At 38.3% G+C, this 72,089-nt stretch overlaps 2 protein-coding genes across 6 annotated transcripts in view; both read right to left on the bottom strand.

The window, feature by feature from the left end:
• The window catches only part of GBP5 (guanylate binding protein 5), a 16,972-nt gene extending 10,045 nt beyond the window's left edge, over positions 1-6,927 (bottom strand). For 3 of the 5 annotated variants that reach the window (XR_011463676.1, XM_005893675.3, XM_070367742.1), the window contains exons 1-2: positions 6,696-6,927; positions 236-439 (exon numbers count right to left, since the gene is read on the bottom strand). Coding sequence is in view for 3 of the 5 variants with exons in the window: in XM_005893675.3 (XP_005893737.1) it covers positions 236-431 (196 nt within the window). In the remaining 2 variants the exon portion in view is untranslated. Of the gene's footprint in view, positions 1-235; positions 440-6,301; positions 6,359-6,695 lie in introns of all 5 variants that reach the window. The other 2 variants (XM_070367741.1, XM_070367743.1) reach the window with 2 other exon arrangements.
• A 35,596-nt stretch (positions 6,928-42,523) lies between these two features.
• On the bottom strand, positions 42,524-61,243 carry LOC102279915 (guanylate-binding protein 6). The gene is made up of 10 exons (XM_005893676.2): positions 61,054-61,243; positions 59,106-59,233; positions 58,346-58,455; positions 57,969-58,165; positions 50,091-50,336; positions 49,098-49,378; positions 48,033-48,245; positions 44,273-44,375; positions 43,750-43,943; positions 42,524-42,745 (listed from the first exon to the last, which is right to left on the bottom strand). Exons 1-10 carry the CDS (start codon positions 61,241-61,243, stop codon positions 42,524-42,526), a joined length of 1,884 nt encoding a protein of 627 aa, XP_005893738.2.
• Positions 61,244-72,089: the final 10,846 nt, after the last annotated feature.

Raw genomic sequence — 72,089 nt, 5'->3', positions numbered from 1 at the left:
ATTGGAAAGTACTGTAATTTTTTTAAGTAGATACTGAGGGAAAAAATGAGGTGATATGTCAGAAGCAGAACTCTACCTTTCATCTCCCAGAAGATCATTTGCTAAATTTGAGCCAAGCATTAGCTTTCAATATTCCTCCCAAGTCTCTAACTTCCTCTCCTCACATCACTGTGCTGCACGCAGGGAGTGTGGGTGGACAGAAGGGACTTGGCTGGGCTCTGCTGGTGTCACTCACCCTTGTTCTTCCCAGCCAGCTTGTTCATCAGGTAGGATTTGCCTGTGCGGTAGAGGCCCGTGATAGCCACCACCGCAACAGGCTGCCTGATGGCAGACAGGATCTTCAGAGCTTCTGGATTAACCAGCAGTGGCCCATTAGTGTTCTCAATGAGGCACAAGGGTTCTGGCATGTGAATCAATGGGGCTATGTCCATGGTGTCACCTGATGTTCAAGGAAAGACATGGGATAGACTGAAGTTTCTATTCTTAAAGCAGAGAAAAGTCATTTTACTTCCTCAACCTGTAGACATACTTCTCCCCAGATGGTCTAAGTTTCTGAATAAGTGAATAATAATAAATAAAAAGATAGATAAAAGGGTCATAATAAATAAGTCCAAGCCCTTCAAATAAGAGAAGTCCTAGACCCAATAACACAAGAGAAGACTCTACACATGGACATCACCAGATGGTCAATACTGAAATCAGATTCATTATATTCTTTGAAGCCAAAGATGGAGAAACTCTATACAGTCAGAAAAAAAAAAAAAGAAGAAGACTAGGAGCTGACTGTGGCTCAGATCATGAATTCCTTACTGCAAAATTCAGACTTAAATTGAAGAAAGTTGGGAAACCACTAGACAATTCAGGTATGACCTAAATCAAATCCCTTCCGATTATAGGGTGGAAGTGACAAATAGATTCAAGGGATTAGATCTGATAGAGTGCTGGAAGAACTATGGATGGAGTTTCATGACATTGTACAGGAGGCAGTGATCAAGACCATCCCCAAGAAAAAGAAATACAAAAGGGCAAAATGGTTGTCTGAGGAGAGCTTACAGATAGCTGAAAAAAGAAGAGAAGTGAAAGGCAAAGGAGAAAAGGAAAGGTATACCCATTTGAATGCAGAGTTCCAAAGAATAGCACAGAGAGATAAGAAAGCCTTCCTCAGTGATCAGTGCAAAGAAATAGAGGAAAACAATAGAATGGGAAAGACTAGAGATTTCTTCAAGAAAATTAGAGATACCAAGGGAAAGTTTCATGCAAAGATGGGCACAATAAAGGACCGAAATGATATGGACCTAACAGAAGCAGAAGATATTAAGAAGAGATGGCAAGAATACACAGAAGAACAATACAAAAAAGATCTTCATGACCCAAATAATCACGATGGTGTGATCACTCACCTAGAGACAGACATCCTGGAATACGAAGTTAAGTGGGCCTCAGGAAGCATCAACATGAACAAAGCTAGTGGAGGTGATGGAATTCTAGCTGAGCTATTTCAAATCCTAAAAGATGATGCTGTTAAGGTGCTGCACTTAATATGCCAGTAAATTTGGAAAACTCAGCAGTGGCCACAGAACTGGAAAAGGGCAGTTTTCATTCCAATCCCAAAAAAGGCAATGCCAAAGAACGTCAAACTACCACACATTTGCACTCATCTCACATGCTAGCAAAATAATGCTCAAAATTCTCCAAGCCAGGCTTCAACAGTACGTAAGCCATGAACTCCTAGAGGTTCAAGCTCTTTTTAGAAAAGAAAGAGGAACCAGAGATCAAATGGCCAACATCCTCTGGATCATCGAAAAAGAAAGAGGTCCAGAAAAACATCTCAGTTCAGTTCAGTTCAGTCGCTCAGTCATGTCCGACTCTTTGTGACCCCATGAATCGCAGCACGCCAGGCCTCCCTTGTCCATCACCAACTCCCGGAGTTCACTCAGACTCACGTCCATCAAGTCAGTGATGTCATCCAGCCATCTCATCCTCTGTCATCCCCTTCTCCTCCTGCCCCCAATCCCTCCCAGCATCAGAGTCTTTTCCAATGAGTCAGCTCTTCGCATGAGGTGGCCAAAGTATTGGAGTTTCAGCTTCAGCATCATTGCCTTCAAAGAAATCCCAGGGCTGATGTCCTTCAGAATGGACTGGTTGGATCTCCTTGCAGTCCAAGGGACTCTCAAGAGTCTTCTCCAACACCACAGTTCAAAAGCATCAATTCTTCAGGACTCAGCCTTCTTCTACTTCTGCTTTATTGACTATGCCAAATCCTTTGACTGCGTGGATCACAACAAACTGTGGAAAATTCTTAAAGAGATGGGAATACCAGACCACCTGACTTGCCTCCTGAGAAATCGGTATGCAGGTCAAGAAGCAGCAGTTAAAACTGGACATGGAATAACAGACTAGTTTCAAATGGGGAAAGGAGTATGTCAAGGTTATATATTGTTACCCTGCTTATTTAACATCTATGCAGAGTACATCATGTGAAATGCCTGGCTGGCTGAAGCACAAGCTGGAATCAAGATTGCTGGAAGACATATCAATAACCCCAGATATGCAGATGACACCACCCTTATGGCAGAAAACAAAGAACTAAAGAGCTTCTTGATGGAAGTGAAAGAGGACAGTGAAAAAGTTGGCTTACAACTCAACATACAGAAAACTAAGATCATGGCATCTGGTCCCATCACTTTCTGGCAAATAGATGGGGAAACAATGAGAGGCTTTATTTTGGGGGCTTCAAAATCACTGCAGATGGTGACTGCAGCTATGAAATTAAAAGATGCTTGCTCCTGGAAGAAAGAAAAGCTATGACAAACCTAGACAGCATATTAAAAAGCAGAGACATTATTTTGCTGAAAAATATTTGTCTAGTCAAAGCTATGGTTTTTCCAGTAGTTATGTATGGATGTGAGAATTGAACTATGAAGAAAGCTGAGCACTGAAAAATTAATGCTTTTGAACTGGGGTGTTGGAGAAGACTCTTGAGAGTCCCTTGGACTGCAAGGAGATCAAACCAGTCAATGCTAAAGGAAATGAGTCCTGAATATTCATTGGAAGGACTGATGCTAAAGCTGTAACTCCAATACTTTGGACACCTGATGAGAAGACTGACTCACTGGAAAAGACCCTGATGCTGGGAATGATTGAAGGCAGGATGTGAAGGGGATGACAGAGGATGAGATGGTTGGACATCATCACCAACTTAATGGGTGTGAGTTTGAGCAAGCTCCTGGAGTTGGTAATGGACAGGGAAGCCTGCTGTTTTGTAGTCCATGGGGTTGCAAAGAGTTGTACGTGATTGAGCTACTGAACTGAAATGAGGCCCTTCAGAGTTCTACTAGATGCTGCCCCACTGGTTCTTAAGTATTTGGTGAATGTATAGAAAAGCATTTTCTGAGTCTAAACTACTGCTAGTTTGAGTCTCATTTTTCTCCATTGGCTTTTGTCTTGCTTATGTTTCTTAGTTTGTATCTCCCTGGGTCCCCAGATTGAATCTTTATGACCACTATTTGTTCTATTACACTTTTTTCCTTGACCCAATATTAACCTGCTTTTCTCTAATTTAGGACTATGTCCAGCCAAAGTGCATTAAAGTAAATCCTGCCAGGTCCTTAAGTACCATTGTCTAGCAAATAGTAATTGTTTACTTTTTAAAGCTTCACTTTTAAAGAATTTTTATATAACTATTAATATGTATTATTCAATCAAAACTTCAATGAGTGACCATTTTATGAATGAGAAAGTGAGGGAAAATATTTTAACACTTAATCATTATAAGATTCAGATTATGGAATAAAATGTATAAAAACCTAAATATGTGTGAGATTCCTTGAATTCTATTATTCATAATTTTGATGCTGCTTGCTAAAATAAAGCCTTTTTCCTATTCACTCAGGGCACTTTCTATAATTTGAAAAGTTATATTTGAATGTGTATATATATATATATATGATTCAATTTTAGCAATTGAGAACTCTTGTAGCAGTGTTTTCTTTTTTGTTTCGTATGTCTGGACTTAATAGCTCTGCAGAATGGCCCATTGAAAATCATCAATTGGTATCCCTGACACCCCAACTGGTTCCCCAAACTGCCTTCACTGTAACAACTACTTTCTAATTTCTTAATGTTAATTCTTGTAACCTAAAGAATCCCCAATAAAACAGTTTTAAAGCTATCTGAAATGTAAACAAATGCTTGCTTTTCTGCCTTGCCATATTATAAAGAATGATTATCTTCCATTTTAAAAGCGATTATTTACAACAGAAGCTAAAATCTCACCATCTGCTTGCCTTTTTTTAAAGGGATATCCTACAATAAAAAGGTCTGGATTCCCTTGTTAGCTAATGTAAAAATTCCTTTTTTTGAAAAGTGTGAAGAGAGATTATCCAGGTGACAAATAAATAGAAACTGCTTGGGAGCAGATAAGAGATCCATTGCAAATGACATAGCCCCAGGACACGGGAGCCAGAAATGCCCAGTCCAAGCCAGATCCAAAAAGAGAGGATTCCACACAATTTTACATTACCAAAGGCCAGATCTCTTTTTACTTTAACCCATTTCCAAAGCAATATTGGCATCTTATGTTTGTTGAGTCCTATTGTCTGATTTGTTTATAGCAGGAATCACAATCATTTTTAAATTAGAAAGATATGGAGACCTGACTTACAACAATTATCTAGAAAAACAGAAGATAAACAATCAAAATTTATTTGTAGATTTTGAGAGCTTATCAGATCTCTTGCTATGGGATAATGTCACTAATGAGAAAGGAAATGAGAAAGGAAATGAATTTGTCTGAATTTTCAGGCCACTTAATAAATAACATCAGGGCCGTGTATTTATACTAGTGGAAGTATTTTATATGTGAAAATGTTATCTGGGTAGCATCTTTAATGTTAATCGAATAACCCAGCCTCCAAAACATCTTTGCAGATTCATTGTGTTTGAGCCTCATGTGTAACTGTCGCTCTGCTATCATAACTCAGTTTATGATGTGTGCTTTTGTTATTGTTGTTTGCCTTTACTTTGCTCTGTGTTGTTTTTGGCTTGAATTTGTAGAGGAAAAGCTCTTATAAAGGAGAAAAATGGAAATCAAACAAGAAGGAGATGTGCAAAGTATGTGCCATGATAATGAAGGAGGAAACAGACAGAACAGGCTCTATCTTGAAAGCAAGACTCCATCTTGGGCCAGACTGTGGACTTTGAGCTATATGCCCAGTATCTATGGAAACAACAAACCAACTGGAAAACCTGGCCCCCAGAAGGAAGAGCCCCAGGGCTTGTACCTAGACTCTCCGCTGCCTTAAAGAATACCCTAATTATCTGTGTAACCTAATAGAATCATACATTCTATTATGCTTATTAGGGTCTGACCACAGGCCTATTGATAATTGTCCATTGTTAACTACCTAGGCTTAAGGCATGTGAATCATGGGTTAACTTTGATTGTATCTTTCTTTTTCCTTTGTTCAGACTAGTTTCAGGGAATTGGGGAGGCGGGTTTGTGCACTTAGGGTATGTAAGGTTTTCACAAAAAACTAGTCAGGGTCCTTGGCTAAGAGGAGACTCTGCCTTGGGCCTGCCGGTGTAATAAACTGCACTCCACTATCTGCATTGCCCTTCTGAGTGAGTTTGTTTTCCGGAATGCGTGGCTACAACAATAATACATTCAAAGGAGGAGAGAGTTCCAAGGAGTGAACAAAATTGCCAGACGGTTTTAAGTGCTCAAGGAGGGCTACTGTTATATTAAGTGATTCTTAATAGTAAAATCAATAGAGTAGCAGAAACAATACAAAGCACAAAAGGCCTTAAGGAATGAGAAGGTGTCAAGAAATCAAAGCTAATTAATTTAGGATTCTTTCTGAACAAAGAAATCCATCTTCAAACAAAGTAGAACACTAGGAATAAAATGTATAGCCATTTTCATGAAGCCTTGCTTCATTGTACATTCTGGGATTCAACATTTTTCCTTTTTTCTCTTTTGTTCTTAATGTAAGCAAGCCTTTACATTACATCTCATTCAATGTTGTTTCTCAAGAAAATAAATATAATAAAAATAAGAAATATACATAGTTCTTGAAAACTTCAGGCTGCAATTTGAAGGATCTTAATCAGGTTTTATCAAAGACAAAGATAATTTAAGTGGCAGTTACAATCCCCATGAGTCATAAGGTGGCAAAGAAAGAAAAACAGGATGAAGACATTTCACACTCTCTGTCCCCGAACATGCTCCTGTCTAATTCAACCATAAACAAAAGGAACTGACAATGAATTCTGCTGCCTGGCTGACATCACCACAATTTACCTTTAACGGGGCTCTGACAGTCCACATCGAGCTCAGCTGCATCGTACCATGAACAGACTATTATTAAATGGAGGAAAATTGCTTTACAATGTTGTGTTGGTTTCTGCTATACAATAATGCTAATCAGTCATAATTTTATATATATTTATATATAGCCCCTCCCAGTGGAGCCTCCCTCCCCTCCCTTCATCCCACTCCTCTAGGTTGTCACAGAGCACCAGGCCGGGCTCCCCGTGTTATACGGCAATTTCCCACTAGCTATCTATTTTACACATGATATTGTATATATGTTATGCTACTTTCTCAATTCGTCCCACCCTCTCTTTCTCCTACTGTTCCACAAAAAAGCATCCTGACCCTTGCAAACATTTTCCCACCCTTCCCCCGGTATTACCTTAACTGTAAATTCAGTAGCAGAAATCTTTTGGAGCTGTTAAGAAAGCTGCTTCATTGAAAACTTGAGTTCTTGCTCCTTCTCTTAGCTTATTTGTGTTGGTTTCTGGTATCTTTTTTCCTTACCAATCCTAGGGATTTCTTTTCTCTTCACCCCATTCTGCCAGAGGACAAAGGATTAGAATATGAAACGGAAACTCACCGTGAAAGGGGTTTTTGAAATGTCGCTGAAGGAAACTGAAACCAAAAGCCAAACTCAGTGACTAAATGACTCCAGACGTAGTTTCTTGGTTTGAATGTATTTGGACTGATTTCCCAGAAACTGCGTATTGTCCATGGAAGAGAACTTTGAAATCATTTGCATTTTTTCCTTCTCCAAACTGCCTTCAAGGCTGTGAGAAGCCACAGTAAGTCTACAATAACAGTGATTATAACCCCAAAGTAAGGAAGCAGCCATCCAAATGCAATTCAGGTCCTCTCTTGCTAAATATTTAGGAATTTTGATAGAATTTTTTTTCTGAGAAAACCTGAGTTTGACAGAATAAACTGCTATATAATTTCAGTGAAAAAAAAATCTTCCTAAATAGATAAACCCTGCTAAACAGTTTTAAAGAATTTTAAAAACAATCTGTCATTAAATGGTCAACAAATGGATTTTTGCAACTGCATCTTTCATCAGTCAGGCAAATATTCAAAGCAACCAGTTTGCTTCATGAATTTAAATGTCAAGTTCCTTGCTCAGGCTTAAGAAATTCTCAGCTATCATTTCTTTAAATAAATTGTTCCCTTCTTCTGCTCTTTTCCTTCTGGAAAACCCATTACCCTAATGCCTTTCCTAAAGGAGTCAGATACTTCTTACAGAATTTCCCCATTTTTTCATTCTCTTTCCACTTTTGCGTCTATTATTTCTAGATTTCTATCTTCAAACTGACTAATTCTCTCTGCCATGTGGTCTGCTCTATTTCTAATACTTTCTAATGCACTCTTTTTTCTGTTTGTTGAGTCCTTCAGCGGCAGAATTTCTATTTGACTCTTTTTTAGTGTTTCAGTCTCTTTGGCAAAGTATTCCTTCTGTTCATTTATTTTATTCCCGAGTTCATTGAACTGCCTTTCTGAATTCCTGGAGCACTGTCATTTTCTTTGTGTGATACAGTATTACTGTTCTTCATGTAGTGAAGAGTCATTGGTTCTGTGCTGATGCATTTGAAGTGGTGAACATCTTTCTTCTTTACGTAAAGCCCGTGTGTGTGTCTCTGGTTCCACTTTTTTTTTTTTAAAGAAAACTATTTATTTTCACAGATATTCATGCTTTTTCAGATTCTTTTCCCATGTAAGTTATTACAGAATATTGAGTAGAATTCCCTGTGCTATATATCCTTGTTGATTATCTATTGTATATATAGTAGGATGTATATGTTAATTGCAAACTCCTAATTTATCCCCCCTACTTGTCCCCTTTGGTAACCATAAATTTGTTTTTGAAGTCTGTGTGTCTGTTTTTGTTCTGTAAATAAGTTTATTTGTATCCTTTTTTTCAAATTCTACATATAAGTAATACCATAATATTTTTATTTGTGGGACTTACTTCACTTACTCTTGCCTGGAAAATCCCATGGACGGAGGAGCCTGGTAGGCTGCAGTCCATGGGGTCGTCGCTAAGTCGGACAAGACTGAGCGACTTCACTTTCACTTTTCACTTTCATGCACTGGAGAAGGAAATGGCAACCCACTCCAGTGTTCTTGCCTGGAGAATCCCAGGGACGGTGGAGCCTGATGGGTTGCCGTCTATGGGGTCACACAGAGTCAGACACGACTGAAGCGACTTGCTTGCTTACTTCACTTAGTGTGATAATCTCTAGGTTCATCATGTTGCTACAAATGGCATTATTTCATTCTTTCCTATGGCTGAGTAATATTCCATTTTATTTATGTACCACATCTCCTTTACCAGTTTCTCTGTCAGTGGACATTTAGATTCTTTAGAAATAGGAGCCCACCTTTTGTTTTCCCATAGGTTTTCCCATAGGCACTATGGAAAACAGCACTTACTAAAGTTTTATTTATCTGAGCTGCCTCTGGTTATACTTGAGGGTTAGCACTTTGCACCCTCCACTGCCTCTGGCAGAGTTGTCCCTCGGTGTCTACTTGTCCAGACTTGTGCCTCTGGGGTTGCTGGGGCCTTGCTGCTGGCTGGTATCCCTGATATCACCATCTGGGGCACCAAAGTGGCAGATCCTTCTCTAGAGACCCTAACATACATCCCTTAAAGGGAAAATCAACTAAGAGTGACTCTATTTTATTCCTACAATATCACATTTGGTTGGTTTTCCACGGCAAGCTGAGACCATACTGAGGTCATTGTCTGATCTCTTGTAGCATGAATTTTTAGTCACAGTGATGAACACTTTGAGGTGGAATTGGAAATATCAGCTCCTATAAACTCCACTCCCAAATGCAAGCTATATAAAAGTCATATGTGAGTATAGTAGATTCTATTAAAGATGTACTGTAGGAGGCACCTCTTTTCCCAAGACTTCTTTGCTCATCACAACTTTGATGGTTATACAAGCCTTACACTCCACCAAAACTCATCTCATTCTTGATGACTCCACACTCCGTTCTTACTCTGTCTGCTTTCCTCTACTCACTACTTTGAGTTTTAGAGCAAACATTTCTGCTAAGACTTACATCCTTCTATTTACCACCTCTGCTCTAACAGACGTGTGAATAGATTTTTATAAACATACACATTTCCCCTCCTATCAAGAATTTTGGGGTGAAGTGTTCAAATACAAAATGTGTGTTTCATCTTTTTTATCATATATTATCCCAGTAACATATGTTACACTGCTAGAAAGTAGAGGGCTGAATTTAAAATTTGAGGCATTATAAATTGTGCACAGACACCCTTGCTCTGAAAACCATGTGGAAAAATGTCTTACAGGAGTGTAGAGGCATGCAGCTTAAAATGAATTACATTTTGAGGGCTCCTGAGTCTTTGGTGATGTTTCCAGACAAGCAGCAGCTGCTTGTGAAATTTTTCTAGCCAGTGAAAAACCGGTGGGCACAGTGGAAGAAAGAGGTATTTAGAAACCATCTTCAAAGGCAACCTCAGGGACAGTGGCTTCATTGCCCTTTGAACAATTTTAATGCAATCTGGTATAAGTTAAAATATTTAAAAAATCACATTCTTGTTTTGCTAGAACAGAAAACCCACTGATTTCCTAGAATTGAGCCTTTTATACAAGTAGCTGCTTGTTAATTTCAGTTTCAATCTAAATTCTGTTCCAGCAAATGCTGTTTCATAGCCTTGAATTGATAGGGATTATTTTCCTGTCTGGAAAGCATTTACCCTAGGTAAATAAAAGCATAATATCTGGAAATGCCTATAATTTATGGTGATAAGAAGAGAGTTCCAGCACTTCCCTTTTTATTGTTGCTTCTCAGGACCAAGTGTGAGGCATTTAGATATTTTAATTCTCTCCAAAAACAGGCTGGTCAACATAGTGAGCTGCAGGTGGGACTATTGCCGGGACTGATGTCATGACTTATTACTTTTTATTGTTTTCAATTCATTCTCCACTCAGTAGGCAGTGAATTTAAAAAAAAAAATACACAACATCTCAAGGAATCATGTCATTTTTATGTCCAAAAGTTTTAAAAAGTTGAAAGCTTCCTGTTTCAGTGGGTGTAACATCCAGTCTCTTCTGTGGCCTGCAAGAATCTATAGAATATGGCTCCTGCCCGCCCATCTCTAAACCCAAACTATCTCTACCACATGGACCTGCATTCAGGACCAAACGTACCACACTGCTGCTCAATGAAGAGTTTTAAACAAAGTTTCCATATGCTTGGAAATCCATTCTTTCATTCCTTTCCTGACTCAATTTTGTCTTAGTAAAAATTCATCTTACATGGAAGCCATGTAAACAGCCATCCTTAGAGGAATGCATAAAGAAGTGGCATGTATATCTATGCCACATGTATATGAACTTCCCTGGTGGCTCAGTGGTAAAAAAAATCCATATGCCTATGCAGGAGATGCAGAAACGTGAGTCCTATCCCTGAATCAGGAAGATCCCTTGGTAAAGAAAATGACAAGCCACTCCAGTACAGCTGCCAGGAAAATCCCATGGACAGAGGAGCCTGGAGGGCTACAGTTCGTGAGAGTCAGACATGACTGAGCACACACACACACACATATACACACACAATGGAATATTACTCAGCTATAAAAAGAATGAAATAATGCCATTTGCAGCAACATGGATGGACCTAGAGATTATCATTCTAAGTGAAGTAAGTCAGAAAAAGGACAAATACGATGTGATATTACTTGTATGAGGAATCTAAAAAATGAAACAATTTATTTACAGAAAAGAAAGAGACTCATAGACATAGAAAGCAAACTATGGTTACTGAAGGGGAAAGGCAGAGGAGGAGAAATAAATTAGGAGTTTGGGATTAGCAGATGTAAACTAATGTATATGAAACAGATAAACAATAATATCCTACTGTATAACACAGAGTACTATATTCAATATTTTGTAATAAACTATAATGGAAAGGAACCTGAAAAAGATTATATGTATTCTAAATCTAAGTAAGAATATATATATATATATATAAACTGAATTTCTCAGGGAAACATTTCCGACCAACTCATGTACTTTGGGTTATCCCTTTACCCTCATGCATCCTAGTCCTTTTCAGTGCTTAATCAGAAATTGAAATATTATACTTGTTGGGATGCCAATTTGTTGATGTCTTACTTATGAACAAAAAAACTGTATGTACATGGGGACCATAGCTCTTTTACTGACCATAGTATTCCTGCTGCCTTCCCCAGTGCTTTCCACAATGTCCAGAACATGGTCAGCAGTCAAGACCTGTTTACTGAATAACTAAATGCAATCATGTTTAAAAGAACATGCACTTTATCAGTCAGGTCTACATTTGAGTTTGGTTTACAGCATTTGAGTGTTTGACCTGGTAGAACAAAATGTGGGAAATCCATCCCATTCTGTTCAAACACGATTTCATGAATGTGAGCCCTTCTACTACTGTATTTGTTACTGTCATTGTCTTCATCATCACCATTATCATCTCATGTTAGATTTAGCTTCATGGTTCTATGACCCAAAAGAAACACTTGTCTCTGTGAAATAAGTATATCGTACAAGAGGCAGTAACCTTAGAAGTTAGATTTGTCTTATCATCATTTTAATGATGATGTTGGATTTTATTCTGATACCAGGTTTTTTTTAATATTTACTTTCTTACATATTTATTTATAAGACTGTGCCAGGTCTTTATTGCAGCTCTTGGGATCTTTGATCTTCATTTTGGCATGGGGGATCTGTAGTTGAAGAGTTGCTACTTGCAAACTTTTTAGTTGTAGCATGTGGGATTATGTTCCATGATCAGAGATAGAACCTAGGCCCACCCCCTGCATTGGGAGTGTGGAATCTTAGCCACTGGGCCATCAGAGAAGTCCTGCAGTTCTTTATTTAATATTATTCTGAGTAGAAATAAAAAGAATTACAAGAGACTTTTGATACTGACAATATTTTCTTTTTAAAATTAATGTTTATTCTATATTGGGCTTCCCTGGTGGCTCAGACAGTAAAGAATCCACCTGCAATGTAGGAGACCTGGGTTCAATCCCTGGGTCAGGAAGATCCCCTGGGGAAGGGAATGGCAACCCAGTCCAGTATTCTTGCCTGAGAAATCCCATGGACAGAGAAGCCTGGCAAGCTACAGTCCATGGTGTTGCAAAGAGTCAGACATGACTGAGTGAATAACACTTTCTTTTTTCTTTATTTTGGAGTATAGTTGATTGAGAATATTGTATTAATTTCAGGTATACAGTAAAGAAATTCATTTATACATATATGCATATCTATTCTTCTTCAGATTCTTTTCCCAAATAGGTCACTACAAAATGTTGAGTAAAATCCCCTATATTATACAATAGGTCCTTGTTGATCATCTATTTTGTATGTAGTATTGTGTATATGTTAAGTCCCAAACTCCTAATTTGTCCCTCCTCCACCTTTCCCTTTGGTAACTATAAGTTTGTTTTCTAAAAGTATGTTGAATAAAAGTGGTGAGAATGGACATCCTTGTCTTGTTTCTGATCTTAGAGGAAATGCCTTCAGCTTTTCACCAGGAATATAATATTAGCTGTGAGTTTGTCATATATAGCCTTTATTATGATAAGGTATTTTCTCTCTATGCCCAATTTCTGGAGAGCTTTTATCATAAATGGATGTTGAATTCCATCAAAAGATTTTTTGCCTGTATTGAGATGATTGTATGATTTTTATTCTTCAATTTGTTAATGTGATGTATCACACACATTGATTTGTGGATATTAAAAAGCCTTGTATCCCTGGAATAAATCCCACTTGATCATGGTATATGATTCTTTCAATGTATTGTTGAATTTGTTTTGCTAGTATTTTCTTGAGGATTTTTGCATCTTTGTTCATCAGTGATATTGCTTATAATTTGTGTGTGTGTGTGTGGTATTTTTAATACCTCCTTTTTGAACTCAAAATCTAGTAGTCTGGAGAGGTCTGTTTCATTGGTTTTCTTTCAGGGGATTTCTCTTGCTCTTTTAACTGGGAATGGTCGCTCTCCTTCTTTATTTTACATATTTTTCTCTTACTTTGTGGATTTAGGAGTTATAGTTATCTAGTCTGGTTTTAAAGGGCTGTTTTTATGTGAGAGTGTTCCTGCGTAGCCTGCCTCAGTGTGTGTTTGCTGTTATCCCCTTGAGAGGAGGTGTGATTAGTGATGTGGTGTCCAGAGCCTGCACTGGATATTGAGTGGAAACTCCTCTTTGCTCTGTGGATGTCACAGCCCTGTAGGGGGCCAAGTCATTGGAGTTGTTGTTGAGTCCCTAAATTGTAACTGACTCTTTGTGACCTCATGGACTATAGCATGCCATAGGGGTTTTCAGGCAAAAGTACTGGAGTGGTTTGCCATTCCCTTCTCCAGTGGACCACATTTTGTTAGAACTCTAACAAATGACAAGCTGTTATTTGTTAGAACAGGCCATCATTATTCATCTGTCTTGAGTGGCCCTGCCTGGCATGGCTCATAGTTTCATTGAGTTACACAAGGCTTTAATCCATGGAAGATTAGAGGTCTCCAGGTCCATTTCTGGGCTGCAGTGTTAGGTAGGCCAGACTGGAGTGCTTCTGTTGGGAGAGGAGTGGCTGAGAATTACTCCGCAGGATCTGTCCACCAGGAATTGCACTCTGTGGTGTCTCTGTGGTGTGGTTACCCACTGCATGGGTAACAAATGGGTAACTGTTGCTGGCTCTGCCGTCGGTCCCACCTTAGCCATGGGGATACAGGCAGTCAGCCTGGATGTCCCTCAGATGCTTTCATAAAGCCACCAGCACAGATCCACTAAAGTCAGGCACCAGGATCCACCATGGGAACTATGGAATCAGCCCAGACCCTGGCCCCACCCTTGTGTGCCTACATTGCAAAGCCCATAGCAGCCAGACCAACCATGTACCAGTATTCTGCTTGGATGGCCCATGGGCACTGGCAATGTAAATCTGCGCATCCAAACCCAGTCCTCTCCCCAGGTCTGTCCTCTGAAACCTGAGTTTCAGCACCCAGCCACCGCCCCCACCCCGCCCCCTGACCCCTGCCCTCCACTCCCATACATTAGCAGACACATGTCTCAGGCTAAGCAATGCAGCCAGGTGACATGGACCCTCTGTGCTGGTCTCTCTCTATTTTGCCTGTTGCAATCTGGCTACTGCATTCTTCTTTTAGCCTGTGAAGCTGCCTGTCTGTCCCAGAGCTGATCTCCCGGCTGTTGAAGGGAGTTCCAGGGTCTAGGGTGAGGGACCTCTCCTCTTTCACAGCTCCCTCCCAGGAAAACAGGTCCTGTCCTGATTCTTTTTTATTTTGGCCTACCCAGTTACATGGTGATCTTTCTTGTAGTTCTGACTGTATGAGATCTTCTGAGTTCGGTAAGTGTTCCATGAGAATTGTCCCACCTGTGGATGTATTTTTGATGTATTTGTAGGAAATGTGCTCCACACCCTTCTATTCTCCCATCTTGATCTCTCTAAATAGACATTCCTATTGCTGCTAAGTCGCTTCAGTCATGTCCGACTCTGTGCGACCCCAGAGATTACAGCCCACCAGGCTCCCCTGTCCCTGGGATTCTCCAGGCAAGAACACTGGAGTGGGTTGCCATTTCCTTCTCCAATGCATGAAAGTGAAAAGTGAAAGTGAAGTCACTCAGTTGTGTCCGACCCTCAGCGACCCCATGGACTGCAGCCCACCAGGCTCCTCTGTCCATGGGATTTTCCAGGCAAGAGTACTGGAATGGGATGCCATTGCCTTCTCCAGACATTCCTATTAGTATTCTATAATTTTGCTCATTTATCCAAGTGTGAACTTACCATTTTTTTCTACTTAGATTCAGTATACTTCTTGCATTTACAAATAATTTCATCATTTCTAGAAAATCATATGACCTTTGCCCCATTTCCCTGTTTCCTCACTTACATCTACTGATTACATATAAATTGAACCTCTTGTTTTATCCTTTCTATCTTCTCCTTCACCCTGAAACCATTTCCCTTAATTTGTATTCCAGGTCATTACATCTCTTTTCAGTTAAGTCTAGTCTGCTTTGAATTGATCTTTTGACTTTTAAAATTCAACTATGCTAATGTTTGTTTTTAGTCTATAGTTTTACTTTATAATGCATTACATCATTTTTGTAGATTATTAATTCCTGCAGATATTTTAAAGCTTATTTTTTATTACCATAAGCATAGAAAATGCATAAAATTGCTACCTCTTCCACAGCATAGTTGTATAACGTCTTTGGCACTTGTGGTTTATAAAGCAGCATTCTCCAGAGCAAGATTGATAGATAGATCGATCTAAAAACTACCTTAACAGTGACATCTAGACTAGTATTTTAGCATGCAGCTGGGCACCATAGAGGGCCTTTGCCAGTGGTGCTAGTGGTAAAGAACCTGCCTGTCAGTGTAGGAGATGTAAGAGATCTTGGGTCAGGAAGATCCCCTGGAGGAGGGCATGGCAACCCACTCCAGTATTTTTGCCAGGAGAATCCCATGGACAGAGGGCCCTGGTAGGCTATGGTCCATAGGATTGCACAGAGTCAGACGTGATTGAAACGACTTAGCATGCATGGCACCATAGCCTAGTCAAGTTTTCACATAAAATTAATGTCAAGAAAGGACACTGTGCCACTTATTATCCCTTACACTGTTACCAGTGGGAGGAGTCCCACTGAGTAGAGGATAGCAAAAAGCCTAACCATGCCAACCACTGGAAGCAGCTCTTCCAGGATGTCAACCCAGGTGTTAGGGTCTTCATAAAAAGATAAAACTCAGAGAAGAGATTGAGCACAATCAACTACAATAGTATCAGTCTCCCTATGGCCAGCAGGTCCTGCTCTGCAGCTAATGCAGGAATGTGGTTTGCACACATCCCTCCTTCGCTGCAGGTGAAGGACCCCCTTCCCTTTTCTCCAGGAAAAGAGATGGCAGTGGGGATGGCCAGGTGACATATGACATCAACGCTTTCAGGAAAACAAAGATGCGCCTAGCAAGCCCCAAACAGAGAAGGATATTCCCACAAAGACAACAAGCAAGCACAGGCTTTCAACACCTTAAAACTTTAATTTGTGTTGGAAAGAAGATACACAAGCTGGTATTCCAGACACATAATACTTCATGCTTTATTTTCAGAGAATTTAAGGATGTATTAATAGAAGTCAACTACATTATACAAATAAGATTAGGATATAAATTTTATTTTATTTTTTTTCAGTATCTGGACCACTGTATTAGAACTCTTTTCAAGCTGGTTGATTGTTTCCTGGGAATACAAAATTCCATATAACCATCATCATCATCATTACCATTATCACCATCATCACCATTATCATCATCATCATCATCATTTATTTCTTCTCTTATACTTCTAAACAAATATTATGTAGTCACTAAAAAGTTCAAAAGATATAAAAGGATACGTGGAATTAAGTACATATTCCTCTCATTGTTGATCTCAGCAACCTAGTTTTCTCAGGAGGCAAGTTCTAGTTGCCCATGTATTATTCCAGAAAACATCTAAATGTATTCATACATGTATATGTGATTGCATGTTTTTGCAGAAATAGAACACTATTCCTACTGATTTTTACCCTCACTTTTCCCGTATTACAATGTACCTAGTAAATTATTCTGTATTATTACAAAAAGAACAATGTCTCTCAACTTTCTGGATAAACAGTATTCCATTATATGAGTGTGCTAAAATTTATATTACCAATCTCATATAGATAGGCATGGAAAAGCAGTTGTCCATCTTTAAAATTATTAATATAAATAATATAATTTCTATGTGTGTGTATGTCTTAAAACTGAATGTGTGGCCAAGTTAACATGTTAACATTTAAGAAGTATTTAGACATGATTTTCAATAGATACTATACAATTTGTACTCCAAAAATAATGTACATATTTTCAAACACATTGGGAACAAAGTTTGACAACATGTGAACTGAAACATTGCATCTCATTGTTTTCATCTCATTTCTCTTATTCTGAATGATTTGACTATCTTACTTGTTATAAGCTCTCTACCCAAAGTTAGCACATTTTCAGTGATTTTGGAGCCAAAAAAATAAAGTCTGTCACTGTTTCCATTGTTTCCCCATCTAATTGCCACGAAGTGATGGGACTGGATACCATGATCTTAGTTTTCTGAATGTTGAGTTTTAAGCCAACTCTTTTGCTCTCCTCTTTCACTTTCATTAAGAGGCTCTTTAGTTCTTCTCCACTTTCGGCCATAAGGGTGGTGTCATCTGTGTATCTGAGGTTGTTGATATTTCTCCCAGCAATCTTGATTCCAGCTTGTGGTTCATCCATCCTGGAATTTTGGATGATATAATCTGCCATCCAACCGTCCAACCATCTCATCCTCTGTTGTCCCCGTCTCTTCCTGCCTTCGATCTTTCCCAGCATCAGGGTCTTTTCCACTGAGTCAGTTCTTCGCATCAAGTGGCCAAAGTATTGGAGTTTCAGCTTCAGCATTAGTTCTTCTCCAAAATCACTTGCTCCTTGGAAGAAAAGTTATAACCAACCTGGACAACATATTAAAAAGCAGAGACATTACTTTGCCAACAAAGGTCCATCTAGTTAAGGCTATGGTTTTTCCAGTATTCATGTATGGATGTGAGAGTTGGACTATAAAGAAAGCTGAGTGCCAAAGAATTGATGCTTTTGAACTGTGGTGTTGGAGAAGACTCTTGAGAGTCCCTTGGACTGCAAAGAGATCCAACCAGTCCATCCTAAAGGAGATCACTCCTGGGTATTCATTGGAAGGACTGATGCTGAAGCTGAAACTCCAATACTTTGGCCACCTCATGTGAAGAACTGACTCATTGGAAAAGACCCTGATGATGGGAAAGTTGAAAGTGGGAGGAAAAGGGGATGACAGAGGATGAGATGACTGGATGGCATCACCAACTCAATGGACATGAGTTTGAGTAAACTCTGGGAGTTGGTGATGGACAGGGAGGCCTGGTGTGCTGCAGTCCATGGGGTCACAAAGAGTCAGACATGACTGAGTGACTGAATTGAACTGAACTCTGCATAAGCAGGGTAACAATATACAAACTTGACATACTCTTTCCCTATTTGCAAACAGTCTATTGTTCCATGTGCAGCCCTAACTATTGCTTCTTGACCTGCATACAGATTTCTCAAGATTCAGGTCAGGTGGTATGGTATTTCCATCTCTTTAAGAATTTCCCACAGTTTGTTGTGATCCACACAGTCAAAAGCTTTAGCGTAGTCAATGAAGCAGAAGTAGATGTTTTTCTGGAACTCTTTCTTTTTCGATGATTCAGTGGATGTTGGCAATTTGATCTCTGGTTCTTCTGCTTTTTCTAAATCCGTTTTGAACATCTGGAAGTTCTCAGTTCACTTACTGTTGAAGCCTGGCTTGGAGAATTTTGAGCGTTACTTTGCTAGCATGTAAGATGAGTGCAATTGTGAGGTAGTTTGAGCATTCTTTGGCATTGCCTTTCTTTGGGATCGGAATGAAAACTGACCTTTTCCAGTCCTGTGGCCACTGCTGAGTTTTCCAGATTTGCTGGCATATTGAGTGCAGCACTTTCACAGCATCATCTTTTAGGATTTGAAATCACTCACCTGGAATTCCATCACCTCCACTAGCTTTGTTCTTAGTGATGCTTCCTAAGGCCCACTTGACTTTGCATTCCAGAACGTCTGGCTGTAGGTGAGTGATCACACCATCATGATTATCTGGGTTGTGAAGATCTTTTTTGTATAGTTCTTCTGTGTATTTTTGCCACCTCTTCTTAATATCTTCTGCTTCTGTTAGGTCCATACCATTTCTGTCCTTTATTGTGCTCATCTTTGCATGAAATATTCCCTTGGTATCTCTAATTTTCTTGAAGAGGTCTCTAGTCTTTCCCATTTTATTATTTTCCTCTATTTGTTTGCATTGATCATTGAGGAAGGCTTTCTTATCTCTCCTTGCTATTCTTTGGAACTCTGCATTCAAATGGATATACCTTTCCTTTTCTCCTTTGTCTTTAGCTTTTCTTCTTTTCTCAGCTATTTTTAAGCCCTCCTCAGACAACCATTTTGCCTTTTGGCATTTCTTTTTCTTGGGGATAATCTTGATCACTGCCTCCTGTACAATGTCACGAGCCTCCATTCATAGTTCTTCAGGCACTCTGTCTATCATATCTAATCTCTTGAATCTATTTGTCACTTCCACTGTGTAATTGTAAAGGATTTGATTTAGTCATACCAGAATAGTCTAGTGGTTTTCCCTACTTTCTTCAATTTAAGTCTGAATTTTGCAGTAAGGAGTTCATGATCTGAGCCACAGTTAGCCTCAAGTTTTGCTTTTGTTGACTGTATAGAGCTTCTCCATCTTTGGCTGCAAAGAATATAATCAGTCTGATTTCAGTATTGACCATCTGGTGATGTCCATGTGTAGAGTTGTCTCTTGTGTTGTTTGAAGAGAGTGTTTGCCATGACCTGTGTGTTCTCTTGGCAAAACTCTGTTAGCCTTTGCCCTGCTTCATTCTATACTCCAAGGCCAAATTTGCCTGTTACTCCAGGTATCTCTTGACTTCCTACTTTTATATTCCAGTCTTATATAATGAAATGGAAATCTTTTTTTGGTGTTAGTTCTAGAAGGCCTTCTGCTGCTGCTCCTGCTAAGTCGCTTCAGTTGTGTCCAACTCTGTGCGACCCCGTAGATGGCAGCCCACCAGGCTCCTGCGTCCATGGGATTCTCCAGGCAAGAGTACTGGAGTGGGTTGCCATCGCCTTCTCCAATGCATTAAAGTGAAAAGTGAAAGTGAAGTCGCTCATTCGTGTCCAACTCTTAGCGACCCCACGGACTACACCCTAACAGGTTCCTGCGTCCATGGGATTCTCCAGGCAAGAGTACTGTAGTGGGTTGCCATTGCCTTCTCCAAGAAGGCCTTCTAGGTCTTCATAGAACCATTCAACTTCAGCCTCTTCGGCAATAGTGGTTGGGCTATAGACTTGGATTACTGTGCTATTGAATGGTTTGCCTTGGAAATGAACAGAGATCATTCTGTTTTTTTCGAGATTGCACCTAAGTACTGCATTTCAAACTCTTTGTTGACTATGAGGGCTACTCCATTTCTTCTAAGGGATTCTTGCTCACAGTAGTAGATATAATGGTCAATTGAATTAAATTCACCCATTTCAGTGCATTTTAGTTTACTGATTCCTAAAATGTCAGTGTTCACTCTTGCCATCTCCAGTTTGACCACTTCCAATTCACCTTATTCATGGACCTAACATTCCAGGTTCCTATGCAGTATTGTTCTTTAAAGCATTGGACTTTACTTCCATCACCAGTCACATCCACAACTGGGCATTGTTTTTGCTTTAGCTCCATCTCTTCATTCTTTCTGATGTTGTTTCTCCACTCTTGTCCAGTAGCATATTGGGCACCTACTGACCTGGGGAGTTCATCTTTCAGTGTCATATCTTTTTGCCTTTTTATACTATTCATGGGGTTCTCAAGGCACTAAAACTGAAGTGGTTTGACAGTCCCTCTCCAGTGGACCATATTTTGTCAGAACTCTCCACTATGACCCATCCATCTTGAGTGGCCCTACATGGTGTTGCTCATAATCTCATTGTCAGAACTCTCCACCATGACCCATCTGTGGCCCTACAATCCTTGTATCTCCTCATATATAGAAAGTTGCTAAATCCATTCATGATGACATCAGCTCCTCATGACTAGCAGAAAACCTTTTGTAAAGTAAGCACTTGATTGCATTGAACTCCCTCTTCACCAAAATCTTATATCTTGACCTTTTCCCGCTGCCTCTTTGGAGCAGTCTCTCAGAGCTAACTGAGGTACTATCCTCCCAGGCTGCAGTCCTCGTTTCCCCCCAATAAGACACATATACCTGCTGAAGTCTCTTCTATATCTCTTATCTCCTCTCTCATTTGTGCTATGTATTCCTTGAAGGCTCTTTCTTGTTCCTTCAACTTTTGCCACAGCTCTTTAACCTTTTGTTCAAGAAGCTTGTCTTCCCTCCCAGTGCCTCTTTTCTTGACTGTCTTCTGCTCCAGGCAGAATTGAGAAAGGAAAAAAAAGAGCTGTCAGCCCTGAAAGCTACAACTCCTCACTTCCAATCCTCCAGCATCTCAGTGATCAAACAAACTGTTTTGAAAAATCAGATGAACAGGTCTGAATTCACTAGTAATCACAGAAAAAAGATAGGTTTGAGAGTGTGTTAAGAAAGATCTTGACTGGCTGCCTGGACATACAACCACAGCTCTCCTTGCTATTTTCAGAGGTAGCAGAGTGTGTGCACAAGAGGAGAAGCCCCTTACTTCAGGAATTTCCTCCCTCATAGTTCTCAGAGGGTATTGCAGGAACCTACCCACTCCACTGTAAAACAAGTCCTCCCCTGCACATGCTGAGGTCTTTTCTGTGTCACAAAGGAGCTCATTTTTCCTGTAGGATTTCTGTGGCTCCTATTATGTTCAGTAAGTTCTAGAGACAAGAAAGGGCCAAAGACACGTCAGGTAGGATAATCCCGAATTTCCACTGAAACATTCTGAGAAAAGAACTGTTCTAAATAAGATTCCTTGATTTCTTCCAACAGCCTACAAGCGTTTTCCAAGATCCTGCCTTCCTTAGTATCCCTCCAACCTCCTCTGCCAAAGAAACCCTTCCCAGAAACATGATAGCTTCCACCTGTCGGAAGAACTTGCAGTTTTACAAATATGTATCTTGGGTGCTTCCACATTTTTCACAATCTGTTTTTCTGCTTGCAGCCCTTTTGGTAACATTTCACTCTTTATAATATGCACAAATTGTTTTCAAAATTTACATCACACATCTCCTCCAGGAAGATTTCCTAAACCACCTTAACCACCTTCTCCATGAGAAAACATTGTACATTTACACTAGTACATTTCTATCAATTTCACATTTTAAATGTATTAAATTTATGGTGATTGTTTTATATCTCAATAAAACTATTTAAAGAAATTTGAATTACTTCCATCTCAGGAAAACCCCAAATACTGTCTTTGAAACTACTGGTAATTTCCTTAACTCCCTGAGTCTTTGTTGTGAAATGTTTGGTTTGTGTTATATAATCCCTAAGATTCCTTGAAGCTGTGCAGCATGGTTTGATACTATCCACAAGGTGTGATTAACAGTAATCCAACTAAGAGCAAAACAAAGATAAAAAGATCTGGTAAGAGAATCTTCCCAGAGAAACTTAGGTTGCTTTGAATGGAGGAGCAAGGGCAGAAAAAGCAACAAGCTCAAAATAACTTGATTGTGTTCCAAGTACACAAGGAGACTTTACAAGTTTTCAGTCAAGGAGAACATCTTAGTGCCTGTATGGACTTGGTTTCAGAGTTCAGACAGGTTTCCAAAGAAAATGCCTGGCTTCTGAATAAAAATAATAAATTAGAGTAATATAATCTAACTCTCTTAGAAGAATCATGATCCTTTTATTATTAATGGTAGTTAATCTGGGGTCAGTAAACTGGCCTCTTTGTAGAATATGTAGTATGAAGAATCAATTATTAAGACAAATTATCATGTATCATGTACTGCTCCAGTAACTTTAATTTGTCATGCTTGATGGAGTTCTTCATTAAGTCTTATTTGTTTGACTGTTTGGGGATCATTTTTGTGTAAGTTTTAATCTGCTTAGCCTCTAAGTTGTCACAGTAGAAAGACAGAAGTTCTTCAAATACAGATCCACCCATAGTTGAAGGCATCCATGAATATCACCACCAGAATCCTGAGCCTTGAATGAGACAGGAAATGGGGGATCAATGTTTAATCCCATTCATAATTAAAAACTACCATTCTAAGATGATATTTTGGTTCTATACAACATGAAACTCTTTGTAACCAGCATCTCCTCCTATTAAATTAGTATTTTCCTTCCTATTAACTGTTTATTCTTTGGTTTTTCAGGTGTCTGAATTTAAAAATATTGTGTCTTCCTTTGGCTAATATACTCCCATGTATTCTGGAAAAAGAATTTTCCTAGCAAAGCATATTAAAAATAAAACAGACTATTATAAAACTGGATAGCAAAAGTAGGTAAATAAATAAATAATACAATTAAAAATGAACATAGAACAAAATTTTCATGTTATTAAAGAAGATATAAATGATAACAGGTACATCAAAAAATGCTCAACATCACTAATCACTAGGGAAATGGAAATCAAAACCGCAATGACATATCACCTATACCTGTTAGAATGGTTATAATGAAGAAGATGCCAGATAACAAGTATTGGTGAGGATGTGGTGATAAAGGAACCCTGTGCACTACTGAGAGGATAAGAAATTGGTTCAGCCACTATGGAAAACAGTATCGAGATTCTTTAAAAAATTAAAAGTAAAATGACTATATGATCCAATAATTCCCCTTCTGGGTATATATGAAAAGGAAGTGGAAAAGATGTATGCAATCCCTTGTTTACTGTAGCATTATTTACAATAGTCACTGCTTTGTAAGGTTTCATGTTTGTGTGGAATCTAAAATAGCTGAACTCATAAAAAACAGAGCAGAATAGTAGTTACCAGAGGATGGGGTGGATGGAGGAGCTGAGGATTTATGATGTTAGAGAACAAAGTTTTAACTAGAAGATAAGTTCTGGAGAGCTAAGGAACAGCATACAGTTTATAGAAAGAAGTACTCATAATATTCAAAGTTGCTAACAGACTAGATCCTATTTGTTTGCATCATACAAAAAAACCCACATGATAATTTGATGATATGACAGAGATTTTAGCTGTGGCTACGGTGATGTTTACATTTCAATATATGAATTATGAAAGCAACAGCTTGTATACCTTAACTTTGCACAATGTTTCACATCAATTGTAACAATAAATATACATTTTAAATAAATAAAGAGATGAAAGGTAAATAAGAGAGGCACATAATGAGATTATATTTGTTCCTATTGCCATTTTACCTAGCTTTAAGGAAGCTATGTTTGAAATTTAGATTTCTTTGGATAAAAACTGCATATGTTGTTTATGTTCTCTCTGAGATTAGCACTTATTTTTATAGGATGGCTCCTTGAAGGCTATGGTAACTTGAAAAGCCAGCAGAGTCTCACAGTACAATAAGATCACAAAGTCATTCTCCTGCCTCAGAGTTATCCAGAGCATGTGTATGTTAGCTCTTCTGTATTTTCTATGACACAAAATGTAGGCTAGTACTTGACATCTGCAGAGTGCTGCCTCATTATTTCAAGTCTCTGATGAAGTTAGTGATGAAATACAAGGTGTTGTCTCCTATGTTTTACTTCTGTAAAATAATAAGATTTAAGCATGCATTGACAGTCTAATATTTGCTAACTTTTCCCATACACGCCTTACTTACAACCCTGTATTATTCAGTAGCTCAGTCAAGTCTGACTCTTTGCAACCGCACATACTGCAACATGCCACGCTTCTCTGTCCTTCACTATCTCCCAGAGTCTGCTCAAACTCCATTGAGTTGAAGATGCCATCCAACCATCTCATCCTCTGTTGCCCTTTTCTCCTCCTGTCTTCAATCTTTCCCAGTATCAGGGTCTTTTCTCATGAGTCAGCTCTTTGCATCAGGTGGCCAAAGTATTGTGCTTCAGCTTTAGTATCAGTCTTTCCAATGAATATTCAGGACTGGTTTCCTTGAGGATTGAATGGGTTGATCTCCTTGTTGTTCAAGGGACTCTCTCCCCAACCCAGGTTTCCTGACCCAGGAATTGAATCCAGGTCTTCTGTATTGCAGGCAGATTCTTTACTGTCTGAGCCACCTAGGAAGCCCTACAACCCTGTGCGTGTGTGCATGTTAATTGCTTCAGTAGTGCCCAACTCTGCAAACCTATGGACTGCAGTACACCAGGCTTCTCTGTCCATGGGATTCTTCAAGCAAGACTACTGAAGTGGGTTGCCATGTGCTCCTCCAGAGGATCTTTCCAACCCAGGAATTGAACTATCTCTTGCATTGCAGGTGGATTCTTTACCTGCTGAGCTACCTGGGAAGCCCAGGGCTTAGTATATTCATATGCAAATAAGATGAGTAGGGCTCAGAAAATCTAAGGTATTTTCCCAAAGCTTATAGTGGGTAAGTAGTAGAAGCAAGATTCAAAACATGGAATGTTTGGTTGCATATTCTATGTAGGTATATGAGAGAAATTTGGGGATTAGTCCTTCTAGCTAGAGTTTCTTAAACTTGGATACATATTAGAATGGCCCACAAGAAAAAAGAAATGTCTCCAGAAACCTTCCAAATAGGAGATGAGATGGGAAAAAGAGAGGTAGCTATCAGTACTTCCTAAAATCTCAGGATTTTATAATCTCTGCATCTCAGAATGCAAATAGAGTTGAGAATTATTGATAAGACTATACTCATACATATGGCAATAAGGAAAGTTTTACTCTCAAGTCTTTTTCTGAGTTATTATTTTGATCTCAGAAATACTCAAAGTGCTTTATGCCCAGACCTCAAGTACATGTATTATAAAAGAAAGTTTATAAATGAACATACCTGCTTCACAACACTGCTAGTATGTTCAAGAACAGGTGTCCGGTTACCTGTAAACTTTACCTTGCTTTGTTTCCTTCTCTCACTGTTCTGTTGCTTATTTATAGAAGCTCAGAACAAGCTGAGGATGTTATTGATTCTCAGAAAATGGAATGAAGCATAAAACTGAACCTGAAAGCAAAAGCAGTTCATAGCAGGTAGGTAGTTAAAGAAGCATGCCAGGATCAGGCAGCTGAATTCAGTTCAGTCACTCAATCGTGTCCAACCCTTTGTGACCCAATAGGCTGCAGCACACCAGGCTTCCTGGTCCATCACCAACTCTAGGAGCTTGCTTAAACTCAAGTCCATCGAGTCAGTGATGCCATCCAACCATCTCATCCTCTGTCATCCCCTTCTCCTCTTGCCTTCAATCTTTCCCAGCATCAGGATCTTTTCCAATGAGTAAGTTCTTCACATCAGGTGGCCAGAGTATTGAAGTTTCAGCATCAGCATCAGCATCAGTCCTTCCCATGAATATTCAGGACTCATTTCCTTTAGGACTGACTAGTTTTATCTCCTTGCTGTCCAAGGGACTCTCAGGAGTCTTCTCCAACACCATAGTTCAAAACCATCAATTCTTTGGTGCTCAGCTTTGTTTATGGTCCAACTCTCACATCCATACATGACTACTGGAAAAATCATAGGTTCAACTATACAGACCTTTGTCAGTAAAGGAATGTCTCTGCTTTTTAATATGCTGTCTAGATTTGTCATAGTTTTTCTTCCAAAGAGCAAATTTTAATTTTATGGCTGCAGTCACCATCTGCAATGATTTTGGAGCCCAAGCAAACAAAGTCTGCAACGGTTTCCATTGTTTGCCCATCTATTTGCCATGAAGTGATGGGACTGGATGCCATAATTTTAGTTTTCTGAATGTTGAGCTTTAAGCCAGCCTTTTCACTCTCCTCTTTCACTTTCATCAAGAGGCTCTTTAATTCCTCTTTGCTTTCTGCCATAAGAGTGGTGTCATCTGCATATCTGAGTTTATTGATATTTCTACCTGCAGTCTTGATTCCAGCTTGTTTTTCAGCCAGCCCAGCATTTCACATAACTACATAGAAGTTAAATAAGCAAAGTGACAATAGACAGTCTTGATGTATTCCTTTCCCAAAGTTGAACCACTCTGTTGTTCCATGTCCGATTCTAACTGTTGCTTCTTGACCTGCATACAGATTTCTCAGGAGGCAGGTAAGGTAGTCTGGTATTCCCATCCCTTTAAGAATTTTCCACGGTTTGTTGTGATCCACACAGTCAAAGGCTTTAGTGTAGTCAATGAAGCAGAAGTAGATGTTTCTCTGGAATTCTCTTGCTTTTTCTATGATCCAACACATGTTGGCAATTTGATCTCTGGCTCCTCTGGCTTTTCTAAATCCAGCTTGAACATCTGGAAGTTCTCAGTTCATGTACTGTTGAAGCCTATCTTGGAAAATTTTGAGCATTACTTTGCTAGCGTTTGAAATGAGTGCAACTGTGCAGTAGTTTGAGCATTCTTTGGCATTGCCTTTCTTAAGGACTGGAATGAAAACTGACCTTTTCTAGTCCTGTGGCCACTGCTGAGTTTTCCAGATTTACTGGGGTATTGAGTGCAGCACTTTCACAGTATCATCTTTTAGGACTTGAAATATCTCAACAATTTAGGTGAGGAATTCCATCACCTCCACTAGCTTTGTTCCCAGTGATAATTCCTAAGGTCCACTTGACTTTGCACTCCAGGATGTCTGGCACTGAGTGAGTGATCACACCATTGTGGTTATCTGGGTCATGAAAATCTTTTTTGTATAGTTCCGTGTATTCTTGCCACCTCTTCTTAGTATCTTCTGCTTCTGTTAGGTCCATACCATTTCTGTCCCTTATTGTGCCCATCTTTGCATGAAATGTTCCCTTGGTATCTCTAATTTTCTTAAAGAGATCTCTAGTTTTTCCCATTGTATTGTTTTCCTTTATTTCTTTGAATTGATCACTGAGGAACACTTTCTTATCTCTTCTTGCTATTCGTCGGAACTCTGAAGAAAAATATATCTTCAGATGTATTTTCCCTTTTCTCCTTTGCCTTTGAGAAACAAGCTTCTCTTGTTTTCTCAGCTATTTGTAAGGCCTCTTCAGGCAACCATCTTGCCATTTTTGCATTTCTTTTTTTTTTATTGAAATCTTTTTTTTGTTTAAGATTTTCTTTTTAGCAAATTGAGAAAAACTTTTTATTATTTAACTTTACAATATTGTATTGGTTTTGCTGTATATCAACATGAATCCACCACAGGTATACACGTGTTCCCCATCCTGAACCCTCCGCCCTCCTCCCTCCCCATACCATCCCTCTGGGTAGTCCCAGTGCACCAGCCCCAAGCATCCTCTATCTTGCATCGAATCTGGACTGGCAATTCATTTCATATATGATATTATACATATTTCAATGCCATTCTCCCAAATCATCCCACTCTCTCCCTCTCCCATTCTTTCTGAGGATGGTTTTGATCACCACCTCCTGTACAATGTTATGAACCTCTGTTTATAGTTCTTCAGGCACTCTATCAGATATAATCTCTTGAATCTATTTGTCACTTCCACTGTATAATCATAAGTGATTTGATTTAGGTCATACCTGAATTGTCTAGTGGTTTCCCCTACTTTCTTTAATTTATGTCTGAATTTGGCAATAAGGAGTTCATGATCTGAGCCACAGTCAGCTCCTGATCTTGGTTTTGCTGACTGTATAGAGCTTCTCTATCTCTAGCTGCAAGAAATGTAATCAATCTGACTTTGGTATTGACCATCTGGTGATGTCCATGTGTAAAGTCGTCTCTTGTGTTGTTGGAAGAGGGTGTTTGCCATGACCAGTGCATCCCTTGGCAAAATTCTGTTAGCCTCTGACCTGCTTCATTTTGTACTCCAAGGCCAAATTTGCCTGTTATTCCAGGTATCTCTTGACTTCCTACTTTTGCATTCCAGTCCCCTATGAGGAAAAGGAGATCTCTTTTTGGTGTTAGTTCTAGACAGTCTTGCAGGTCTTCATAGAACCATTCAACTTCAGCTTCTTCAGCAATAGTGATTGGGCTAAAGACTTGGATTACTGTGATACTGAATGGTTTGCCTTGGAAATGAACAGAGATCATTCTGTCATTTTTGAGATTGTACTGCATTTCAGACTCTTTTGTTGACTATGAGGGCTACTCCATTTCCTCTAAGGGATTCTTGCCCACAGTAGTAGATATGATGGTCATCTGAATTAAATTCTCCCATCCCAGTCCATTTTAGTTCACTGATTCCTAAAATGTCAATGTTTGCTCTTGCCATCTCCTTTTTGTCCACTTCCAATTTACCTTGATTCATGGACCTAACATTCCAGGTTCCTATGCAATATTGTTTTTTAAAGCATCAAACTTTACTTCCATCACCAGTCACATCCACAACTATGCATTGTTTTCGCTTTCACTCAGCCTTTTCATTCTTTCTGTAGCTATTTCTCCATTCTTCTCCAGTAGCATGTTGGGCACCTGCTGACCTGGGGAGTTCTTCTTTCTGTATCATATCTTTTTGCCTTTACATACTCGTCATGGGGTTTTTAAGGCAAAAATACTGAAGTGGTTTACCATTCTCTTCTCCAGTGGGCTACATATTGTCAGAACTCTTCACCATGCCCCATTAATCTTGGCTGGCCCTACAAGACGTGGCTCATAGTTTCATCAAGTTAGACAATGCTGTGATCCAAGTGATCCGTTTGGTTAGTTTTCTGTAACTGTGGTTTCTATTCTGTCTGCCCTCTGATGGATAAGGATAAGAGGCTTGTGGCAGTTTCCTGATGAGAGGGATTTATTATGGGGGAATCTGGGTCTTACTCTGATGGGGGTTGGCCGTGGTCAGTAAATCTTTAATCCAATTTTCTGTTGGTTGGGTGGGGCTGTGTTCCTTCTCTGTAGTTTGGCCTCAGGCCAAACTAGGGGTAATGGTGACTTCCTTCAAAAGGACTTAAGCCAGAACTGTTCAGTGCCCCTGACCCCACAGCAGGCCACTGTTGACCCACATCTTTGCCGGAGACTCCTGGACACTCACAGGCAAGTCTGACTCAGTCTCTAGTGGGTCACTTCACCTTTCTCCTGGGTCCTGGTAAGCACAAGCTTTTGTTCATGCCCTCCAAGAGTCTGTTTCCCCAGTCCTGTGGAAATTCTATAATCAAATCCCATTGGCCTTGAATGTCAAATTCCCTGAGAGTTCTCAGTCCCTTTGCCGGATCCCCAGGTTGGGAAATCTGTTGTGGGCCCTAGAACTTTTGCAACAGTACAAGAACTTCTTTGGTATAATTGTCCTCCAGTTTGTGGGTTGTCTGCTCAGTGGCTCTGTGGTGGGGCTCACATGCCATGCCTCCCAGGTATGCTGCAGCCAGAGCCCCTGTCCCTGTGGCAGGCCACGGCTAACCTGTGCCTCCATAGGAGCACTCAACACTCAAAGGCAGGTCTGACTCAGTCTCTTGTGGGGTCCCTGGGTCCTGATGCACATAAGGTCTTCTTTGAGCCCTCCAAGCATCTCTGGTAGATATGAGGTTTGATTCTAAATTTTGTCCCTCCTGTTTTGTCCCTCATACTGATTTTGTCCCTCCTACTGTCTTGTTGGGGCTTTTCCTCTGCCTTTGGAAGTGAGGTATATTTTTTTGGTGAAATTCAACCTTCTCCTGTTGATGGTTGTTTAGTGGTTAAATTCTCACAGGAAAAGATGAGCGCATGTCCTTCTACTCCACCATCTTGGCTACTCTTTCAAGCCTGAGAAAGTATCGAGTGAGAAGACTAGAGGATTTCAGTCATTCTGTAGGTAACTTCTAGTAAATATCCTTGTAACTTTATTTTTATCTTTCTTTATTTGTCAACAAATAGATTATGATATGTATAAATGTGCATTTTGTTGTATTTATACTTTTTGCAATTCATGGAGCTTCTGGAATGGGTACATTAATGTCTTCCATCTGATTATTTAAGGTTTGGTTATTATTTTTCATATTTTTTTTACCACTTTTTGTCTATTGATGTGATTTCCTTTATGTCTACATTGGCACACATGATTCTGCCTCACAGCTCCCTGAGGATACGTATATCATTCTTCATTTCTTTTTTTCCCCTCACACTGGATTATCTTTGCTGATTTATCTTTAAGTTAGATCTTTTCCTTTGCTAGGTCACAGCTGGCAAAGGAAATATATTCTTGGTACCAGTACTTGTGCTATTCCATTTGGAATATCTAATTTGTCCCTTGTAATGACTTCTGATCTTGTATTATTTTCTATATAACAAATAATTTCCATTATACTTTAATCCTTTGAACCTAGATACCCTTAATTCTTTAAACATACTCATAATAGCTGCCTTAAAGTTGTCTGCTAAGTTCAACACATGGGCCCCACAAGAGAGAGTTTCTATGAACAGAATTCCTTTCCTATGCTTAGGTCTATTTTTTCTGTTTCTTGGTATGCCTGATAATTTTTATTTAAATTAATTTTATTTTATTTTTAAACTTTACATAATTGTATTAGTTTTGCCAAATATCAAAATGAATCCACCACAGGTATACATGTGTTCCCCATCCTGAACCCTCCTCCCTCCTCCCTCCCCATACCATCCCTCTGGGTCGTCCCAGTGCACCAGCCCCAAGCATCCAGTATCGTGCATTGAACCTGGACTGGCATCTCGTTTCATACATGATATTTTACATGTTTCAATGCCTGATAATTTTTTATGAAAAAACGGACACATAAATATGTCCAGTTTTTTTAGCATAAAACAACCCATATTTATTTTCTCATAGTTTCTTTGAGTCAGGAATTTGGCCACAGAATCTGCAAAGCCACAGTCAAAGTGGTGGCTTGGACTGGGTTCTCAGTGGGAAGCTCAACATGGAATGAATTTGCTTCCAGGTTTCAGTAATGTTGTCTGTTCCCAGGTGGCACTAGTGGTAGAACCCACCTGCCAATGCAGGAGATGTAAGAGACAGAGGTTTGATCCCTGGGTGGGAAAGATCCCCTGGAGTAAGAAATGGCAACCCAATCCAGTACTCTTGCTTGAAGAACCCCATGGACAGAGAAGCTTGGTAGGCTACAGTTCACTGAGTTGCAAAGAGTCAGACACAACTGAAGCAACTTAGCATGCAATGTCTGTGGATTCTGATACACCACTCTAGGGATTACTTTTGGTTCTGTACTTTGTTCTTTGGTAACTTACCTGGACTATTTCTGTGTAGTCTGATAACCTTCCCACGTGCAGCTGTTGGTGTCTCTTCTCAGTTATACCTTAAAATTTGTATTCTTTTAGTTTTTGAGATTGACTTCCCAGAGTTCACTCTTGAGTCATAATAGGTTATTGATAAGCCAGAGGTAGGTCAGAGCTTATGCTTAAACACCTTATGCCAGTAAATACCCTTTGTCAATGGATCTGAGTGGGATTTCATAAGACATTCAAATTTCATGTGTTTTAAAACTTTTCAGGGATTTATTTCTGCTTATAGCAGGTGGGGATTTCCCCAATGGCTCAGAGGGTGAAGAATTCACCTGCAATTCAGGACACACAGGAAACATGAGTCCAATCCCTGGATCAGGAAGATCCTCTGGAAAAGGGAATGGCAACCCACTCCAGTATTCTTTCTTGGGAAATCCCCTGGACAGAGGAACCTGGTGGGCTACAGGCCACGGGGTCTCAAAAGAGTCAGACACAACTGAGTGACTAAACAACAATAATACAAGGTGAAAATTCAGTCAGGAGAATATTTAGTTAAGAGTGAAACAAGAAAAGAGGTAAACAAATCCAAGAACATGTTATTGGGCCACTCTGAGTATTTGAACTCAGTCTTTCTTGGGGTTCTGTGAGTGCAATTCAACTAGTCTCGGAGAATGTCTCATTAGTTGTAGGTTTAATTAAGGGAGAGTCCTTCAGTGTAACAGAGGTTGGTGATATGGTGGCTGGGTCCCCTACTCATGTAACTTTCTTCTGTCCTATAGACCACCTATTCCTGCTGAACCCAAGGAAACATGAGATTTGGAAGATTTGGCAGTTCAAAGCTCATGATAAATCCTGTTCCCACAGTGACATAATATCCAGGAGTGAGGAGCTCAGTATCTATTAAAGCCTAACAGCAGCCTAGGAGCAGCTTTTCAAATAGCCAATTAACCTTCTCATGTATAAGAACTGACGTTGTCCTGAAACACTAAGAGCTCTGTGAAAATCACATTAGCTATGTCAGGTGCATGTCTCCTCAGGCTCCCTTTCATCACTACTATCCTCCCCTGCCCATACAAGGTAAGCACTATGCAGCTTTGACATGTGATATAAGTAGATTCATAAAATGTTTTAGCTGAACATCTGGTATCTGTTACTCAATATTATGGTTGTGAAAGCAGCCTACATTTTCATGTATAGCTATAGATTATTTGGCTGCTATCCTGTATTGTAGATACAGTAAGAATATTTTATAATTTATTTGTTCACTCATATATTGACAAACATTTGAGTAGTGCCTAATTTTGTGATTATTATAGAAAGGGTTTTTATAAACATACTTGCACATATCTTCATATTATTCATGTATATTCCTGTATATGTATCCAGGAATATATTGCTATAAATGCATGTGATCAGCTCAGTCTATTTTACAGATACTGTCAGACAGTTTCATAAGTGGATTATAGGAAAAAAACAAAGCTGTCTTTACTGGACCAGTCAACTGGCCCAAGAGCAGCACCGTATTCATGCAACATGGGACTAGTGGTCACAAAAACAGTGGTCAGGGAATAGGATCATATTGAAATTGGTCCCAATGTGATGAGGCCACTGGGTATACCCAAGCCAATGGCTTTTGTGGGGAGAGGAATTCCCCCACCGAGTCAGGAAGACAGCAGAGACCACCTGAGGGTTGTAGAAAGGAAAGACAGTTTATTGAAAAGAAACAGAGAAGACTTCTGACATAGGTATCAGAAGGGGGTAAAAGAGAATACCTGAGTGGTTAACTTGAGCCAAACAGTATATACCTTTAGATTAGTTACTAACAATGGAGCGGAAGAATAGCTCAAGTTTGTAGACGTTCTACTAGACCCTCTCCCACAACGTACATCTTGAGATAGCATCAGTACAAGATTAGCCAGAAGGAACAGGTTCCTCTTAAGGAGAAACATGTCCTTGAACAAGGTACTTGTTGTTATATAATCATCAGCAGAGGGCCTAAGGAAAAACATGTCCTCCAGCAAGATGTATTGTTGCTATATACTCATTAACACAGAGCCTAAGGAAAAACATGTCCCTGAGCAAGATGTATTGTTGCTTACAGGCCTCCTCATAAACTATCATTATTAGGTTTCATGAATGCCTCTTTATTCTCCCCATGAAAAATGCCCTATACACATGGTTCAACATCTCATTTTTTCACCTTAAAATAGGTCTAGAAGACTGTGCTATAGTGGTATATATAAGTCCATTGTCAAACTATTTAACCACTACATAGAATTCCACTACATGTATGTACTAACTTTGTATTTATATTACCACTTCTCTAAAAAAAAAATTTAATTTTGTTGGAGTATAGTTGTTTTACATGTTGTATTAGCTTCTATTGTATAGCAAAATGAATCAGCCATATAAAAACATATATAGCCTCCCTTTTGGACTACCTTCCCATTCAGGTCACCAGAGTGCATTAAGTAGAGTTCCCTGAGCTAATACTGTATGTTCTTGTTAATTGTCTATTTTATACATAGTATCAATATGTAGGTATCAGTCTCAATATCCTAATTCCTCCCACCTATCCCTCTTTCCCTTTGATATCTGTATATTTGTTTTCTATGTCTGTGTCTCTATTTCTGCTTTGCAAATAAAATCATCTATACCATTTTCTCAGATTCCACATATATGTGTTAATATACGATATTTGTTTTTCTCTTTCTGGCTTACCTCACTCTGTATGACACTAACAGAAATATAGATCAAGGGAACAGGATAGAAAGACCAGAGATAAACTCACATACCTATGGTCACCTAATCTATGACAAAGGAGGCAAGAATATACAATGGAGAAAATATAGCCTCCTCAGTAAGTGGTGCTGGGAAAACTGGACAGCTCCATATAAAAGAATGAAACTAGAACACTTGGAGAAGGCAATGGCACTCCACTCCAGCACTTTTGCCTGGAAAATCCCATGGACGGAGGAGCCTGGTGGGCTGCAGTCCATGGGGTCGCTAAGAGTCAGACACAACTGAGCAACTTCACTTTCACTTTTCACTTTCATGCATTGGAGAAGGAAATGGCAACCCACTCCAGTGTTCTTGCCTGGAGAATCCCAGGGACAGGGGAGCCTGGTGGGCTGCCGTCTATGGGGTCGCACAGAGTTCGACATGACTGAAGCAGCTTAGCAGCAGCAGCAGAACACTTCTTAACACCATACATCAAAATAGACTCAAAATGGATTAAAGACTTAAATGTTAGGCCATAAACTATACAGCTTTTATAGGAAAATATAAGCAGTACACTCTGACATAAATGAACTTCCCTCCTAGCTCAGATGGTAAAGCGTCTGCTTACAGTGCAGGAGACCCGGGTTCAATCCCTGGGTCAGGAAGATCTCCTGGAGAAGGAAATGGCAACCCACTCCAGTATCCTTGCCTGGAAAATCCCATGGATGGAGAAGCCTGGTAGGCTACAGTCCATGGGGTCGCAAAGAGTCAGACACGACTGAGCGACTTCACTTTCTTTTTTTTTTTTTTTTTTTTAATTCTCTTTATTACTTTTAAAAAAAAATCACATGCTCCCATCCTGAACCCTCCTCCCTCCCAACCTCCCCATACCATCCCCTGGGCCTTCCCAGCGCACCAGCCCCAAGCATCCAGCATCGCACACTGAACCTGGACTGGCATCTCGTTTCATACATGACATTTCACATGTTTCAATGACATTCTCCCAAATCTTCCCACCCTCTCCCACAGAGTCCATAAGACTGTTCTATACATCAGTGTCTCTTTTGCTGTCTCGTACACAGGGTTATCGTTACCATCTTTCTAAATTCCATATACATGCGTTAGTATACTGTATTTATGTTTTTCCTTCTGGCTTACTTCACTCTGTATAATAGTCTCAGTTTCATCCACCTCATTAGAACTGATTCAAATGTATTCTTTTTAATGGCTGAGTAATACTCCATTGTGTATATGTACCACAGCTTTCTTATCCATTCATCTGCTGATGGACATCTAGGTTGCTTCCATGTCCTGGCTATTATAAACAGTGCTGCGATGAACATTGGGGTACACGTGTCTCTTTCCCTTCTGGTTTCCTCAGTGTGTATGCCCAGCAATGGGATTGCTGGATCATAAGGCAGTTCTATTTCCAGTTTTTAAGGAATCTCCACACTGTTCTCCATAGTGGCTGTACTAATTTGCATTCCACCAACAGTGTAAGAGGGTTCCCTTTTCTCCACACCCTCTCAGCATTTATTATTTGTAGACTTTTGGATCGCAGCCATTCTGACTGGTGTGAAATGGTACCTCATAGTGGTTTTGATTTGCATTTCTCTGATAAAGTGATGTTGAACATCTTTTCATGTGTTTGTTAGCCATCTGTATGTCTTCTTTGGAGAAATGTCTATTTAGATCTTTGGCCCATTTTTTGATTGGGTCATTTATTTTTCTGGAGTTGAGCTGTAGGAGTTGCTTGTATATTTTTGAGATTAGTTGTTTGTCAGTTGCTTCATTTGCTATTATTTTCTCCCATTCTGAAGGCTGTCTTTTCACCTTGCTAATAGTTTCCTTTGATGTGCAGAAGCTTTTAAGTTTAATTAGGTCCCATTTGTTTATTTTGCTTTTATTTCCAATATTCTGGGAGGTGGGTCATAGAGGATCCTGCTGTGATGTATGTCAGAGAGTGTTTTGCCTATGTTCTCCTCTAGGAGTTTTATAGTTTCTGGTCTTATGTTGAGATCTTTAATCCATTTTGAGTTTATTTTTGTATATGGTGTTAGAAAGTGTTCTAGTTTCATTCTTTTACAAGTGGTTGACCAGATTTCCCAGCACCACTTGTTAAAGAGATTGTCTTTAATCCACTGTATATTCTTGCCTCCTTTGTCAAAGATAAGGTGTCCATATGTGTGTGGATTTATCTCTGGGCTTTCTATTTTGTTCCATTGATCTATATTTCTGTCTTTGTGCCAGTACCATACTGTCTTGATAACTGTGGCTTTGTAGTAGAGCCTGAAGTCAGGTAGGTTGATTCCTCCAGTTCCATTTTTTCTTTCTCAAGATCGCTTTGGCTATTCGAGGTTTTTGTATTTCCATACAAATTGTGAAATTATTTGTTCTAGCTCTGTGAAGAATACTGTTGGTAGCTTGATAGGGATTGCATTGAATCTATAAATTGCTTTGGGTAGTATACTCATTTTCACTATATTGATTCTTCCAATCCATGAACATGGTATATTTCTCCATCTATTAGTGTCCTCTTTGATTTCTTTCACCAGTGTTTTATAGTTTTCTATATATAGGTCTTTAGTTTCTTTAGGTAGATATATTCCTAAGTATTTTATTCTCTTCGTTGCAATGGTGAATGGAATTGTTTCCTTTTCTCATTATTAGTGTATAGGAATGCAAGGGATTTCTGTGTGTTGATTTTATATCCTGCAACTTTACTATAATCATTGATTAGTTCTAGTAATTTTCTGGTGGAGTCTTTAGGGTTTTCTATGTAGAGGATCATGTCATCTGCAAATAGTGAGAGTTTTACTTCTTCTTTTTCAATTTGGATTCATTTCTTTTTCTGCTCTGATTGCTGTAGCCAAAACTTCCAAAACTATGTTGAATAGTAATGGTGAAAGTGGGCACCCTTGTTTTGTTCCTGACTTTAGAGGAAATGCTTTCAATTTTTCACTTTCTTTCTTCACTTCTGACATAAATGACAACAAGATCCTCTTTGACCCACCTCCTAAAGTAATGGAAGTATAAACAAAAATAAACAAATGAGACCTAATTAAACTTAAAACTTTTAGTCAGCAAAGGAAACAATAAACAAGATTAAAAGACACCCCTCAGAATGGGCAAAAATAATTGCAAATTAAACAATTGACAAAGGATTAATCTCCAAAGTGTATAAGCAGCACATACAGCTTAACATCAGGAAAACAAACAGCCCAATTAAAAAATGGGCAGAAGACCTAAACAGACATTTCTCCAAAGACATACAAATTGACAATAAACATGTGAAAAGATGCTGAACATCACTAATTATTATATAAATGCAAATCAAAACTATAATGAGGTATCATCTCACACCAGTCAGAATGGCCATCATCAAAAAATCTACAAACAATAAATGCTGGAGAGGATGTGGAGGGAAGGCAACCCTTCTACACTGTTGGTGGGAATGTAAATTGATGCACCCACTATGGAGAACAGTATGGAGATTCCTTTAAAAACTAGGAATAAAACTACCATATGACCCGGCAATCCCACTACTGGACATATACCCTAAGCAAACCATAATTGAAAAAGACACATGCACTCCAATGTTCATAGAAGCACTATATACAATAGCTAGGACATGGAAGCTACTAGATGTCCACTGACAGATGAATGGATAAAGAAGATGTGGTACATACATACAATAGAATATTATTCAGCCATAAAAATGAATTTGAGTCAGTTCTAGTAAGGTGGATAAACCTAGGAGCCTGTTATACAGAATGAAATAATTCAGAAAGAAAAAATAAATATAGTATATTAACACATATATATGGAATCTAGAAAAATCGTATCGATGAGCATGTTTGCAGGGAAGGAATAGAGACACAGATGGAAAGAATGGACTTGTGGACACAATGGGGGAAGGAAAGAGTGGGGCAAACGGAGAAAGTAGCACAGACATAAATGCACCACCATGTGTAAGATAGATAGCTGGTGAAAAGTTTCTATATAACATGGGCCCAGCCTGGCACTCTGTGATGACCAAGAGGGTGGGATGAGGATTGGGGGAGGGGAGAGAGGCTTAAGAGGGAAGTGATATATGTATAATTATGGCTGATTTGCATTTTTGTATGGCAGAAATCAACACAACATTACAAATAAATTTTCCTCCAAATAAAAAATAAATTTTTACAAAAGTACACTCTCTAACCCCATACACAAAAATAAACTCAAAATGGATTAAAGACCTGAATGTAAGGCCAGAAACTTTAAAACTCTTAGAGGAAAACATATGAAGAACACTCTTTAACATAAATTTATGCAAGACCTTTTTTGACCCACCTTTTAGAGTAATAAAAATAAAAGCAAAAGTAAATACATGGAAACTAATTACCACTTTTTATTAAAAGTTATACTACAATGGATCTCATTTGTGTGTGTTGTGTGTATGTGTAATTGTGCACGTCTTTTCCTAAAAGTGAATATGCTCTATTAAGACATAAATACATTAAAATTTAAGAAATATTAAGACAAATACTCAACAGAAATTATACATTATACTCCCATATGAGACAGCCCTTCCTTCCACGGCTTTCTAACAAAACTTGCTATCGAATTTTTTGACGTTTGTCAGTCTGAAAATGAAAGATTATATCTGGTAGTTTTAGTTTCATTTCACTGATCATAAGTTTGATTATGTTTTATTTCTTTCCTGTGAACTTCTACTCATATATTTCTTTCATGTTGCTTAAATAAACTAGCTTTTCCTATAATAAAAAAGTGGAAAATATATTTTCAGAGATCTTTGTTTTCTTGACAAAAAGGATTTACTTCAGTTTTCTGCACTTTTGAATATATCTTAGATCTTGTGGACTTTTGTCTTGCTTAGAAAGGACTACCACATTCTAAGATTTTAAAAAATTATTTGTGATTTCTAAATTTTATAATTTCAATCTTCATGTTTAAATGTAGGAAATCTGGAATTTACTTTGCCATTATATGTGTATGTATATGGGAATCCCAGCTGGCTCAGTGGTGAAGAATCTGCCTGCCAATGCAGGACATGTAAGAGATTCAGGTTCAATCCCTAGGTCAGGCTGATGCCCTGGAGGAGGGCGTGGCAACGCACTCCAGCATTCTTGCCTAGAAAATCCCATGTACAGAGGAGCTTGTACAGTCCATGTACAGTCCATGGGGTCACAAGGAGTCAGACATGACTTAGCAACTAAACCACCACCACTACCACATATATGAATATGATATCTAATCTGCTTTTTTCTAGGTGGCTGTCAAGTTGTCTGAGGCAATTTATTCAACAGTTTATTTCCAGCTGATATGAAATAAAACCTTTAAGTTAGTTTCTAAAAGTATTTATCTCTAGATGATGTAAACTGTTCTGTAGCTTTGTCTGTATGACTAGGACCCAGAGTGCACTGGTCTGATGAACGCAGCCCTAGAAAGGTTTTCATATGGAGCAGACACGGCTCCTCTTCTTTGTTTTTCTTCTATATTATCCTGACAATTTTTAAAAGTATGTTAAGCATTTTCATTTAAATATGTAGAAAGGTAGTAGCCTACCTCTCTTTACAAAAATATATTTTTACTACACAGCACATTAAATTTACAAATAAATTAGAGGAGAATTGATTTTAATATATTTAAATTATATGATTTTTCTTTTGTGATTTTCAGTGGCATTCTTGACACATTTTTTCCTTAATTTTTACCTGTATTGCAAATTTAGTCTCTACCTTCTAAAACAGCAGGTGGCAAACTTTTCTGTAAAGGACACAAAAGGAAATATTTTGATTCTGTGGGTAAAGCAGTGTTTCTGGGAAACAATTCAGCTCTGTGGTTGTGGCATGAAAATAGCCAGAGATGATATGCAAATGAATGAGTGTGGTAGTGTACCAATAAAACTTTATTTAGAAAAACAGGTAACAGTGCACATTTGGTCTAGAAGCCAAAGTTTGCCAACTCCTGGTATAAAGTTATTTTTTTCCCCTTTTAAACTAACTGATAAAACCAACATAACTCAGATAACCACAATGCTGTGATCACTCACCTAGAGCCAGACATCCTGGAGCAGGAGGTTAAGTAGACCATAAGAAGCATTATTATTAACAAAACTAGTGGAGATGATGGAATTTCTAGCTGAGCTATTTCAATTCTTAAAAGATGATGCTGTTAAAGTGCTGCACTCAATGCCCACAAATTTGGAAAACTCAGGAATGGCCACAGGACTGGAAAAGGTTAGTTTTCATTACAATTGAAAAGAAAGGAAATGCCAAAGAGTGTTCAAACTACCACATAATTGCACTCATTTACACACTAGCAAGGTCATGCTCAACATCCTTCAAGCTAGGCTTCAACAGTACTTGAACTGAGAGTTTTCAGATGTACATGCTGGACTTAAAAAGGCAGAGGAACCAGAGATCAAATTGCTAACATGTATTGGATCACAGAATAATCAAGAGAATTCCAGAAAAACATCTACTTCTGCTTGATTGACTACACTAAAGCCTTTGACTGTGTGGGTCACAACAAACTGTGGAAAATTCTTAAAGAGATGGGAATACCAGATACCTTACCTGCCTCCTGTGAAAACTGTATGCAGGTCAAGAAGCAACAGTTAGAACCAGACATGGAACCACAAACTGGTTAAGAATTGGGAAAGGAGTACGTCAAAGCTGTATATTATTGCCCTGCTTATTTAACTTCTATGTAGAGTACATCATGCAAAATGCCAGGCTGGATGAAGCACAAGCTGGAATCAAGATTGCAGGGAGAAATATAAATAACCTCAGATATGTAGATGACACTACCTTGATGGCAGAAAGCAAAGAGGAACTAAAGAGCCTCTTGATGAAAGTGAAAAAAGAAAGTAAAAAAACTGGCTTAAAACTCAACATTCAAAAAATTGAGATCATGGCATCCAGTCCTATCACTTCATGCCAAATAGATGGGGAAACAATGGAAACAGTGACAGACTTTATTTTATTGGTCTCCAAAATCGTTGCAGATCATGACTGCTGCCATGAAATTAAGACGCTTCTTGGTAGAAAAGGTTGACAGACATAGACATCATATTAAAAAGCAGAGATATCACTTTGCTGATAAAGGTCTATATAGTCAAAGCTATGGTTTTTCCAGCAGTCATGCATTGTGAGAATCGTACCCTAGAGAAGGCTGAGCACTGAAGATTAACGTTTTTGAACTATGGTGCTGGAGAAGACTCTTGAGAGTCCCTTGGACAGCAAGATCAAATTAGTCAATCCTAAAGCAAATAAACTCTAAATATTCATTGGAAGGACTGATGCTGAAGCTGAAGCTCCAAAAGGAGGAGAATGGGGCACCAGATGATGAGACGGTTGGATGGCATCATTGACTCAATAGACATGAGTTTGAGCAAACTCTGGAAGATAGTGAAGGACAGGGAAGTCTGATGTGCTGCAATCCATGAGGTTGCAAAGAGTCAAACATGAGTGAGCAACTGAACAACAACAAAACCAACATTTAGTCTATCTTAAGTATGTTAGATATGCTGCGATTCATGGGGTCGCAAAGAGTCAGACACGACTGAGCGACTGATCTGATCTGATCTGATCTGAAGTATGTCAGGCAGTAATTTCATCTAGTAGGCACTTTTTATGCTTAAAAGCTTTCAGAATAAAACTAAAAAACATGCATACCAAAATTAGGGCAGAGCATATATCCACATTCTGTGATATACTTAAGTAAAAGCTAATGCTATTTAAACAGTGAGCTCAAGCCCTTCAGACCCCAACCAATTACTTTAGCGGGAAGAGACAGAATTGCAGTTGCTTCAGTGGCAAGTCCATCCAGAGTCTTTGAAATCCAAGAAGCTTTATCCTTTTTACTCTTCTCAATTATGTTTCTTAGGTGTTTTATCTCTGCTTTCATTTCCTCAGCTTTTCTACTAAATCCTTCAGTAAGCAGATCATTTTGAGCCTGAAATAAAGGAAGGTGGGGAGAGGAAACTGCAAACTTTTGAAAAACACATTTTTTCAAGAGTCAGACTTTGTATTTAAGAACTTTGTTAAATTGTCTCTATCTGACACATATGATTATTCTCTCTTATTAGATTATCAAAGGATAATGTTTGTGGCAGAGAATATCTTCTGAGTTAGACCTGGACAGTGAGAGGAAGAACAGTTCCCAACCTTACTAATGTTTACACACCATTAGGGTTGTGCTTGGCTGCTAAAGTCAAGCATGAGGACAAATGCATTTATATGTTCCAGCCAAAACTCTGGGTTGGAAGAGAACTATTAGTCCACTTGCACAAATTATCAGTTTCATTTGGGATGGCATGGTCACTTATATTGTGGAAATACGGGAACTTATAAGCCGATCAAGAAATTGCACATAAACATGTCTAGATGGGAAAGGAACACACCTCCCACACAAGCTATGTAGTGATTCAGGCAAGCTATTCACACCTGGAGACAACTACAGCAAGTTTAGAAGACATAACCTCCCCACATTTTTATGTCTGAACATATCAGATAGTTTTAGGTCAACATAGATCCAAATTAGAGTCTTTGTGCTTGTAAGGTTCCTGATCATTGACAGTAATCTTAGCAAAGTACCAAGTTGCTGCTAATATTAAAAACATCTGGATGGAATTGTTGTTTGATAATCCATGAAATCCCCATGAGATCATCCTAGAATCACAACTACATAGCACCTAAAACCTTGGAGATGATATTTATATTCTTTAAGTACTTAGGGGGACCAAAGTCATCATAGCTTCTCCAGGGTCTCAGTGTGGAGCAAAATTCAAAGGTCTTTTGAAAAGCCAGGATTCAAAACTTTGATTAAAGCGAATGTGGTAATGCCAGTAGTGCTTTTTTTTTTTTTTTTTTTTTTATTTTGCTTTAACTTTTACCCATTCCCTCTTGATGTGTCAGCTCAGTGTCTGTCAGGAACTGGTGAGACCATGCCAGACTTACCTTCAGCCTGTGTTCCAGTAGCCTTTCCTTCTCTTTCTCAAAGTTTTCTCTTTCTCTCTCCAGCTTCTCTCTCAGCTGGGCTATGTTTTCCCTGAGACTTCTGTCTTGAGCTTCCATCTGCTGTTGCTGCTCGTATTGTTTCTGTATTAGCAATTCGCGTTCCCTCTCAGTTGCCTCCTTCCTGGCTTGCTCCTCTGCCCAACAAAGGTTTCAGAAAAAGAAGCAAGTAACAGATTAGACTCAAACTCTACTTTCTTGAGATTAGAAACCAAATCAACTTTGAAAAGAGAGTGGGAAATCTCAGAATTCACCTGGTGCCACACATCAGGAGCAGATTTGAGAATATGATGGGAAAGGTCTTGACCATCTGGCTGATATCCAACCACAACTCTGTTATTTTCAGATTTAGCAGTGTGTATTCCACAGAAGAAGTGGAAGCTCATTATTTTGGAAAGATCTTTATTTGATCTGTTAAAGGGCATTGAATGAACATCCCCACCCTGCTAAGATATGAGCCCCATACCTGCTATGGCCTTTGCTGCATCAGTGAGGGCTTTATCTGACTGCAGGATGGATATCTCGATTGCCACCTGAGACTGCAGGAAGTTCTGGAGGACCTCATTTGTCTAAGGAATTAAGAAGAACCAAAGCACTTTAGATTCCTACCAAGGAGACTTGTTCTGTATAAATGAGTCCTTCTGTGTCATTTTCACTTTCTGCTTAAAATGTCCCAGGAGCTTCTTACAAAGCATTCAAGCTTCTGAGTGTCACCAGAGACTCTGCATGTCTCCTTTCAGTCCCCCGCCCAGTGCTATTTTCTTTTATCTGCCCCAGGTATCAAGCAGTCAGAATTAATTGCAGTTGTACAAACTCACAATCTCATATATTTGCATGTTTACCTGGGGCTCTTCCCTTTGGATAACATCTCAACCTAAACAACATACAAAATATTTCAACTGATATTCCCCTTCTTTTCCAGGAAATTTTCCTAAACTATATGTCCAATGTGATTGTCAGATTGTAATTCATGCTGCTGTTGTCTCCTGCTACTTGCTAGTGTGTAATCTTAGGCAATTTATTTAAGCAGTTTGTGCTTCCTAATTCACATATAGAAAATGTGGATAATAAGACTAGATGCTTCAGAACAACTTTAGGAGGATTAAGTTTAAATTTCCAGAGAAAAAGCTTAACATTATGCCTATAGGCAATAACAGTTTTATATATATTATTTGTATTATTATTATGTTTATTATCACTACCAGTGAAGCCCAAGATCATAGGTTCATAAATGTTATCTTTCCATATTTGAGGGTCTGTTTATTTGACATCTGTCCACTTTGATCAGCCTTGAGTATAAGGATTCTGACTTTGCATCATAAATACTCAGCATGTGGCACATTAAATGTCATGTTATAGGATAAAGAAAATGAATGACTTCCATTCTCTCTCTGATGGATATCAGAAATTGATACTCATTTTGGGGGAATGGCCATTTCTCCTCGACAATAAATAACATGTAATAATGGAGTAGCTTTCATAGTAAACAAAAGAGTCCAAAATGCAGTACTTAGGTGTAATCTCAAAAATGACAGAATGATATGAGTTTGTTTCCAAGGCAAACTATTCAATACCACAATAATACAAATCTGTGCCCCAAACAATAATGCCAAAGAAGCTGAAATTGAACAGTTCTATGAAGATCTACAAGACCGTCTAGAACTAACACCAAAAGAAGATATCCTTTTCATCATAGGGGACTGGAATGCAAAAGTGAGAAGTCAAGAGATATCTAAAGTAACAGGCAAATTTGGCCTTGGAATAGAAAATGAAACAGGACAAAGGCTAATAGAATTTTGTCAAGAGAATTCAAGGTTCATAGCAAACACCCTTTTTCAACAACACAAAAGAAGACTCTACACATGGAACAATACTACCAGATGGTCAATACTGAAATCAGATTGATTATATTCTTTGCAGCCAAAGATGGAAAAGCTCTGTACAGTCAGTAAAAACAAGACTGGGAGCTGACTGTGGCTCAGATCATGAACTCCTTATTGCAAAATTTAAACTTCAATTGAAGAACATAGGGAAAACCAATAGACCATTCAGGTATGACCTAAATCAAATCCCTCATGATTATAGTGGAAGTTATGAATAGATTCAAATGATTATATCTGATAAAGTGCCTGAAGAACTATGGACGGAGGATCGTGACACTGTACAGGAGGTGGTGATCCAAACCGTCCCCAAGAAGAAGAAGTGCAAAGAGGCAAAATGGTTGTCTGAGGAAGCCTTACAAATAGCTGAGAAAAAAGAGAAATTAAGTCAAAGACAAAGGAGAAAATGAAAGATATATCCATCTAAATGCAGAGTTTCAGAGAACAGCAAGGAGAAATAAGAAAGCCTTTTTAAGTGAACAATGCAAAGAAATAGAGGAAAACAATAGAATGGGAAAGACTAAAGATTTCTTCAAGAAAATGAGAGATACCAAGGGAACATTTCATGCAAAGATAGGCACAAATAAGGACAGAAATGGTAAGGACCTAATAGAAGAAGATATTAAGAAGAGGTGACAAGAATACACAGAAGAACTATACAAAAAAGATCTTAATGAACCAGATAAACATGATGGTATGATCACTCACCTAGAGCCAGACATCCCTGGAGTGTGAGGTTAAGTGGATCTCAGGAAGCATCTCTACAAACAAAGCTAGTGGAAGTATTGGAATTCCAGCTGAGCTATTTCAAATCTGAAAAGGAGATGCTGTAAAAGTGCTGCACTCAATATCCCAGCTAATTTGGAAAACTCACCATGGCCACAGGACTGGAAAAGGTCAGTTTTCATTACAATTCCAAAAAGAGAAATGCCAAAGAATGTTCAAAGTACCACACAATTGCACTCATTTCACATGCTAGCAAGGTCATGCTCAAAATCCTTCAAGTTAAGTTTCAATAGTATGCAAACCAAGAACTTTCAGGTTTTCAAGCTAGATTTAGAAAAGGCAGAGGAACCAGAGATCAAATTGCCAACATATGTTGGATTACAGAATAATCAAGAGAATTCTAGAAAAACATCTACTTTTCTTCATTGACTACACTAAAGCTTTTGACTATGTGGGTCACAACAAACTGTGGAAAATTCTTAAAGAGATGGGAATACCAGATACCTTACCTGCCTCCTGTGAAACCTGTATGCAGGTCAAGAAGCAACAGTTAGAACTGGACATGGAACAACAGACTGGTTCAAAATTGGGAAAGGAGTACATCAAGACTGTATATTATCACCATGCTTATTTAATTTCTATGCATAGTACATCATGCAAAATACCTGGCTGGCTGAAAAACAAGCTGGAATCAAGATTTCAGGGAGAAATATCAATAACCTCAGATATGTAGATGGCACCATCCTTTTATGGCAGAATGTGAAGAAGAATTTTAAAAACCTCTTGATAAAGGTGAAAGAGGAAAGTGAAAAAGTTGGCTTAAAACTCAATCTTCAAAACACTAAGATCAGGGCATCCAGTCCCATCACTTCATGGCAAATAAGTGGGGAAACAATGGAAACAGTGACAGACTTTATTTTCTTGGTCTCCAAAATCACTGCAGATGGTGACTTCAGCCATGATTTAAAAGACACTTGCTCCCTGGAAGAAAAGCAATGACAAACCTACATAGCATATTAAAAAACAGAGACACTGCTGACAAAGGTCTGTATCACCAAAGCTATGGTTTTTCTAGTAGTCATATATGGATGTGAGAGTTGGACAATAAAAATATCTGAGCACCAAAGAATTGATGCCTTCAAACTACAGTTCTGGAGAAGACTTTTGAGAGTCCCTTGGACAGCAATCAAATCAAATCAGTCAATCCTAAGGGAAATCAACCCTAAATATGCACTGGAAGGACTGATGCTGAAGCCAAAGCTCCAATAATTTGGCTCCCTGATGTGAAGAGCCTACTCAGTAGAAAAGACCCTGATGCTGAGAACAATTGAAGGCAGGAGGAGAAGGGAATGACAGAGGATGAAATGGTTGGATGGCATCACCAACTCAATGGACAGGAATTTGAACAAACTCCCAGAGTTGATGAAAGACAGGGAAGCCTGATGTGCTACAGTCTACAGTGTCACAGATTCAGACATGACTGAGAGACTGCACAACAACAAGGCCCTGAGCTGTCATGATATCCCCATGCTCTCTCTCACATGGTGTTTTGCTCTCAGATTTTCAGGAGACCCCCTGGACTCTATTCTGTAGGCTCCCCATGCTCCCCTTGTTCCTCACCTTCACTCCTTTCCTGGGCACATGGCAATAGTCCTGTTGTAATCTTTCCATTGCTTTCCTGTAGAGTTTGTGCCCTCCAGAAACAGAGAAACTCCCTGCTGAAATACTTTCCTTTAGGGTCTTCGAAATTTGATCAAGTTTAGTCTGGCAGTATTTAGCAGATGCCTCTTCATTCTGTTGCAAAAAACCTTCCTTCTTATTCTTTATGATTTCCTACAGGGTAAATGTAGAGATGTCACCAGAAGCATGGAATAGAGGAGATAAATTTTCAAGAAATCTAATAGAAAGATTGGTCTAAGGTGATCCTCATGAGAAAACCATTCTAGTGGAGCAACACAAGCAATGTAGCCAAAATACAGAGATTTTCTCCCAACTCTGAAACCTCTGTAAGACTATACAGAAGTTTCTTAATCTCCCTGAAATTCAGTTTCTTCTTTTGTGAAATCCCACTTTTGAATTAACTCTTCCCTAGTGGTTCAAGTTGGTAAAGAATCTGCCTGCATGCAGAAGACCTGGGTTTGATCCCTGTGTCGGGAAGATCCCCTAGAGAAGGAAATGGCAACCCACTCCAGTACTCTTGCCTGGAGAAAACCATGGACAGAGGAGCAGGGCAGGTTAGAGTCCATGGGATTGCAAAGAGTTGGAGACAACTGTGTGACTTTCACTTTCTTTTTTATTACTAGTAACTCTAACATCCTGTGGTTCTATCTTCAACAAAAGCAATAAGACAAATAAAAAAGAAACTAAATATAAAGAACAATCTTTGTTGAGAGAGTCTGCCCAGGGAAATCAAGAGCAATCATCTCAGGACTGAGTTAGGAGAGTTTTGAAATAATGTCACAATTCACTAAAGGAGAAATGAATGCTTGACAGATCTGTTGGATCTTGAACAAATTCCCCAAGGTTCAAAGAAAAAGGATATATGGTCCTTTAGGATTCTCTGTCCCATGAGAATCTGGGCAACTTTATCCTGAATAGGAGATAAACTATAGGATGAATATATACAATTCCAGACGTCATTCCAGAAGGGCATGAATTTGAAAGGACAAATGCTAAACACAGTACCAGGAGCTTCTTCTGGAAGTCCTGATTTTCATCCTTGAAAGACTGATTCATGAATACTACAATGGCTTCCCTCTCACAGGCTGTGTGCACCTCCAGCAGCTCCTGGAGCGTGTCTGTGGGGAGGTTCAGTCGCTGGGTCATCTGCTCACTGTAGTAGTCAGCTGCCTTCTGCATGGCTGCTGAATTCTCCAGGTGGGCCAGAGTTGTCACTGCATTCTCCAAACAAGGAATTCCTCCACTGTTGATGGCATCTACATAGGTCACAACCAGAGTCCCCAGACCTGAATAAAATAAGAAACATGAAGACATATCAATTTTTCACTCAGTGAGATCCAAGGTTTTGAAATTACCATTCTAAAACCACACACACACACACAAACTCACACATCTCAACTTCTACTCTCATCACTTTCATTTTTACATTTACTGTTTCATTTATTTGAGCCATAACTTTAAGGAAATGTCAAATACCTACCTTCATCCAACATAATTGGAGATGTCTCAGAAAAATTGTTTCATAATAGCACAAATTAAGAGAATAATACTGACTACACAGGTAAACAGATTAGTAGAATAATTTAAATAATATTTGTTCCTAACTCCTAACTTTTTGATGGATTTTTCAGGGAGTCAGAAACTAATATTTATTTTGGACTGGTTTAAACTCACTTCTAAGTAGTCTCCTTAAGAAGAACACTTGCAGTATAAGACTTCCTCTGAGAAGTATTTGATCATTTATTGACTTTTGTCATCAATGGTGGGGATCTTTTTAAATGTAGGAACCCCAGGTATCAGTTACAAGTGATTTTAGAAAGGAATTTACTAATCCCATGATGACAGATAATTTCTGAAACACATACATACTTATCTCTGGAGTATGAAAATGTAGAATTACATACTTCTTTATAAAATGAAACTACTGAAGAACATATAAATGAATGTTTAATTTATATCAGGCCATAAAGAAATACGATTTTGGAAAAGTAGACTCACGCTTCCCAGTGACCTTCACCCCTTCCCTGAGGATCTTGGTTCTTGCATGGGTAAAGATATATGAACAGAAAGTATCCGATTGTTCCTTGAATTTAGGATCCAGTTGACTTTCTAAAACTTCATCAAGATGGGCTAGGAGTTCCCTATCATTTACTGGCCGGTCAAAGACAAAACACTTCCGTTTTGGGAAAAAATGCCTGATACACTCCCTGGGTAGGTTGGCCTTTTTAACATTGGGATGTGAACCTGAGGAAGAGAGAAAACAGAAATACAATAAGCACAGTATTCAAATAAGTCAGCTAGAAATTTTAATGACTGGGGATTTTTAATTTTTGGAGTCTTCTCTGCTCATAGAACTTCTTTAATGCACTCACCCAAATTTAACTTATATGAATGACATCTCTGGAGAGAAATTTTAGGAAATATTTGTCTCAGGTAAATGTATTTTGCATCCACAGAACCAAATATACTGCCCACTTTACATGTGTGCTCAGTCACTCAGTCATGTCTGACTCTGCGACTCCATGTACTCCTCTAATCATGGAACCCTCCAGGTAAGAATACTAGAGTGGGTTGCCAGTATTCTATCCAGAGGATCTTCCTGACCCAGGGATTGAACCCATGTCTCCTGCACCTCTCCTGCATTGCAGGTGGATTCTTTACCCCTAAGCCACAGAGGAAGCCTGCCTGCTTTATTGGATATTTATCAAATTTAATGAATTTAATGAATGATCAAATGTCCAGTTCAGGTAGAGTCCAACCAATGTTGGAAGTAAACTGTAGGAACATAATGAAGAGGAGCTACAAAGATAGTGGAGTAACAGTTAAAATAGGACATAAAAACTTCATTGACAGATGCAGTCAAAATTCACACACTACAAATAAGATTAGCTATTTTTCAGTAGAAACTCTGAATACTAAACGTGACTTAAATGTAATTTGAAGAATTCATGACTACTCCATAAACACATTGGTTTTCCCCAATAGTCACCAACCTAAATGTAATTCATTAAAATAATTTATTAACCCAAAATAATTATAATGAATAAATCTGTTAGAATAAAAATAATGATATGATGAGGAAAGTAAAATGAAGGATCTGTTATAAGAAATCATAAAAAAGTATGTATGCAGGTCAGGAAGCAACAGTTGGTTCAACTGTTCAACCAGCAACACACTGATTCAAAATTGGGAAAGGAGTACATCAAGGCTGCATATTGTCACCCTGCTTATTTAACGTCTATGCAGAGTACATCATGTGAAATGCCAGGCTAGATGAAGCACAAGCTGGAATCAGGATTGCTGGGAGAAATATCAATAACCTCAGATACAGATGACACCACCCTTATGGCAGAATGCGAAGAGGAACTAAAGAGCCTCTTGATGAAGGTGAAAGAGGAGAGTGAAAAAGCTAGCTTAAAATTCAACATTCAGAAAACTAAGATCATGGCATCCAGTCCTATCACTTCATGGCAAATAGATGGGGAAACAATGGAAACAGTGACAGACTATTTTCTTGGGCTCCAAACTACTGCAAATGGTGACTGCAGCCATGAAATTAAAAGATGCTTGCTCCTTAGAAGAAAAGCTATGCCAAACCTAGACTGCATATTAAAAAGCAGAGACATTACTTTACCAACAAAGGTCCATATAGTCAAAGCTATGGTCTTTCCAGTAGTCATGTACAGATATGAGAGCTGGATGATAAATAAGGCTGAGCACCAAAGAATTGATGGCTTCGAACTGTGGTGCTGGAGAAGACTCTGAGAGTCACTTGGACAGCAATCAAATCAAATCAGTCAATCCTAAAGGAAATCAACTCTAAATAGTCACTGGAAGGACTGATGCTGAAGCTGAAGCTCCAATACTTTGGCCACATAATGCAAAGAGCCAACTCACTGGAAAAGACCCTGATGCTGGGAAAGACTGAAGTCAGGAGGAGAAGGGGATAACAGAGGATGAGATGGTTAGATTGAATCACCGACTCAATGGACATGAGTTTGAGCAAACTCCCAGAGATGGTGAAGGACAGAGAAGTCTGGCTTGCTGCAGTCTATATGGTCACAAAGAGTTGGATATGACTGAGGGACTGAACAACAAATAGACTGAAATTGAATCCTGGGTGTATTCAGGGTGTAAAGTCACTTTTTGTAGATTATACAACTATCCAATCTCTAGAAAGTTACATCTGTCTTTGAGTAGAGTAAGGGGAATCTGTTCTTCATTGTGATATTATGCCTTACATATGTGATACTATGCCTTACATTAACATTAATAGTTCATTGTTTTCATTGTCACAAAAAATGATAAGCATAATAAGGAACACAAGTGTCTTGTTTTTGAAGAGTTTTAACACATTGTATTTGGATGTTAAGGTACAGTTTACTTTAAGTGTAACTTAATTTTGAGTAATTTTTACTCTAATTCCTAGATAAGTATACTTAGATAATTCACTTAAGCCTCATTATTTTTTTAATAATTTTATGTGAAGCTCTAGCTTATCTATACTTTAAGAGAAGTACATTTATATCTGACTTTCACAACCATCTAGAATAGTTGAAAACATATAGTTCAAAATATTTTATACTTGCATCAAATTTTTCTTTTTTTTTAATCCAAGTATAGTTGATTTACAATATTATATTAAATTCAAGTGTAAAGCATACAGGTTCAGTATTTTTGAAGGTTATACTCTTTTAAAAGTTATCACAACATACTAGGTATAACCTGTGCTATACAATATAAACTTATTGCTTACCTATTTTATATGTAGTAGCTTGTATATCTGAAAATCGTACTTCCATCCTTCCCCTTTCTCTTTACCTCCCCCAGTAATTTTTTTTCTATATCTGTGAGTCTTATTCTGTTTTCCTATATACATGAAGGAATTTTAAGATAACAGAAATAAATGAAAAGATATATTGTGCTCTTGGATTGAAAAACATAATATTGTGAAAATAGCCATACTAGCCAAAACAATCTACAGATTTACTGCAATTCCTATTAAAATACCCAGGACATTTTTTCACAGGACTGAAACAAATAACCCTAAAATTCAAATGGAATCACAAGTGATCTTAAATTGCTAAAGCAACTTTGAGAAAGAAGAGCAAGTCTGAGGTATGACCCTCCCAGACTTCAGACTATATACAAAGATACAGTCATCAAAACAGCATGGTAGCAGCACAAAACAGACACACAGATCAAGGGAATAGAAGGAATAAATTCATGCACCTACAGTTAACTAATGTACAAAGGAGGTGAGATTATGCACTGGAAAAAGAGTCTTTTCAATAAGCCGTTGTGGGAAACTGGACAGCTACATATAAAACAAGGACATTAGTCCATTTCCTCACACCATATATAAAAAGAAACTCAAAATGAATTAAAGATGTAAAAGTAATAACTAAAGCATAAAACTCCTAGAAAAAAGCATAGGCAAAACACTCTTTGATGTAAATAGTAGCTATATTATTTTTGAATCACTCTTCTATCCTATCAAAAATGGGCAGAGGACCTACATAGACATTTTTCCAAACTAGATATACAGAGCCAACAGGTGCAGGGAAAGATGCTCAACAATGATAACTATTAGAGAGCTACAAATCAAAAACAGTCTACATATATTAATAATAAATACTGATGAGGATGTAAAGAAAAAGGAATACTCAAACACTCTTGTTTTTGTTCTGTCCCGAAATCATGTCTGACTCTTTATGATCCTATGGACTGCAGCATGCCAGGCTTCCCTGTCCTTCACTATCTCCCAGAGTTTACTCAAACTCATGACCATTGAGTCGGTGATCCCATCCAACCATCTTATCTTCTGTCACACCCTTCTCCTCCTGCCCTTAATCTTTCCCAGCATCAGGATCTTTTCCAGTGAGTCAGCTTTTCACATCAGTGACCAAAGTATTGGAGCTTCAGCTTCAGCTTTCAGTCTTTCCAGTGAATATTTAGGCTTAGTTTCCTTTAAGATTGACTCATTTGGTTACCTTGCAAGAGTCTTCTCCAACACCACAGTTCAAAAGCCATCAATTCTTTGGTGCACAGCCTTCTTTATGGTTCAACTTTCACATCCATACATGACTACTGGAAAAACCGTAGCTTTGACAATATGGACCTTTGCTGGCAAAGTGATATCTCTGCTTTTTAGTACACTGTCTAGACTTGACATAGCTTTCCTTCTGAGGAGCAAGCATCTTTTAATTTCATGGCTGCAGTCACCATCAACAGTAATTTTGGAGCCCAAGAAAATAAAATCTGTCACTGCTTCCACTTTCCCCCCTTCTGTTTGCCATAAAGTGATGGGACTAGATTCCATGATCTTAATTCATTGAATGTTGAGTTTTAAGCCAGCTTTTTTCACTCTCTTTTCTCACGCTCATCAAGAGGTTCTTTAGTTCCTCTTTACTTTCTGCCATTAGAGTGGTATTATTTGCATATCTGAAGTTGACTTTTCTCCCAGCAATCTTGATGCCAGCTTGTGATTCATCCAGCCTGGCATTTCGCATGATGTACTCTGCATAGAAGTTAAATAAGCAAGGTAGTAATACACAGCCTTGATGTACTCCTTTCCCAATTTGGAACCAGCCTGTTGTTCCATGTCTGGTTTGAACTGTTGCTTCTTGACCTGTATACAGGTTTCTCAGGAGAGAGGTAAGGTATTCCTGAATCTAAGAATTTTCCACAGTTTGTTGTGATCCACACAATCAAAGGCTTTAGCATAGTCAGTGAAGCAGACGTAGATGTTTTTCTGGAATTCCCTTGCTTTTTGTATGATCCAGCAAATGTTGGCAATTTAATCTCTGGTTCCTCTGCCTTTTCTAAATCCAGCTTGTACATCTGGAATTTCTCTGTTTACATACTGCTGAAGCCTAACTTGAAGGATTTTGCAAATTATCTTGTTAACATGTGAAGTGAACACAATTTTATGGTAGTTTGAACATTCTTTGGTATTGTCCTTCTTTGGGGTTGGATGAAAACACTTTCTCCAGTCCTGTGTTCCTTGCTGAGTTTTCCAAATTTGAGTTTTCCAAATTTGATATATTGAGTGCAGCACTTTAACAGCATCATCTTCTAGGATTTTAAGTTGCTCAGCTGAATTCTATCATCTCCACTAGCTTTGTTTCTATCAATGCTTCCTAAAGCCCACTATCTCTCCTGGTTACTCAACTAGTAAAGAAACCACCTGAAGTGCAGGAGACCTGGATTCAATCCCTGGGTTGGGAAGATCTGCTGAGAAGAAAATGGCAACTCACTCCAGTATTCCTGCCTGGAGAATACCATGGACAGAGAAGCCGGGAATATAGTTCATGGGGTTGCAAAGAGTTAGACATGACTGAGTGACTAACACTTTCACTTTCAAAGCCCACTTGACTTCACATTCCAGGATGTCTGGCTCTAGGTGAGTGATCATACCATCGTGGTTATCTGGGTCATTAAAACCCTTTTTGTGTCTGGTTTTTCTGTGTACTCTTGCCACATCTTCTTAATATCTTCTGCTTCTGTTCAGTCCTTACCATTTCTGTCCTTTAGCGTGCCCATCCTTGCATGAAAGTTTCCCCTGGTATCTCCAGTTTTCTTGATGAGATCTCTAGTCTTTCCCACTCTATTGTTTTTCTCTATTTTTTTTTTCTTTTACAGTGTTCACTGAAGAAGATTTTTTTATCTCTTCTTGCTTTTCTTTGGAACTCTACATTCACTTGGGTATATCTTTCCCATTCTCCTTTGCCTTCCACTTCTCTTTTCTCAGCTATTTATAAAGCCTCCTCAGACAACCACTTTGCCTTCTTGATTTCATTTTCTTTGGGATGGTTTTGGTCACTGTCTTCTATATAATGTTACTAACCTCTGTCCATAGTTCTTCATGCACTCTGTCTACAAGACCAGATTCCTTGAATCTACTCACCACTTCCACTGTATAATCATAAGGGATTTGATTTAGGCCATACCTGAGCGGCCTTGTAGTTTTTTTGTGTGCTGTGTTTAGTCAGTCTGTCGTGTCCGACTCTTTGTGACTCCTCTGTCCATGGGGATTCTCCAGCCAAGAATACTAGAGTGGGTTGCCAATTCCCTTCTCCAGGGGTCTTCCCAACCCAGGGATCAAACCCAGGTCTTCTGCATTGAAGGCAGATTCTTTACCAACTGAGCTCACAGGGAACCCTGAATTTTTTCTACTTTCTTCAATTTAAGCCTGAATTTTGCAATAAGGAGTTCATGATCTGAGCCACAGTCAGCTCCAAGTTTTGTTTTTGCTGACTGTATAGAGCTTCTCCATTTTTGGCTGCAAAGAATAAAATCAATTTGATTTTGATATTAACCATCTGGTGATGTCCACATGTAGAGTTGTCTCTTATGTTGTTGGAAGAGGGTGTTTGCTATGACAAGTGTGTTCTGTTGACAAAACTCTGTTAGCCTTTGCTCTACTTCATTTTGTACTCCAAGGACAAACTTGCTTGTTACTCCAGGTATCTCTTGACTTCCTACTTTTGCATTCCAGTCCCCTGTGATGAAAAGGACATTTTTTTTATTGTTAGTTCTAGAAGGTCTCATAGGTCTTCATAGAACTGTTCAACTTTAGCTTCTTCAGCATTAGTGGTTAGGGCATAGATTTGAATTAGTGTGATGTTGAATCATTTGTCTTGGAAACAAGCCAAGATCATTCTGTCATTTTTGAGATTCCACCCAAGTACTGCATTATGGACTTTTTTGTTGACTGTGAGGGCTATTCCATTTCTTCTAAGGGATTCTTGCCAACTGTAGTAGATATAAAGGTCATCTGAATTAAATTCACCCATTCCCATCAATTTTAGTTTACTGATTCCTAAAATGTCAATGTTCATTCTTGCCATCTTCTGCTTGACCATGTGCAATTTACCTTGACTCTTGGACCTAACATTCCAGTTCCTATTTGACTTTGTTCTTAATAGCATCAGACTTTACTTTCACCAACAGACACATCTACAACTGACCATCTTTTCTGCTTTGGCCCAGCCTCTTCATTCTTTCTGGAACTATTTCTATGCTCATCTCCAGTAGCGTGTTGGAAACCTTCTCACCTGGAGGGATCATCTTCTGGTGTCACATCTTTTTGCCTTTTCATATTGTTCATGGCATTCTTGAGGCAACACTGGAGTGGTTTGCCATTCCCTCCGCCAGTGAACAAGGTTTTATCAGAACTTTCTACTATGACTCATCCATTTGGGTGGCCCTGCATGGCATGACTCATAGCTTCATTGAGTTATGCAAGCCCCTTCACCATGACATGGCTGTGATCCATGAAGGGATAAACACTCTTGTAGGAATATAAATTGGTACAGCCACCATGGAAAACAATGTGGAAGTTTTCAAAAACTAAAAATGAACTTCCATATAATTCAATAATGCCATGCCTGGATATAAAGCATGGGGGGGAAAAACCCACTAATTTGAAAGGGTACATTCTCTCTAATGTTCATAGCAGCACTATGAAACAATAGCCAAAATGCTGAAGCAATCTATGGAATAATACTTGGCCATTATAGAGAACAAAATTCTTTGCAGGAACATGGATAGACCTAGAGAATATTATGCTAGTGAAATAAGTCAGACAAAGACAGACAAATGCTATAAGATATCACTTATATGTAAAATCTAAAAAATAAAAAAGCAAATATACATAGTTCTGAATAATTTCATTTGACTTAAACCCTATTCTTCAGTGAACAAAACTCTAGTTGCTAGAACTTATCAAGGAATAACAACCTATTTCCCAGGCACCATTTCTATGAGTCTTGACCTAGTTTCAAATACAGATGCTATCACAGAGATGATGGGCAGTGTTTCATAGCTTTGACCCTCTTTAGGACCATCCACACCCAAGCCATTTTCTGATACCTTTAATCAGCTTCAAGGCCTTCTCCAGGTACTCATCTTCTGTGATAGGGTCATCATTTAATTTAAGCTCCAGGGTGAAATCCCGTACAGTCCAGATAAAGTCTGGAAAAAAACTCACAAACTCTACGGAATCTCTTACTCCATCCATTTTTGGAGAGGACTTGGCCCTGATGAGTTCTGTGAGCTCTGTCACATAACTAGCACTTGGTTAAGAAAAATAATACATATGAAGAATTCCCACATTTTTCTTATAAAAAATTATAAGCTCTCTCTTTTGACCTGGGTCCCGTCTCCTACAACAAAGGCAATTCAACCACAGGGAAGGGGAATCTGGTTTGGTCTCCATTCTCATCAATTTTTCAGTAAAACCAGGATACTGCAATTTCTCCAAGGCATCATTGTTGATGGTGTTCATGCTGTTGTAGACGAAAGTGCTGCTCAAAAGCACAGCCAGGGCAAAGATCCATGAGTCGTTCTTAGAGTCACCCTGGAAAACATATGAAAGCAAGCACTTAGCCATCTTCTCTTCAAAAACTGATTCAGTTATTTGTTTAATATCTTTTATTTGTTATTTCAGATAATTAATATAATGTTGTAGAAAGAAAAAACCTTGAAAACAGAATTAAAGGAACAACTTAACTTGGGCAATTATACTGACATTTTTTGTGATCTCTGTTCCCCCATCAATAAAAATTCAGATAATATATTCCTCCAAGTGTCCCTTTTTTTCTGAATGGGATGAAATAAGATAATATAGGTTAAAAAAAGAAAAGTAGAATACCTCTTAATCAATTCATTTTTCAATAATACATGACACCACATGCTCATTTAACAAAAAAGTAAACCACAAAATGTATACTTTGCTGGTCACAACTGAATGCTCAGAATAGATGCAGTTAAAATAAATATTTATGAAAACTGTTACTAAATGTTACACATTTTTCTTATACATAGGGAGCAAATATAAATGATAATGGATATATTATCTCATGGTATTTACAAATATTTAAAAACAAATACAACAAAGATAATAATATATTCAAATATCTTACATATTAGTAGTGAATCTAAGCAGTAAAACCAATAGCCATTATAGTAAAAATAATGGATCTGTCACACGGAATAAATCTGTCTTACCTTTTCCACATCCCCCAGGCCCTCAGTGTCCAGAAGGACCAGGATATGCTCTGATTTGGAAGGGTGAGGCACACACCACATCCAGATGCCCTTGGTTTTAGACTGCACTGTGGAGCCCAGAGGGAAACCTGCAAAGGGAGGGAAGAAAGCAACATTCAGTGACAGCAGATTGTCCAAACAGCCAAGCAACTACAAAGTCCAAATTGTTAGAATATGGGTATCCCAGTACACAAGATGGTACTTTCTCTGTTTCAATAATGTTCTAATTTTTATGTCTTCTATTCCTAGAAAGAAGGAATATTAATATTGAGAATGATGCCAAGCAATGGCTCAAGATGGAGACAAACAGATATCCATGAATCAGACAAAACATAGGTCCCTGATAACTGTAACAAGAATACTTTGAAAGAAAGATGAGACTCAAAGCCCAAGAGAATTGAATTGATGAAAGACATAGGAAGGGGAAAAGTGGAAAAAGGAAACTAAGATAATATTTTTTGCCCAAAAAAAAAAAACTTTTTTAATAAGGGACAGGGATGCTAGCCATAATATCATGTGAAATCCAGTAAGGATTTTTTAAGACAGATATTCAAACATTTTCTCATGTTGATGGTAATAGTCCATAGAAAAATAAAATGTGTTTTTGAGACGGAGGAGACACAAAAGCAGGAAATAGTGCTTGAGGAGGTCTGAGAAGGTAGGATTTTTGACCATTCAGTTCAGTTCAGTCGCTCAGTCGTGCTTGACTCTTTGCAACCCCCTGAACCACAGCGCACCAGGCCTCCCTGTCCATCACCAACTCCCAGAGTCCACCCAAACCCACATCCATCAAGTCAATGATGCCATCCAACCATCTCATCCTCCATTGTCCCCTTCTCCTCCTGCCCTCAACCTTTCCCAACATCAGAGTATTTTCCAGTGAGTCAGCTCTTCATATCAGATGGCCAAAGTATTGGAGTTTCAGCCTCAACATGAGTCCTTCCAATGAACACCCAGAACTGATCTCCTTTAGGATGGACTGGGTAGATCTCCTTGTAGTCCAAGGGACTCTCAAGAGTCTTCTCCAACACCACAGTTCAAAAGCATCAATTCTTTGGTGCTCAGCTTTCTTTATAGTCCAACTCTCACATCCATACATGAATACTGGAAAAACCATAGCCTTGACTAGATGGACCTTTGTTGGAAAAATAATGTCTCTGCTTTTCAATATGCTGTCTAGGTTGGTCATAACTTTCCTTCCAAGGAGTAAGCATCTTTTAATTTCATGGCTGCAATCACCATCTGAAGTGATTTTGGAGCCCAGAAAAATAAAGTCAGCCACGTTTCCACGGTTTCCCCATTATCTGCCATGAAGTGATGGGACCAGATGCCATAATCTTTGTTTTCTGAATGTTGAGCTTTAAGCCAACTTTTTCACTCTCCTCTTTCACTTTCATCAAGAAGCTCTTTAGTTCTTCTTCACTTTCTGCCATAAGGGTGGTGTCATCTGCATATCTGAGGTTATTGATATTTCTCCCTGCAATCTTGATTCCAGCTTGTGCTTCATCCAGCTCAGCGTTTCTCATGATGTACTCTGCATATAAGTTAAATAAGCAGGGTGACAATATACAGCCTTGACGTACTCCTTTTCCTATTTGGAACCAGTCTGTTGTTCCATGTCCAGTTCTAACTATTGCTTCCTGACCTGCATACAGGTTTCTCAAGAGGCAGGTCAGGCGGTCTGGTATGCCCATCTCTTTCATAAGAGAGATTTTCCTTAACAGGAATAAAGCAAAGAATATGACAACAAATTATAGTAAGGTACTGATTTAGTGGTGAGAATTATAGCTGGAAGTTTGGTTTATTGAGAGGAATTTGGTTCTCCCTGCACATGATCAGGTAAGAAAATTAAGAAGCTGGGATGTACCTGGATTCAAGTAACTGGCTCTTAATGTAGTACAACACTCACCATGGTTCTGTCCTGCAAGACGGTTCATCAAGTAGGATTTGCCGGTACGATACAGTCCTACAATGGCCACCACCACCACTGGCTGAGAAATGTTCTCAAGAATCTGTAGAGCTTTCCGATTCACTGAAAGCTGTGCATTTTTGTTTTCTACTAGACAGATGGGATCCATCATGTTGGGTCCAGATGCCATGGTAACTTGACAACCTAGGAGAGATTCCTAGTAGAAATAAGATTACAAAGTTATTCTGTGACTCTGAGGTATCCAAAGTACTTATTATTTAGGAGTGGGTGAAACTACTGTGCTTTCTGTGAGACAAAATGTAACCTAAATTAGCATATTACAGAGGGTTCTTCCATCATTTCCCCAAATCTCTGATGATGTTGGTAATGAAACAAAGTATTATCACTCTCCATATTTTCACTACTATAATAATAATAAGATACACATAATTGTCACCATGCATTGAGGGCCCACAATATCCCAAGCCCTATGACACATACCTTATATACCCAGCTACATTGATACTATAAGTGTCAGCCTACAAGTTACAAAATATTATCTCCACTTTGAAAATGAGATACGTGTCTCACAAAGCCTAATGTAGTAAGTCATAGAGCCTGGAGTGAAAACTTAAGACAATTGAACAAAATGAAGACTAACAAACTCTAGGCTCTTGTTTCCCAAAAGAGACATCATAAACAAAAATGTCACCTAGAACAACCATGTAATTATTCTGTTAAATAGTCAAAGGTTTAAAGCAACCAAACAAGTACCTGAATTTAAAAAGCCCTGTTAAAATGGTAGGAAAATATGTGGTATTTTCTCTTGTCCTTGGTCCACACACTACTCAATGAGGTGTAATCTTTGTCTGAGGGAGGTAGTAACCCATTTACAACTTTTATCCAGAAAGAAGAGAACAGAATTTATTTATAGTATTCTAACCTATCTGAGAGTTACCAATCCTAGTCTCTGTACTACTTCACATGGATCTCGGCCAAAGGTTGTGAAGGAATATGTAGTAGCATAACTTAATTATCAGTTGGAAAGAAACAGTAGAAAATGCAGAGAGACAAAAGCCTGGGGCCAGAGATTAACAATAAGGACATCAAAGAGACCATCTAAGGAAGCATTCCAGTTTCCAATTTCCTTCTTCAAATTAAACGGAGCAGAGCAGACTATTAACAATCTTATAATCTATTATGAGCTTCCTAAAGGACTGGTGTCTCCTTCTACTAATTTGGATCTCAGGTAGGGAGCAGCAGAGAGAATTGATTGAGAAAGTTGAAGAAAGGCTAACCTGCAGACCTTTGTGACCAGACAATATTGGTATGCGGCATTGTGATTTATAATAAGAAATATTTATTTGGCCTTTATCCCTGTTCCTGACAGGTAGCTCCTAAATCCCTTGCAATTTCCCAAGTGATGGGAGTGGTGGATGCATCTTTGTTATATCGTTTGGCCTTTTCCCCCAGTACCTGAAATAGCTATAAAGGGATAAAGAGGAAAGAAGAGTTTTGTTATTCATCAAAAGCTTCTTTCAACCACAACAGTTTATATTAATGAAATGACTGTGGAAATCCCCTAGATAATCACAGAAAGGAGGCTGGTTGCCAGCGGAGCTGCCCTTCTTATTGGAGAGTTAAAACTTTCAGCTTTATCCCCCAACCTCTGGGGAGCAGGGAAGGACTGAAGGTTTAATCACCAGTTACCAATGACTTAATCATTCCTATTTTGTAAAGTCTTCATAAAACATTTTAACTAAAGAAGCTAGGGGAGCTTCAGTTTTGGTAAAGATGGTTAGGTGTCAAAGGGTGGCATGTCTAGAAGGGGCACAGAAGGTCCATACTTTTTAAATACCTGGCCCTATTAATCTCTTCTATCTTGTTGTTTCAGGGATTGTATCCTTTTTTAGTAGATCAATAAGATAGCAAGCAAACAGTTTTCTCTGTGTTCTGTAGAGCACTCTAGCAAATTATTGATTCTGAAGAGGAGACATTTGAGCCTCCAGTCTGTAGCTGGTTAGTCAGAAGTACAGGTGACAATCTAGACTTGCAATTGACAGATGAAGCAAGGGAAGTCCTGAGGGACTGGGCCCTTAACCTCTAGGTTATAGAGTAACTCTTGACAGTTACTATCAGAACTGCTTAGTGTGAAGAAAATGCTATGGTGACCAGAAGTAAAGTGTAAAGAATAGAGTGTTGAGAGGAGAAATAGAATATTTCCTTTTCAGAATGGAGACAAACAGCAGAACATCTAAAGATCCAAAAAGACACTTTAAAAATTAACACACTTAAAGCAGCACATCCATGAAAGAATTGAAAAAGCCATACACAGGTCCAAGGAATATGGATGCCCAGAAATGACCTAAAATGACTAAAATTTTTCCTTAGATAATTCCCAAGTCTCAAAACCAAGGGCAAGTTCAGTAAAAGACTTCCTTGGCACAAGCCAGAATTAATACAATGGGAAAGTTGGATAGTTTTATAAATGCCCAATTTTCAATAACAACAAAAATCATAAGGCATACAAAGAAATAGGAAATCATGGCCTATCAAAGGAATGAAATAAACGGCAAAAAACATCCCTGGAGAAACATATACACTAGATGTTCTAGGCAAAGACTTTAAAATTATTTTCTAATTACCCTAAAAATTAAGGGAAAAAACTAAAGAAAATCAAATAAGCAATATGTGAGCAAAATCAGTAGAGCAACAAAAACAGAAATTATAAAAAGGAACTAAACAAAAATTCTGAGGCCAGAAAATAACTGAATTTAGAAATTTTCTAGAGAGAATCAGCCTTCAGCAGGCAGAAGAAAGAATCAACAAACTTGAAGATAAAACATTTGAAATTATCAAGATTCAGGAACAGAAGGAAGAAATAATTTTTAAGAGACTTGTGGGATACCAATATTTACATTATGGAAGTCAGTGAAGAAGATGGCAAGAGGAAAGGCAAAGAGATTATTTGAGAAAATAAAGGCAGGAAAAAAAAAAAAATGTCAATGTGATGAAAGACATGAGTCTACAAATCTCAACTCAAAAAACCATAAATCCATTGAGACTCAAGCTGAGACATAGTCAACTGTCAAAAGGCAAAAAGAGAATCTTGAAACCAAGAAAGAAGCTACACATCACATCTAATAGGACAATCAACCAACTTTCTCAGCAAAAACCTTGGAGGCCAGAAGGCAGTGGAATGATACATTTAAAGTACTGAAAGTTGAGGGGGGGAAAAGTCCTTGTCAGATAAGAATTCTAATACAATTCTCCTTCAAAAACGAGGTAGAAATTAAGGCATTTCCAGAAAACAAAAGCTGAGAGCTTCGTTACTATTGGACCTGCTTTACAAGAAATTATAATGTGAGTCCTGCAGGTTTAAATAAAAAATATTAGACAGTAACTGGAATGCATATGAAGATATAAAGATGTCTGGCAAAGGATTATAAGTAAACATAAAAACTGGTATTATTGTAATTTTGGGTTATAACTCCACCTTTTATTTTCTACAGTATTTAGAAAACAAATACATAAAAATTATAAATCTATGTTAATGAATGGACAATATTTATTTTTTTTAATTTTATTTTATTTTTAAACTTTACATAATTGTATTAGTTTTGCCAAATATCAAAATGAATCCGCCACAGGTATACATGTGTTCCCCATCCTGAACCCTCCTCCCTCCTCCCTCCCCATACCATCCCTCTGGGTCATCCCAGTGCACCAGCCCCAAGCATCCAGTATCGTGCATCGAACCTGGACTGGCAACTCGTTTCTTACATGATATTTTACATGTTTCAATGTCATTCTCCCAAATCTTCCCACTCTCGCCCTCTCCCACAGAGTCCATAAGACTGTTCTATACATCAGTGTCTCTTTTGCTGTCTCATACACCGGGTTATTGTTACCACCTTTCTAAATTCCATATATATGTGTTAGTATACTGTATTGATGTTTTTCCTTCTGGCTTACTTCACTCTGTATAATAGACAATATTTAAAGATGTAATTTTATTTTATCAAGAACATAAAGTGGCAGGGGAGACAGAGAAATAATTTAGTAGGATTTTTGTATGCATTTGAAGTCAAGTTTTTATCCATTTAAAATTGATTTTATAACATAAAAGTATCATATGTAATTCCATGGCTATCACAAAGAAAATATCTTTAGAATATATGCAAAAGGAAGGTGAAGGGAATCAAAATATGTCTACATATGTCTACTACAAAAAGAGCTAACCATAAAAGAAGGCATAAATAAAACAAATGAAGGACAAAAAAGTGAAAAAGAAATAACAAAATAGTAATGAAACAGTTCTATCTTATGAATAATTTCTTTAAATGCAAATTGATTAATCGCTTCCCTGTCAAATGTAAATGCATTAATTCTCCAATCAAACCAGGAGATTGGCAGAATGGATTAAATTTTAGAAGTGGTCCAACTATATGCTATCTATAAAAATCTTACTTTAGGTCTAAGTACACAGAGATTGAAATTGAAAAGAGGAAAGAAGACATTCACAAATAATAGCAGGAGATTTTAATATCCTACAATCAATAATGGATAGAAAAATCAGACTGAAAGTTAATAACAAAGTAGAGGCCTTGAACAACACTAGATTAATTCAATCTAACAAAACTTCATCAAACAAGAAAAGAATACAGATTTTCCCAGATGCACATTGAATATTTTCAAGGACAGAATACATGTTATGAAAAAAAAAAGTGTTCATAAACTTTTAAATGCTTGAAATCATACAAAGTTTCTTTTCTGACCACAGTGGAATAAAACTAGAAATAAATAGCAGGAATAGAGCTGGGAAGTTCACAAATATGTGTAAACTAGATAACACCATTTTAACAAATGGGTCAAAGATAAAATCACAAGAAATATTATATAATACTTATTGAAAAATGAAAATAAAAGCACACACAAAAAACTTACAATATGTAGCAAAATCAGAGCTAAGTTGGAAAATTATACTTGTAAATGATTACCAAAAAAAAAAAAAACAAATATGAAGAACCCTGAAATCATCAACCTGACCTTACTATTTAAATAAATAGAAAAATAAGCAGAATCCAGGACTATCAGAGTAAATGATATGAATTATCGTGGAGATAAAGAAAATTAATAACATTAAAATAAGGCAGGAATTTTTTTTAAAAGAGTTAGTTCTTTGAAATAATCAATAAACAAACCCTTGAACTAGTGAATGTGAAAGTTGCTCAGTCGTATCTGACTCTTTGTGACCCCATGGACTGTATAGTCCATGGAATTCTCCAGACCAGAATACTGGAGTGGGTAACCATTCCCTTCTCCAGGGGATATTCCCAACTCAAGGACTGAACCCAGGTCTCCTGCATCCCAGGCAGATTCTTTACCATCTGAGCCACCAAAGAAGCCCTACTATCCCTTAATGGGTGTGTGAATTAATCAGTGTTAGCATTGACCACAGCCATGAAATTAAAAGACACTTGCTCCTTGGAAGGAAAGCTATGACAAACCTAGATAGCATATTAAAAAGTAAAGACATCACTATTCTGACAAAGGTCAGTATAGTCAAAGCTGGGTTTTTCTAGTAGTCATGTACAAATGTAAGAGTTGGACCATAAAGAAGACTGAGCACTGAAGTATTGATGCTTTTAAACTGTGGTGTTGCCACATCAACAAATTGAAAAATAAAAGCCATATGATTATCCCAATAGATGCAGAGAAAGCCTTTGACAAAATTCAACATCCATTTATGATAAAAAAAAAAAAACTCTCCAGAAAGCAGGAATAGAAGGAACATATCTCAACATAATAAAAGCTATATATGACAAACCCACAGCAAACATTAATCTCAATGGTAAAAAATTGAAAGCATTTCCCCTGAAGTCAGGAATAAGACAAGGGTGCCCACTGTCACCATGACTATTCTACATAATTTTGGAAGTTTTGGCCACAGCAATCAGAGCAGAAAAAGAAATAAAAGGAATCCAAATTGGAAAGAAGTAAAACTCTCACTGTTTGCAGATGACATGATCCTCTACATAGAAAACCCTAAAGACTCCACCAGAAAATTACTAGAGCTAATCAATGAATACAGTAAAGTTGCAGGATATAAAATCAACACACAGAAATCCCTTGCATTCCTATACACTAATAATGAGAAAATAGAAAGAGAAATTAAGGAAACAATTCCATTCACCATTGCAACGAAAAGAATAAAATACTTAGAAATATATCTACCTAAAGAAACTAAAGACCTATATAGAAAACTATAAAACACTGGTGAAAGAAATCAAAGAGGACACTAATAGATGGAGAAATTACCATGTTCATGGATTGGAAGAATCAATATAGTGAAAATGAGTATACTACCCAAAGCAATCTATAGATTCAGTGCAATCCCTATCAAGCTACCAGTGGTATTCTTCACAGAGCTAGAACAAATAATTTCACAATTTGTATGGAAATACAAAAAACCTTGAATAGCCAAAGCAATCTTGAGAAAGAAGAATGGAACTGGAGGAATCAACCTGCCCGACATCAGGCTGTACTACAAAGCCACAGTCATCAAGACAGTATGGTACTGGCACAAAGACAGAAATATAGATCAATGGAACAAAATAGAAAGCCCAGAGATAAATCCAGGCACCTATGGACACCTTATCTTTGACAAAGGAGGCAAGAATATACAATGGAAAAAACACAATCTCTTTAACAAGTGGTGCTGGGAAAACTGGTCAACCGGTTGTAAAAGAATGAAACTAAAACACTTTCTAACACCATACACAAAAATAAACTCAAAATGGATTAAAGATCTAAACGTAAGACCAGAAACTGTAAAACTCCTAGAGAAGAACATAGGCAAAACACTGTCTGACATAAATCACAGCAGGATCCTCTATGACCCACATCCCAGAATATTGGAAATAAAAGCAAAAATAAACAAATGGGACCTAATTAAACTTAAAAGCTTCTGCACAACAAAAGAAACTATAAGCAAGGTGAAAAGACAGCCTTCAGAATGGGAGAAAATAATAGCAAATGAATCAACTGACAAACAACTAATCTCAAAAATATACAAGCAACTCCTGCAGCTCAATTCCAGAAAAATAAACGACCCAATCAAAAAATGGGCCAAAGAACTAAATAGACATTTCTCCAAAGAAGACATACAGATGGCTAACAAACACATGAAAAGATGCTCAACATCACTTATTACCAGAGAAATGCAAATCAAAACCACTATGAGGTACCATCTCATGCCAGTCAGAATGGCTGTGATCCAAAAGTCTACAAGCAATAAATGCTGAAGAGGGTGTGGAGAAAAGGGAACCCTCTTACACTGTTGGTGGGAGTGCAAACTAGTACAGCCACTATGGAGAACAGTGTGGAGCTTCCTTAGAAAACTGGAAATAGAACTGCCTTATGACCCAGCAATCCCACTGCTGGGCATACACACCGAGGAAACCAGAATTGAAAAAACATGTGTACCCCAATGTTCATCGCAGCACTGTTTACAATAGCCAGGACATGGAAGCAACCTAGATGTCCATCAGCAGATGAATGGATAAGAAAGCTGTGGTACATATACACAATGGAGTATTACTCAGCCATTTAAAAAAATGCATTTGAATCAGTTCTAATGATGTGGATAAAACTGGAGCCTATTATACAGAGTAAAGTAAGCCAGAAAGAAAAACACCAATACAATATACTAATGCATATATATGGAATTTAGAAAGATGGTAACAATAACCCTGTATGCAAGACAGCTAAAGAGACACAGATGTATAGAACAGTCTTTTGGACTCTGTGGGAGAAGGAGAGGGTGGGATGATTTGGGAGAATGGCATTGAAACATGTATAATATCATATAAGAAATGAATCACCAGTCCAGGTTCAATGCAGGATACAGGATGCTTGGTGCTGGTGCACTGGGATGACCCAGAGGGATGGTACGGGGAGGGAGGTGGGAGAGGGGTTCAGGATGGGGAACATGTGTATACCCGTGGCAGATTCATGTTGATGTATGGCAAAACCAATACAATATTGTAAAGAAATTAGCCTCCAATTAAAATAAATAAATTTAAATTTAAAATAAATAAATAAACTGTGGTGTTGGAGAAGACGCTTGAGAGTCCCTTGCATTGCGAGGAGATCAAACCAGTCAATCCTAAAGGAAATCAACCCTGAATATTCATTGGAAGGACTGATGCTGAAGCTGAAGCTCCAAAACTTTGGCCACCTGATGCAAAGAGCCAGTTCATTGGAAAAGACCCCGCTGATAGAAAAAGACTGAAGACACAAGGAGAAGAGATGACAGATGATGAGATAATTAAATAGCATCACTGACTCAATGGACATGAGTTTGAGCAAACTCCAGGAGATAGTGGAGGACAGAAGAGCCTGGCATGCTACCATCTATGGGATTGCAGAGTCGGAGATGACTTAGCAATTGGACAGCAACAATGCAGTTAACAACCTCTAAAAGACTTTGTCTTTCTTTAAATGATCACTACATGTTGGTTCTATTATTTTTATTGAAAGGAAATAAAAACAGTATTTCAAAGAAATGTATGCACTCTCATGTTTATTGATGCATTCCTCACAATTGACACCATAGGAAAATAACCTAAATGCTCCCTAATGCTTGAAAGAATAAAAAAAGACTTGACACATGCACACAATGGAACACTATTTGGCCACACAAAAAAGGAGGATATCCTGTCATTGGAGACAACATGGATGGACTTCTAGAACACCTAAGTGAAATAAGTCAGAGAAATACAAGCACTGGATGATATCCCATATGCATCCAATTTGAAAATGTCAATTTTTTTCTTCTTGTTCTTCAATTCAGAGCATCTCTAAGAGATTAGAACACATATTTGATTTGAGTTGTCAGTGGAAACAAATATTTATATAGTATAGTTTGCCTTTACATTAAACTTTTCAATTTATTGGTCACATATTCATTGATATAAAGTTTCTTGCTTTAAAAGGGCAAAGTCATTCTTCCTTTTGAACATTTGAGGCCACAACTGGATGGAACCATTTAAACTCTTCAGTAAAGATGTGTTAACATCTTTGCAGAGGCACAGACTGTGATATACGAGGACTCAGAGGAAGGTGTTATGCCAGAAAAGTTTCTTTCATTCTGTTAGCCTTAAATCACCTTAGAGACATTTATCTGGTGTCTAAAATCTGAAGTATTACCACAGACCTTTTGAGTATTCATGTCTTTCTGGCAATTGAAAACAGTCACACATGTATCCTTTTTTTTTTTCCCAAGCTGATACTTATTCTGTACATTCTTTGTCTAAACATACCCCATGGAGATATACAAAAATATATATATAATTGTTCTTGTCCTCAAAGGAACTTTACTTTTATTTGAAACTAAGTACCAGAGTTAGTTACACCTGGTCACATCCAACTGGCTGCCATGTCCAATCATGTTATCAACTGAATGCTTGTGTTCTTCAAAATTCATCTAATGAAACCCTAAATGCCAAATTTTCCCCAGTATGATGTTATCTGGAACTGAGACTTTTAGGAGGAAATTAGGCATGAGGTTGAGACCTTCATGAATCTGATTAGTGCCCTTAAAACAAAAACATATCATAAGAGTTTTCTCTCTTTTCCCAATATGTGAGGACACAGCAAGAAAACTACCATCTGTAAAGCTGGAGTAGGATGCTTACCAAGAATCCAACAATGCTGGCACACTGCTTTTGGACTTACAGCCTCCAGAATGGGAGGAATAAACATTTGTTTTGCTAGCCACCCAATCTATGGTAATTTGTTATAGCAACCTAAGATAAGACAAACTATGATGCTCATTACTATCATTGCATGTACTTGACTTCTGATTATTTAAATGCCAACACCTGGCCTCCATCATCAGGGCATATCATCCCCAATAGCATCAGGGCACCTATTTCTGCAGTGGTAAATCCCCGCTTCTGCACTTGCCTACTGCAGCCAGGCCACCACTGAACATTCAACTGTGATGGGATTCCTCTCATCAGGGCATGTTCTTAATGTTTAGTGATCTGCTTCTACTATCTGAAAAGTATAATTCAAACATAGGAAGTAAATACTACTCTAGCTGTGATTTCAAAGGGTAACAGGAAAGTTTATACCTTATTTTTGAAGCAAATACAAGGAATTAAAAGCCAAGGACAAAATGAAAGCAAGGTTAGGATGCAAATTTTATACTTTTTAGTATTCTGATCTAATTCATTGAGCAAGCTAATGTCATTTCTAGAGGCAATGAGCAATTTCATCATCTAATAGCAAATTTCACATTTTTTTGTTAGTATTATAATTGTATTACATTTTATGCTTTCCTAGTAACTTATTTACAAAATGGTAATACAATCTTTCTGAAATATGGAGTATATAATGAAAATCATGTGCCCCTTCCACATGCTGTTCTCCTCAGAAAGAATCAATGATTCCAATTTCTAATAAATCTTTCCAGAGATGTTTTATCTCTACATACATATGGGTGCCCATATCTTTTTGCAGTGAAAATATTATCCATAATACTTGTACCTTATTTTTTCACTCTATAGTATATCTTCAAGTTTGTTCTATATTCATACAGATGGAGCTGCATTGTCCATTTATTCGGAGAAGGCAATGGCACCCCACTCCAGTACTCTTGCCTGGAAAATCCCATGGACGGAGGAGCCTGGTGGGCTGCAGTCCATGGGGTCTCTGAGTCGGTCACGACTGAGCAACTTCACTTTCACTTTTCACTTTCATGCATTGGAGAAGGAAATGGCAACCCACTCCAGTGTTCTTGCCTGGAGAATCCCAGGGACTGGGAAGCCTGGTGGGCTGCCGTCTACAGGGTCGCACAGAGTCGGACACGACTGAAGCGACTTAGCAGCAGCAGCAGCAGCAGCAGCAGTCCATTTATTGGCTAAATACAAGGTATTTCAGTATTGCACATACATAAAGTATATTACCAATTTTTATAGATGGACATTTAACTAGATTCCTGATGGACATTTAACTAGACTCCAATC

Source organism: Bos mutus, chromosome 3 (genome assembly GCF_027580195.1).
Source record: "Bos mutus isolate GX-2022 chromosome 3, NWIPB_WYAK_1.1, whole genome shotgun sequence".
Taxonomy (NCBI): Eukaryota; Metazoa; Chordata; class Mammalia; order Artiodactyla; family Bovidae; genus Bos; species Bos mutus.
Note: the sequence above shows the minus strand (reverse complement) of the source record. Positions and strands in the feature narration are given on the sequence as shown.

Coding starts and splice junctions, on each gene's coding strand:
- LOC102279915 (XM_005893676.2), bottom strand. CDS start 61,243: ATGGCATCTGGACCCAACATGATGGATCCCATCTGTCTAGTAGAAAAC. Junction 58,456..59,105: donor GCCTGGGGGATGTGGAAAAG/GTAAGACAGATT, acceptor TATGTTTTCCAG/GGTGACTCTAAGAACGACTC. Junction 50,337..57,968: donor GGCCTTGAAGCTGATTAAAG/GTATCAGAAAAT, acceptor TCTCTTCCTCAG/GTTCACATCCCAATGTTAAA.